Here is a 72,089-nt window from a genome sequence, read left to right as displayed (position 1 = left end):
ACCATTTCTGTGTGTAACATGTTTCATATTTGTTACAGTATCTTGCTTGCGACAAATTGTTTCACAAGAAATCCTTAAAACAAATCCCGGCATGCTAATAAAAAAACATACCTGTGACCTCATTGTAGGTGACGCATTTGCACTCGCATAGTTTAACAGTTGGTAACTGATTGATTTTTCTGGTATGTTGTACCAGGTGGTGGACTATGCAGACTATGAAGCCTGATATTCATTCTCCATGCGGAACTGGCTTTTGTGTTATTACAAAGCAATATGCACAGCGATTGACACCCGTTGTCTTGCAGCTGTTGACAGGTTGACTGTTATATCAGACTGATAATAAACAGGCATGAAATACTCATATCCCCGCCATTAGCCCCTGTGAAATATGTTCACTGGACCATTTTATAAATTGCCTAATTGCAAGGACTTAAAAAGTTATTACCGGTGTTTCTCGGTCTTTTCATAGAATGCGCAACTTTATTTGTGATGAGTTGTGATGTTACTTAAACAATACTCAGAAAAATAAGGAGTTCTTACTTTACTTAGAGATCATTGAAAACAGGGGTTATCAAGAGGTTAACCGAGCACCAATCATCTGATGATCTGAGTAGTAGACTGGTGTCTAGAAAACCACATCACTTTTATGATCAGAAACAACTACTACAGCGAAGCTCCAAGACAGTGAGTTGGAGAGGGAATGAGTTGAGTCATTTTCTGAACATTAACGAAATCTTCAAATTTCAGTTTGCCACTCAGATCACAGTTGAAAGTCCATGTAATTAGGACATGTTAACATTCATGCTGCTCGGAGAGACCTTAAATTTTCTGCATGAAATCAGTAAGCGAATGTTACAACCGTGCCCATGACACTTTTGGAGGAACATACACACAGGCAATGCAGAACTTGCCAACAAGAATGGAAATGTTTTCAATACTGCGAGATGACGTTACATCGCATAGACATCAGTACCATGTATAGTGTCGACTGCATAGACTTGATATCCTTGGAAGTCTCTTTCACTGTAATCATTGATGTGAGTTTCTGTGAAACACAAAACATGAACCATACCGACAAACCCTTCATTCTTCACATCTTCAAAATGAGTATTGAGTGATCGAACATTCAAGTGAGCCACCTTGAGGGCATCACGCCATGACTGATCTCTACAGGGTGTGTCCAGGTGAACAGTCTTTCATTCCGCCTTCTAGTCATCTCATCCAATGCTGTTTTGTTTACTACAAGTTTGTTTTAGGACTTTCCTTGATTTGATCCCACTGAGCATTGTATATACTTGACCAGGCTGTGCTTTAAATTTCAAGTCAAGTGGTATATTTCAATTAGGTAATTATCTTAACGGTTCTCAGACAACCCTGTGTAGATGGTTTTTGTTTGTAGAATGTGTAAATGGTTTCTGAGTTATGCTCCGGAAACGAATGCTACACGTAATAGAGCCTAAGTTCAGTTTCTTACCAAGGAAACATTCTGAAAAAAATACCTAACTGTCAAAAGTCACCAGTTCATCACTAGCCCTAACTATGAGCTAGTCTGGTGAAGAAATATTGTACGGTTTTCAAGATCTGCTCCGGAAACGAGCACTACCGCCATTTTCAGTCAAATCAAACTTGTTGCTATGGAAATTCGACAAATAATGTTCTGAAAAAGAAGTCTCAAAAGGCACCATCTGACCACAAGTCCTATCTATGTGGCAAGTTTGGTGAAGAAATAGTGTACCCGTTTTCAAGATTTGCTCTGGAAACGAGCACTACCGCCAATTTTAGTCAAATCAAACTTGTTGCTATGGAAACTCGAAAAACATTGTTTTGAGAAAAACAACTATAAAAAAGGCACCGGTTCATCCCTAGACCTATCTATGTGCCACGTTTGGTGAAGACATATTGTACGGTTTTCAAGATCTGCTAGGGAAATGAGCACTACCGTCATTTTCAGTCCAAGTCAAAGTCATTGCAATGGAAACTCGAAAAATATGTTTTTGAAAAATCCAAAACTTTCAAAAGGCACCAACTGACCACAAGGCATATCTATGTGCCAAGGTTGGTTAAGATATCTCTCATGGTGTCTTTAGTTCTACTCGGAACTCGGATGGACGGAAGGACGGACGGACGGAGAGCACCCGTTAAAATATCCCTCCTCCACTTCGTGGCGGGGGATAATAAGTTCATGAAATGGCGTGAAGGGCTGCTACTGTCATTGCATGCAATACAAACAACTTTCTAGTTTTAACTAGTTTGACGTCTACTCATTAATATTATTGTAATATTAAACATGCATAAATAACTGATTTCTGTTAAGCAAAATAATATCTTATACACTCCATTAACTGATAGGAATAAAGGTTAAATTGCCAGTGACCACTTACAATGGAGCATCATTTCGACAAAAATAGTAAATTGTATTTGATTTTGTTGTAGGGGCCATTTTGGAAGCGAGTGGTGATTACTACAATGTCTTCTTGTTCTCCGGTAGGTATCGATCAAGAAGATTTGTTCACGCATGTTAATGTCTTCTGTGGTACATATGCATCATTCCGTTCGTATTATACCATGTTAAAACGGAGCATATCACACTGCGGTATGTCATTAAAACGATTATGAATAATTTAGAGATGTGATATACATATATATATATACTCCTGGAAATTAATTAAGCAACGCCCATATTTGCATGAGCCAATTTACTTGTGGCCTAGTGATAAATATGTTAGAGTTAACAGTATCCAATGATGTTTACTGCTTACCAGAGTTGTCAGTCATGAAGAAAACAAGGGTTTGAATAGGAAAGAGGTTTCCGTTTTGGAACTTTCTAGAAACCTGATTTACATATTTTAAGCCTTTTTACACCATAACCGCGCGTATGAATATATATCGATAGCCTACACCGATCCATAGAAAATGGTGACCGTTCTATCACCCACAAGAACTGTATATCGATATTTCCTCCATCAGACGCTGGGTCTCTAATACACGCTGGGTCAATGGCTCTCGTGATATTAATAGACGGCCGCGTGTCTAATAGAGGAAATACGGTACGTTTGATATCGGATGGTTTTGGCGACGATTTTGATGTCCTGATCCGTAACCTGATTGCTTCGATGATGGCAGTCATTGGCAGTTGGATGACCGCGATGTGGGTCAAGTTCTGGCACATCCCAGTTTGGGTGGAGAGGGATAGGCATTTTTTTTTAATTTGTATCATTTACTGGGGGTAACAGATTTGTCAACTTAGTGGGACTGAATAGCACATTTTAAAACACAGTAGGTTTCTTTCCTAATTGATGGCTATTTGAAGAAAAACGTTATATTCACCAAAAACAATTAGTGAAAATAAATATTGAACTGCTTCAAACTACTCTGTATGATCGGAATCCTAAACCAATGTCAGAACATGCAAGAAACACAGTTCTCATCAATACTAGTACTTTGTCTAACCTATCTGCACGCGAACGACTGCCGCTAGATGCCTACTCATTCCATGAAGCAGACATGGCTCTTGATGTTGATGTATTCTAGCTCAATACCCATGCAATGCAGCAGCAGGTTCTCGCACATTTTGCACTGGTGGATATCGGCAGAAATAGATGGCCCCAAAAGATGTTCTATTGGATTAAGCTCTGGACTACTTTCTGGCCATGGAAGTGTCTCCATGGCATTCTCACGAAACAGTTCCAGACCAGCACGTGATCTGTGATGTCTAGCCTTCTACCTATGCAGACAATTTACGACGTGCCTTGATAGCGCTTTGTAATAAACATGCAGCCCGTGTCCCTGCAACGTTAACGTGCATTGTGCTTTACGTGCATCGTGTGCAAAATTAATGACTCATTTTAAAAAAACCATTTCATTCTGTGTCATTTGGATGGTAGCTTTTCTTTACCAACGACAACAATGAAATCCAAACAAATTGTTATCTGTAAGCATTATTTGTGGAAATCATTTGTTTCCTGAATTACTAGTATATTTGGCAATAGTATTGAAAAGTACAGTATTCCCCATCTACCCTGGTGAATTCAGTTTGATCAATGACATGTAATATTCACTAAGACAAACCATTAAGCAGTCCTTAACTACACCAGTTCCCTCCTGTACAAACTCCAAGCAAAATGTCTAGATTCAACGATTGGCTTCCAGACTCAATATCAGGGTACAAGACAGAACTCATACTGATGGGGGTGCCAAGTATGTTGTTATCCCTTATCAAAATGGTGAATATATATCCACCCAGAAATGTGTATGTAAAAGTATTTAGGGTGAAACCAACCACAAATACAAGTACTGCACAGCAATTACAATGGCAGTACACAATAGAGTGGTAGTACACAATTTAATGGCAGTATGATGACAGTGGTCAGTGGTTATAGCAAAAGTCAGTTATAATAATAAATGCACCCAGCCACGACAGTTTTCAAGCTTCCGCGATGGGCCTAGGCATGGAATCCGGGGTGATGGGTGATCTTCATACGAAAGCTGGTCTTGATAATGTCAGATAAAATGTGAGACGAAATGTGTAATAAAACGTGTAAGAGATGCGAGAGCCACGCTCTTGTCCCATTATACAAAGTCTAGCTAGCTTCTCGAAATTTCCATACAGAGCTATCACATCATAGAATATTCCACTTAACGCTCTATCTCAGTCCCCGGAATTATACACATTACACGAGCATCTAATTATATACTCAACTACAAAAGTTCCTGTGACACCAATATTTCAGTGTATTTTTCAAACAAGTAAAGCTTGTTTTTCAATATTGTAGTACATGTATGGAATCAATTCACTTAAACGCAGCTGCTACGGAAAAAGCATGCATTCCATGCAAAAGTTGACGTTTATGAAAGCCCCATGCATTTCACTATCCAAGAATGGGTATAAAAACATGTGCGTTAACGGGATTCCATATGCATTGTTTAGCATCGTGCTGACAACAACCATTTAGGAAAACAACAAAATTACGCAATTATTCAAATTTACGAAATGCCACGCCTGTCCGAAAATGAGCGTCTGTGAGCCATTGGTATGCTTGAAACAGGATCGAGTCAACGTGATGTTCCAAGACCATTTAACGTCCACAGAAACACCATGTGGTGTTTATTGCATCGTTTGCAACGTAATGCAGTCAGAGACCATCCTCGGAGTGGCAGGCCACGCGTAACCAATAATCGATAAGACAACTGGATTCGAACAACACACCTACAAAATCGATTCCAGCCAGCAACAGTATCCCTGGCCTTCGACGAATATCTTCACAAACCGTACGTCGTCGCCTCAGATGTGCAGGGATTGTCGCCAGAAGACCCGCCAGACGTCCCATTTTGACAGGAAACCACCGTCAAGCACGTCTACAGTAGTGCAGACAGCGGCTATGCTGGACGGCCATGCAGTGGGGACAAGTTCTATTCACTGACGAGTGTCGTTTTCACCCCAGCCACAGCGATGGACGGATTCGAGTGTACCGACGTCGAGGTGAACGTTACGTCAATCATTGTGTCATGGAAGAAGATCGGTTCGGGGGCGGCACCGTTATGGTATGGGGTGGGATTACAGCAAGACAGAGGACCCGTTTGATAGTGGTAGAGGGAAATCTCAATGGACAGCACTACCGCGACGAGATCATCGGCCCTGTTGTTCGACCGTTTTTGCGTCGTCATGGCCAAGGCATTGCCTTTCAACATGACAACGTCCGGCCTCATATTGCCCGACTTGTTCAGGATTCTCTTCAACAAACCAACGTGAATGTCATCTCCTGGCCGGCTCGCTCCCCTGATCTCTCACCAATCGAGCACAAGTGGGATGAGATGGATCGGCGCCTTCGACGTCAACCACGTGTTCCAAAGACACTCCAGGAACTTCGAAACATGCTCTAGCAGATATGGACAGATATCCCACAAGACTTTGTGCGACGCCTGGCCCATACCATGAGACGAAGATGTGTTGTTTGCATCGCAACCAGAGGTGGACACACACGCTATTGATTTGTAAATTGACATTTTAGCATGTTCAGGTTTTTTACGAAATCACGCATTTTCTGAAGTCAGTATGGCAAATTAAACCATTTGAACGCTTACGGGGAGTCTTTTATCTGTTGGAAATCGAAATTGTTTCAGATTTGGTAAAAAACAACAACTTTGCATTAATTCTTGATTCCACTGACTACATTAAATAGCACAACATTAATACAATAATATCAATCCCTGATTTGCCAGTTTCGAATCGCCTGTTCCGTTGCTGGAATATTCCGGATACTTAATAACAAACACTAATCTTTGATGGTTGATAAGTGTGCGATGTACTTTGAATGTGTTAAACAGCCCATTATGTACAAAAGAAGTCATTCAGCCACATGTCATGAAATGTTCCCGCGAGAGAATATACATGACGTTAAACATTACATTAATTATTTCCTTTAGCCTGTACATTATCACAGGCTGCACCTTAGCGACAGGCTGACTTATATCAGGCTCTGTTCTAATATGATGAGTTGTGTGTACATGACAGTGTAACTTTTAAGGAATAGAAATAAACTAGTATGCTGCATCAATTGGTTGAAACACCAACGCCTCGTGATTTGTGTTTGGGCACAGGTGAACCAGTCGTCAAAAGGCATGAGTTGTGTTCATTACTTCTGCCAGAAACCTATGATCCTGCTTTCAAAGTCCAAGCTTCGCCTTGATTATGTTTCTAGATTTGTCAGTTTTACCCGTGCTAGTGAGTTTCACCAAAGTGGTAGACGTCTAAGACCTGCATCTTTTCCCCCACATCAAGCTGATATATCTGTCCTAATGTTCAAACAAGCGGTAAACCAAACGCCTTTTCTCCCTCACTCATTAACTTATGTTTACTCTAGATCTGACTGTGTACATGTTTCAGTGGCACCTTGGACAATTTCACACAGAGAACATGTTCATTTTAACTTGCCAATTAACGCGATTAGCACTCCCAATTATTCTTTTGACAAACATCTATCTGTATAATTCATTTGAAGGTTTGAAGATTAGGAATATATAATCGTTATAAATATGTGACAATTAAAGATTTGAAAAGAACCTGTTAGTTCAAAGAAGATACATTTCAGAAACTTTTAACATTGAAACCACTTTTGTCTGGACCCTTTATGTCGGAATTTCCTAGTTCTGGACGGAACATATTCATAATTAAACATATATTACTATTACCATGAATTGTTAGTCCTGATTTGAGTTTCCGGACGATTGTACTGGAAACGGTACCATCCAGATAAAGACGATTTGAATGTACATCTTCACTTAAACTGGTTTCCATCTGAAATGAAGCAGGACATGATACTGATGTATTTGTTGGTTTTCAGGTGCAATGATGTTCTCGGCCTCTGCGTTTGGCTTTCTCTCAACTCCAAAGAAAAATACCCTGAGTCCTCTGGATGATACTCTAACGGAACTGAAAGTGTATAGTGATAACGCGTTCACTGGCGTTGCAGAGGTTAGAGAGAATCTCGTTTCACCTTCGGAACAAAAGGAACTGTTGAATGATAAAAATATATGAAACCAATTTGGGTATTTTGCAGGTACAATACTCCCTTCACCTTTGACATGAACTGGCAATAACCATGTGTTTGATCATACGTATATATATATGTATGTATTCAATTATAACATGTATTAAATGAAGATCAAGATGGTAACATGCCTTGATAGGTCATTAAGACACTTTAATGTAATAATGATGCTAACAGCATTTATATTGCTGCATGGTTGGCATATCCGGGTATATTTAACTCATCCAACTGTTTGTTTTTTGTTTCCTGAAATCCAATTATTTCTCTTTTAGTTATTAGATCAATGTCTGCCTTATATTCTAATCGCTTTCTGAGGCCGCATACATTTAAACTTAAGATATTAAGACTATTATTAAGGTAATTGTAGAGTTATTACCATCATCATCATCGCCATCATCAACAACAACATCCTAGTTGCAACATTGGCAACTATATCATTATCACAATTACTAGCCAATTCAGAACCATGTTTTACAGCATTTACATTGTAACAAATGTTATACTGGATGTAACACTTTCTTAGTAAAGTACAGACTCTAGTACTTATTTAGGTTGAGACCCATCATGGATTCGAACCCACACTCCCAGTGTGAGGCACCTAATCGCAAGCACATAAAGTCAGCGATCTAACCCACTCAGCCACCGAGGCTTCCACAACAATAAAAGTCCTACAGCTGGTTGTCTGTATCACGTACTGTGTGTAACCCTCTGACAAGTGTAAATTGGCACTGCTCCAATGTACATGGGATCATCACTATCATCACCATCATCAGCATCAGCAGCAACAGCAACAGCAGCAGCAGCAGCATAAATAACATCATAATCATCATCACCATCATCAACATCAACGACATTAACATCAATATCACAATTATTAGTTAACTCAGAATCATGATTTACGGCATTTACATCATGATGTAGAAATATATTTTCCTTTGTTTTATATTAAATCTTTGCTTCCTGAAAAAATAAATAAGACATATCTGACATCAATGCTATATGGTGCTTCTGTGTTTGTATATGTTTGAGTGAATATATTTACATCAGCGAATTGTTTTCCTTATCTGAGGAAACATGGTTATTTTAGATTTTTACCAAGTCCATTGTATCATAAACATTGTGAGCACCATCTGTGTTTTCCTTTGCCATGCTCAGTACATTTACCTTTCTTTCTGTGGGTTATTTTAGACAAAGTGTGATCTATGGTATTCAGACTATCAGATACATTGTGAGCATGATTTGTGTTTCATTTTGAATTAACTACAGTAAACTACGCTTATTACGAACACGCTTATAACGAACTGACCGATATAACGAACTTTGTTTTAGTCCCGACCATTTGTTGTGTACATGCTGTATGACGAACTACGTATGCTTATAACGAACTACGGTTGTTACGTACTAAAATTAGTGTTCTTCTCGAGTTCGTCATAACCGTAGTTTACTGTAATATATATATATACATCAGGGTCAAATTGAATATTTCTTTCAGACTTTTTGTTTAGCTTACATGTGGTATGAACATCATTGTTAATGCCCCGCATGAACTTCTTTGTTTGATATCTGGTGCAATCTGACCATTTACTTCGACATATGTTGTTTTTACCATCTGTGATACAGTTAGACACAAATTTTTTATGGATAGCAGCAGCAGCAGCAGTGATACAGTTGTTGTTATCCAAAAAACACTGGAGCAATCAAGTAATCAAATACGTTGTCAACACTTTTAGGAGTATCTTCAAAACCAAGTATCTGTATTTACATTAAGTGTACATAAGCCATTTAAATGTCATCATTGTCAGGCCTATCTGAGAAAGGAATGTTGTATATTTATAGTGAGTGAGTGAGTTTGGTTTAACGCCGCTTTTAACAGTATTCCAGTTATATCGCGGCGTGTCAGCTAAATGAGGGAGGAAAGCCCGAAGTGATGCAGGTCTCAGACGTTAACCACTTCGGTGAAACCCACGAGCACGGGTATGGTGCTGACAAACCTAGAAACATAATCGGGGCGAACCGGGATTCGAACCCACAATCACAAGTTTCTGGCGTGCCCAAGGGACGCAACTCTGCACAGCGAATCGCGGTTGTATATTTATAACATATATATTTATATATTGTGTGTTTATATTGGGATTCCATGACATATTTACTTCAGCATCTTTAGGCTTATCAGTGATTGAAGCATTTGCAATGGTGATATCAGAAACAATTTGAAGAACGTCAGTGTTTATTGGGGATTAAAAGAGGATGTTTACTGTTACAGGATATTTTACAACTGCCATATTTAGACTCACTTACTTAAACAAATAAAGGCGGTCGGGTAACCTTGTGGTTAAAGCGATCGCACGTCACGCCGAAGACCCGGGTTCGATTCCCGACATGGGTACAATGTGTGAAGTCCATTTCCGGTGTTCCCCGTTGTGATTTTGCTTGAATATTGCTAAAAACGGGGTAAAATCAAACTCACTCACTCACTCACTCACTCACTCACTCACTTTAACACATACATCTTCCCAAGTAAACAGTGTTGGTGTTTCTGTCCTACCTACATGTAGTGTAGACTTTTGACCATCCTCGCATCTCTGAAGGGGTTACTGTGACTGATTCACACGTGTCTGTTGGGCCCTACATAGGGGAGGAGCTACATTTTGAAGATTATTGTGTGAGCAGTGGCACGAGTACCTCCCGTATATAGGAGTTTACCTCCTCCGGGAACTGCTCCTGAATACTCTCAAAGTCCTCCCTTCCGTTTTTCGCTGCATCTGTCTCAGATGTTTTTGGCGCGTGGTCGGGTACGGTCTCCTGGGTTAGCTGGTGTTCGTGGTCGGCCAATGCGATGAACGGGTTTGAATTTAATTGTGCAATCCATTTGTAAGTCTGACGATATAAAGTTTCTGAGAAGCTCTCCTGACATTTTTCGAAATTTGATTCAATTTGGGTTTCTGTCTCTTGTATGTTATTGATAATCAGGTTTTCTCGATTAGAATGAGTGAGTGAGTGAGTTGGGTTTAACGCCGCTTTTAATAGTATTCCAGTTATATCACGGCGTGTCAGCTTAATGTGGGAGGAAAGGCCGAAGTGATGCAGGTTTCAGACGTTTACCACTTCGGAGAAACTAACGAGCACGGGTATGGTGCTGACTAACCTGGAAACATAATCGGGGCGAACTGGGATTCGAACCTACATTAATAGGTTTCTGGCGTGCCCAAGGGACGCAACTCTGCACAGCGCCGTTGACGACTGGGCCAACCGTGCTCCCCATTATGGATTGAAGTGGAGCCATGATTAGGAGTGTGTGAGAAAAAGTTGTGTAACGCGACAGTCAGCAAAGTTCCTAGCTGTATCATGTCATGACAAAGCAAAACAGTTATCGAAACCCTGATCTCCAATGTATGCTATAGGGGCAAGATAATAAGCAATCCAACAAATCACAAACCCCGACCACCAAATCTCAAAACAAAACAAGTAACGAAAATTCTTCATCGAAAATCATATATGTATGCATCCACTGCTCAGTTTCGGACCTATTATAAATACGTAATCGATCTTATATAGAGTTAATTGTTGTATCAGCGACCGATCGTTTGAAAACAGACAGACAGACAGACAGGTTTATTCAGTATTATGGCCTTATGGCCTAAAGTACAATTGATACTATCTCATAATATGATGTCACGTGCATATACAGAAATTACATCTTCTTGAATCTGATAGAAAAAGCATGCTTTATATAAGTAGCCACTGAAAAGATAACATGTTTATTATGTGTGTTGATAATATTGATCATTAGCATTTCAGATTTGTAGTCATTATTCAAGAAGGGTAGATATGTAGATCTTAACTTTATACGTGTTACACTTAAATAAGACATGGAATTCATCTTCAATTTCACCTCTGTCAAAATTGGTACAAACACTGTTAACAGCATTAATATCTTTAGATTACGACACATATTTACATCAAAATTATGTAATGGGATTCTAAATTTACAAAACGATCTTATTAATGACTTGTCTGGTAAGACAGATAAATTACTTTACATGTAATTGCTAAGATAATGCGAAGATGAAACAGTTTCGTTCCAGTTTTGTGCAAATATATCTTTCACTCGCTGCTTAAATATCCCAATGCACAAACATATTGCAGCGTCCAGTTTCACCAAGAATTGCTTTATTTGAGGCATATTTACCAGTACCAACAAAACGTTTGAAGTATGAGGTATGTACATTTTCGATGGCAGCATAATATTTTGTTCCCCATATTTCCGAACCATATAGTAATATTGGTGCAATTTTACAATAAAAAATATTGCATGCTGTTGAAAATGATACTTCTTTTGTTTAAGCAAATTATACACAGGCATACATGCTTTTCAAACTTGAATAGCAAGTTGTTTACATGCTACTGACCACATTAATTTAGAAGAAAACATGATACCCAAATATTTGTAGTGAGATACAACCTTGACCGAAGCATTTCATGAGTCCGCTATTCCCTTTTAGCAACAATGCCATCATTTCTATAGACCATTATGTTTGTTTTATTTAAATTAAGCTCCAGTCCACATTTCAAACAAAATGATTGTAATACATTTAATTGTTTTTGTAAACCGCTTACTGCAAATGACAACATTACAATATCATCAGCAAACAATAGCATCATAATTTCAACAATATCTTCATGTACAATTATACCATAATTACATTGTTCATGAATTTAAATAACAAGTTCATTGATAAAGAAAATGAACAAAACAGGACTCAAAATACAACCGTCTCACACCTCGGGATGTTGAAAAAAATCTGTTTTTCTCTTGTGAGTCATTATACATGCTTTTACTGATGAATACATACTTTGCCGAACATTAAACATTTTCTCATGAGAACCCTTGATTATAAGTAGATACAGTAAATTTTGCCTATCAACAAAATCGAAGGCTTTCTTAAAATCAACGAAAGCACAGTAAAAACGTCCCTTCGGTTTGCATATATATTTCGAGCACAATGACTGTAAAATGTGCATATCATCTATGGTAGAAAACCAGCTTGAGATTCCGATATATAATCATTAATTTCCATCCATGTTCTCAACCTTCTTTCTGACACAAAAGTGAATAACTTGACAGTAACATAAATACCTCTGTAATTATTTGGGTCCGCCTTTTTTCCAGATTTGTATAACGGGATAATCATACCTAAGTTCCGCGAAGAAGGGAAAATACCTGTAACTTATACTTTGTCAATAGTGATTTCAAAAAGGAGAATCAGTCCCGCACACTTAAAAAACGCTGAAGGTAATCCGTCCTCTCCAGGTGCTTTGTCGAGTTTTAGATTGGAAATGGCTTCTTCTATCTCGTATGCAGTGATTTCGTCTGATAAATCATTACTAAAAATATACTACAATTTTCACAAGAATGGTTATCAAGGAATTGTGAAACCTGAATGATTAAATTCAGAATGATCTTCTGTAGTTGCAGGTTTCAATATTTTTTTAAAACGGGTTGCCCAAACGTCAGGTGATATTGTATTACTGGAGTTCTTGTTTTGTAGAACACGTTTCATTGTATCCCAGAATTTCCTGCAGTCATTATCCTTTGCTGCTGCATTTATCTCATCACTCATTTTATTAAAATCTGCCTTTACTTCAATGTATTTTTGCCAATTTAGCGCACAGTTATATTTTCTTGTTTAGTAGTCTATATTTCTCTGATTTGAATTGAACACTGTCTTCATCAAACCAAGGAGGTTGTGATCTTCTAGTTTGCTTAGATGCTGTATCATGAGCTCCTCCATTTAGATCACTGTTAAACATAATTTCAGATAGTTTGTCAACAGCTTTGTTAATGTTAGCATCTAATATCACTGATAATTGTTCATAGATAATCTGACTTGTAGTATTCTGAATACATTGTAAATATGACCCAAAGTTTTCAACTGGTAGAATGTATCTTGGAACAGTCTCCACTAAACCATCTGTGGTTTCTGGTGATTCCATTACTTGATTGTATATAACATTTTTATTGTACATTTGACGGGCATGTGATACGAATCTGTACGCTGGATAACTGACATATCAATGACATTTGGGAAAAGATCACTGGAAACTATGTAATAATATACAGTACTGCATCCTGTATGTGACACAAAAGTGAAGTTACTCGGGATATCCAATGAGGCTCTCCCATTTTCAATATGTATACCCATTAATTTACACAAGTCCAGTTAAGCTCCACCATACTTATTTGTTTTATAGTCATGAACACTTCTTGTAACTGAAAAATTATTTCTAACATAGTGTGGATCGATTGGTAAATATTTCCCATCATCATCAAGGATAAAATCCCGGTCACACCTCGTTCTTCCATTAAAATCACCACATAAGATGAATTTACAGGACTCATCATAATCATGTTTGATATGTACTAACTGATTTTCCAATCTATCTGTACCATTTTCTGCACACTTATTGTAGAACGGAGATGATTCAGGATGAATATAGACAAAAGCAATGAAAACGTGTATTGGACTTTCAGCATTCACAAACCTGAAAATGATAACATTATCACAATGGGAATAAACTCTCTCGAAGTATCCCGCCAAACAATGTTTTATGCAAACTGCAATTCCACCAGATAACATTTCACGGTGATGACGGCGGTCTGTACGGCGGTCTGTCTGGTCCAGACAATCTTGTGACTGACATCATGAGCATCTATCCACGCATTTGAGATACGATGACATGCATCAACTAGCGAGCTTGCCCACCCGATCCTGTTAGTTGTCTCTTTCGACAAGCATAATCGCCTTTTACGGCAAGCATGGGTTGATAAGGTCGATGTATAATATAACGTCGATTTAGTATATAGTGTCGATGTAGTGTACAAGGTCGATGCATTATACAACGTCGATATAACGTCGATGTAATATATTACGTCGATGTACTGTTAAATTAATGTGAAGAGCCTGACCACCCGATCCCGTTTGCCGTCTCTTACGACAAGCATAGTCGCCTCTTACGGCAACATGGTTTGATGTAGTATATCGCGTCGATGCATAATATAACGTCTATTTAGTATTAAATGTTAAATTAAGGTAAAGATTAAGTTCACTAAATCACCATGTACAATGTATTTGTTCAGTGCAAATCACCAGCAGAATGGTTATTTCTGGGGTCCGTGGATTCCTTGTAGAGTTACGTGAGTGATTTGACTTTTAAATGCACATTAATGTCAATGCATAAGTCGTTACAATATGTACTTACTGAGAACGAGCATCATCGTCCCTAGGCAAGAGAGTTAACTGACTTTAAAAGTCCAGTTTCCACTCTTCATTTACACTCTTGCCTCGGGGAGTCGGGCGATCATGGGCATTGTACGAAATACTTCATACAAATAAACACTGATCTCATTTTGGGGGGTCAAGCCATGTGCTTTGTCATGACGAGCTGACGTTAAATAACCACTAGCCTATTTAGAGTTAAGCGCACGAACGTGGACATTTATCGTTTTATCATTGTAACAATTTCCCCTAAAGTACGCACACTTTCCAGTATCGATGAGTTGTAGGAAATAAGTTGTTGTTATCGCGATCTATCAACAATTCCAATTAGCAGGACGATTGTTCGGGAATAGTACAGATGTATACAGTGCACATAGAAACACGTTCCACTATTAAAAAAAAATGAAAATTCAAGTTATTACATTAACATCAAACATGTATGAATACGATTTTGATCTTTTTCAAGCATCATTCATCAATAATAAGCGGTTTCGTGTTCTGTTTTGAATATTTAAAAATGCATGGTGCAGATTTATTTGATTACTCTATTCCGTGAGGGGTCCTGTTAACTGACGCTTTTTGTTCATTATACTGAAATTGATAGTCAGTGTTGAAGTGTGTTCAGATACTGACTTGCATGTATTTCAACTTCATAGCCGGGATGTATTTTTGTGGTTGTAATTCACAATTTGTTGTCGGCAGATATTAAACAAATGACTCTATTCGGAATACATGTTTTGTAGTTACTTTTCAAAAATGTTTGTGTGATTTCGATCTGTTTCCAATGTTTGAGCTGGGTGATTGTTTTAGCCCCCTTTGGGATTCCATGACAAATAAGGTCCTCTGTATCCAATTTGTGATCTGAGTCCTTGTCATCATACACTGGCGGTGATAGTTAATAGCTGATCATGCTATCCTCCTTTGGTTTGCCTGGATCGCTGATTTATGGGCCTCTGTGATACTGCAGACATATTGCTGACTGCGTCGTAAAACAGCCTACACGTAATGTATGATTAAGTACGCTGAGGTGGCCTAGTGTCTTTATTCACATGTCACGCCAAAGGCTCGGGTTCGAATGTGTAAAACATTTCTGGTGTGCCCCGCCATGATATTGCTGAAAGATTGTTAAAAGCGGCGTAAAATCACACAATTCACACACCCAGTATTTGAGAACAACATCATGATATGTCTTTTTAATGTAGGTATGTACGTTTTCGTGATCCCAATTGTATCTGATGGTCTCCTGGATAACATCTTAAATCCCATGTGTACGTGTATTTTAGGCGGCATCGGTGGCGGACTAGAGACCTATGGTCGTACAGGGATCTACTGATAGTCGTCTCGAATGCCTGTGGGTTTCACCAAAGGAGAATACTTTTTAGCCTGCGTCTCTAATTGGTTTCTCCAATTATTCCAACACATTTGCCAATTTTTAGAAAAAAAACCAATCCTCTCAAACAGGTTAACAGACACAGTTTGTTCACACAATCCGAACGTTTTAAGATGTCGTGCCTGACGTCAATATGTGGTGAGTCTTGGTGCTGAATATGTATGACTCGCACACAAAATGATCGATATATGTGGATTGATTTATCGAAGCTCAACCTACCAGGTTACAGTTAAATGTCTTGGACGCTATTAAAAGTGTTATTGTATTGACACCCAGTGATGGCGCGAGTCGTTCTTGTCATTCGGTATTTCCTTTGTATCGCTACAAACATACAAATATCAGCAGGGAAACCCTTACCTGGCCCTAAGGGTATCAAGTTATGCATACATAGCTGTCAGAGCATCAGGGGTTGCGATACTGTTGCCTTCTCGTCGCAGCAACTCCGATGTGATGTGTCTCCAGGGCAGGATGTTATGTTGGCAGATGTGAAACAGTTCAACGTCCCAGCAATGGAAAAAGTAAGTTTTATTGACGATGTTATTTTATAGAAACTCATTTTTCATGTTCAACGTCTTCTGTCAATCACGCCACTGGAATCACGCCTATTTTTCTAAATGAACATGTGTGGTCCAGTGATGACAAGAGCTGAAAATTGTTGTGCAGGGTTGCGTCCCTTGACAGTCCCGATCCGCCGATTACGGGTTAGAAATTACGTTGGTACCTCTCCTGTCGTCAACATACCCACTTTCACCCTAGAAATGGGCTTCTTTCGCGAAAACCTGGTATCAGGACTATTTGATAGTGATTCATAAACACAGGCTCATGATGTAGTCGGAATTGTACAATCGACTTTTACCAATTTCTATTGGATGTAGAAAGGGTTTTGTCGCTTTATTCCCACATCGAGATGACAGGTGTGCCTTGTAAGAAATGCTGTTCAAATTTAATTTTGTATCATGTTTCAACAATAGCCCGATAAAATTAATACAGGTCATCTACATTAAGCTCAGGGGTGCTCTTCTTGGATGAAGATAATTTCCCCGTGGGAAATATTTGATATAGTCCTAAATGTTCCTGTGGAAGAGAACAATTAAAGAAATACATATTACACTGGAATTGGGAATTGATATAGGATGAATATGAACAATATATGTACTAAAAGCATTAGGTAATCACTTGGACATCGATAATTTTAATTATACAGCTCAGCATTTGTTACGGAAATGTTTATTCCCGAAGAATGCAGCTCAGCATTCTCATCCAAAAAATAGTAATAAGAAAATACGGAACACAATCAAATGGACGACATATGACATCGACAAGCAGTCACTACATATGCGGTCAGTACTTAAAATCACAGGAAATTGCAAGTGATGTTTGTTGGCTGGTTAATGCTGCATTTTGGGGGTTATTATAAATCACCATCAATTTTGTGCTCATAACACAGGATTGCATTCGGAATTGTCAAGTGACTTTCCGAAGGATCACAACACGGAAAGGGGAATGTAAATGCGCGTCACGTGGTATAACATCCTTCAAGCTTACCAGGCATGGCCGTGGCAAGACGCAGGCGTTCACTGTAGCGGGTGAGTAGTGTACCTGGTGTGTATTGTACCTGGTGTGTACTGTAGCTGGTGAGTAGTGTACCTGGTGTGTATTGTACCTGGTGTGTACTGTAGCTGGTGAGTAGTGTAGCGGGTGAGTGGTGTACCTGGTGTGTATTGTAGTGGGTGAGTAGTGTAGCGGGTGAGTAGTGTACCTGGTGAGTAGTGAACCTGGTGTGTACTGTAGCGGGTGAGTAGTGAACATGGTGTGTATTGTAGCGGATGAGTAGTGTACCTGGTGTGTAGTGAACCTGGTGTGTATTGTAGCGGGTGAGTAGTGAATCTGGTGTGTATTGTAGCGGGTGAGTAGTGTACCTGGTGTGTATTGTACCTGGTGTGTATTGGAGCGGGTGAGTAGTGAACCTGGAATGTATTGTAGCGGGTGAGTAGTGTACCTGGTGTGTATTGTAGTGGGTGAGTAGTGTTGCGGGTGAGTAGTGTACCTGGTGTGTATTGTAGTGGGTGAGTAGTGTAGCGGTTTAGTAGTGTACCTGGTGTGTAGTTAACCTGGTGTGTATTGTAGCGGGTGAGTAGTGAACCTGGTGTGTATTGTAGCGGGTGAGTAGTAAACCTGGTGTGTATTGTAGCGGGTGAGTAGTGAACCTGGTGTGTATTGTAGCGGGTGAGTAGTGAACCTGGTGTGTATTGTAGCGGGTGAGTGGTCAACCTGCTGTGTATTGTAGCGGGTGAGTAGTGAACCTGGTGTGTATTGTAGCGGGTGAGTAGTGAACCTGGTGTGTATTGTAGCGGGTGGGTAGTGTACCTGGTGAGTAGTGAACCTGGTGTGTATTGTACCTGGTATGTATTGTACCTGGTGTGTATTGTACCTGGTGTGTATTTTAGCGGGTGGGTAGTGTACCTGGTGAGTAGTGAACCTGGTGTATATTGTACCTGGTGTGTATTGTACCTGGTGTGTATTGTAGCGGGTGAGTAGTGTACCTGGTGTGTATTGTAGTGGGTGAGTAGTGTTGCGGGTGAGTAGTGTACCTGGTGTGTATTGTAGCGGGTGAGTAGTGTACCTGGTGTGTATTGTAGCGGGTGAGTAGTGTGCCTGGTGTGTATTGTAGCGGGTGAGTAGTGTTGCGGGTGAGTAGTGTACCTCGTGTGTATTGTAGTGGGTGAGTAGTGAACCTGGTGTGTAGTGAACCTGGTGTGTATTGTAGCGGGTGAGTAGTGTACCTGGTGTGTAGTGTAGCGGGTGAATAGTGTACCTGGTGTGTAGTGAACCTGGTGTGTATTGTAGCGGGTGAGTAGTGTACCTGGTGTGTATTGTAGCGGGTGAGTAGTGAACCTGGTGTGTATTGTAGCGGGTGAGTTGCATTCCCTGGTGTGTAGTGAACCTGGTGTGTATTGTAGCGGGTGAGTAGTGTACCTGGTGTGTATTGTAGCAGGTGAGTAGCGTTCCCTGGTGTGTAGTGAACCTGGTGTGTATTGTAGCGGGTGAGTAGTGAACCTGGTGTGTATTGTAGCGGGTGAGTAGTGTACCTGGTGTGTATTGTAGCGGTCAGTAGTGTACCTGGTGTGTATTGTAGCGTGTGAGTAGTGAACCTAGTGTGTATTGTAGCGGGTATGTAGTGTACCTGGTGTGTACTGTACCTGCTGTGTATTGTAGCGGGTGAGTAGTGAACCTGGTATGTATTGTAGCGGGTGAGTAGTGAATCTGGTTTGTATTGTAGCGGGTGAGTAGTGTACCTGGTGTGTATTGTACCTGGTGTGTATTGTAGCGGGTGAGTAGTGAACCTGGTATGTATTGTAGCGGTTGAGTAGTGAACCTGGTATGTATTGTAGCGGGTGAGTAGTGTAACTGGTGTGTATTGTACCTGGTGTGTATTGTAGCGGGTGAGTAGTGTACCTGGTGTGTATTGTAGCGGGTGCGTAGTGAACCTGGTGTGTATTGTAGCGGGTGAGTAATTTACCTGGTGTGTATTGTGGCGGGTAAATAATGTACCTGGTGTGTATTGTAGCGGTTGAGTAGTGTACCTGGTGTGTATTGTAGCGGTTGAGTAGTGTACCTGGTGTGTATTGTACCTGGTGTGTATTGTACCTGTTGTGTATTGTAGCGGGTGAGTAGTTGCCTGGTGTGTATTGTAGCGGGTGAGTAGTGAACCTGGTGTGTATTGTAGCGGGTGAGTAGTGAACCTGGTATGTATTGTAGCGGGTGAGTAGTGTAACTGGTGTGTATTGTACCTGGTGTGTATTGTAGCGGGTGAGTAGTGTACCTGGTGTGTATTGTAGCGGGTGCGTAGTGAACCTGGTGTGTATTGTAGCGGGTGAGTAATTTACCTGGTGTGTATTGTGGCGGGTAAATAATGTACTTGGTGTGTATTGTAGCGGTTGAGTAGTGTACCTGGTGTGTATTGTAGCGGTTGAGTGGTGTACCTGGTGTGTATTGTACCTGGTGTGTATTGTACCTGTTGTGTATTGTAGCGGGTGAGTAGTTGCCTGGTGTGTATTGTAGCGGGTGAGTAGTGAACCTGGTGTGTATTGTAGCGGGTGAGTAGTGAACCTGGTATGTATTGTAGCGGGTGAGTAGTGTACCTGGTGTGTATTGTAGCTGGTGTGTATTGTAGTTGGTGATTATTGTAGCGGGTGAGTAGTGTACCTGGTGTGTATTGCAGCGGGTGCGTATTAGAGTTGGTGATTATTGTAGCGGGTGAGTAGCGTACCTGGTGTGTATTGTACCTTGTGTCTACTGTAGCGGGTGAGGAGTTTACCTGGTGTGTATTGTAGCGGGTGAGTAGTGTACCTGGTGTGTAGTGAACCTGGTGTGTATTGTAGCGGGTGAGTAGTGAATCTGGTGTGTATTGTAGCGGGTGAGTAGTGTACCTGGTGTGTATTGTACCTGGTGTGCATTGGAGCGGGTGAGTAGTGAACCTGGTATGTATTGTAGCGGGTGAGTAGTGTACCTGGTGTGTATTGTAGCGGGTGCGTATTACAGTTGGTGATTATTGTAGCGGGTGAGTAGCGTACCTGCTGTGTATTGTACCTGGTGTCTACTGTAGCGGGTGAGGAGTTCACCTGGTGTGTATTGTAGTGGGTGAGTAGTGTACCTGGTGTGTATTGTAGCGGGTAAATAATGTACCTGGTGTGTACTGTAGCGGGTGGGTAGTGAACATGGTGTGTATTGTAGCGGATGAGTAGTGTTCCTGGTGTGTAGTGAACCTGGTGTGTATTGTAGCGGGTGAGTAGTGAATCTGGTGTGTATTGTAGCGGGTGAGTAGTGTACCTGGTGTGTATTGTACCTGGTGTGTATTGGAGCGGGTGAGTAGTGAACATGGTATGTATTGTAGCGGGTGAGTAGTGTACCTGGTGTGTATTGTAGTGGGTGAGTAGTGTTGCGGGTGAGTAGTGTACCTGGTGTGTATTGTAGTGGGTGAGTAGTGTAGCGGTTTAGTAGTGTACCTGGTGTGTGTTTAATCTGGTGTGTATTGTAGCGGATGAGTAGTGAACCTGGTGTGTATTGTAGCGGGTGAGTAGTGAACCTGGTGTGTATTGTAGCGGGTGGGTAGTGTACCTGGTGAGTAGTGAACCTGGTGTGTATTGTAGCGGGTGAGTAGTGAACCTGGTGTGTATTGTAGCGGGTGAGTAGTGTACCTGGTGTGTATTGTAGCGGGTGAGTAGTGTACCTGGTGTGTATTGTAGTGGGTGAGTAGTGTTGCGGGTGAGTAGTGTACCTGGTGTGTATTGTAGTGGGTGAGTAGTGAACCTGGTGTGTATTGTAGCGGGTGAGTAGTGTAGCGGGTGAGTAGCGTTCCCTGGTGTGTAGTGAACCTGGTGTGTATTGTAGCGGGTGAGTAGTGTACCTGGTGTGTATTGTAGCGGTGAGTAGTGTACCTGGTGTGTATTGTAGCGGGTGAGTAGTGAACCTAGTGTGTATTGTAGCGGGTATGTAGTGTACCTGGTGTGTACTGTAGCTGCTGTGTATTGTAGCGGGTGAGTAGTGAACCTGGTATGTATTGTAGCGGGTGAGTAGTGAATCTGGTGTGTATTGTAGCGGGTGAGTAGTGTACCTGGTGTGTATTGTACCTGGTGTGTATTGTAGCGGGTGAGTAATGAACCTGGTATGTATTGTAGCGGTTGAGTAGTGAACCTGGTATGTATTGTAGCGGGTGAGTAGTGCAACTGGTGTGTATTGTACCTGGTGTGTATTGTAGCGGGTGCGTAGTGTACCTGGTGTGTATTGTAGCGGGTGAGTAGTGAACCGGTGTGTATTGTAGCGGGTGAGTAGTGAACCTGGTGTGTATTGTAGCGGGTGCGTAGTGTACCTGGTGTGTATTGTAGCGGGTGCGTAGTGTACCTGGTGTGTATTGTAGCGGGTGAGTAGTGAACCTGCTGTGTATTGTAGCGGGTGAGTAGTGAACCTGGTGTGTATTGTAGCGGGTGCGTAGTGTACCTGGTGTGTATTGTAGCGGGTGAGTAGTGTACCTGGTGGGTATTGTAGCTGGTGAGTAGTGAATCTGGTGGGTATTGTAGCTGGTGAGTAGTGAATCTGGTGTGTATTGTAGCGGGTGAGTAGTGAACCTGGTGTGTATTGTAGCGGGTGCGTATTATAGTTGGTGATTATTGTAGCGGGTGCGTATTGTAGTTGTTGATTATTGTAGCGGGTGCGTATTGTACCTGGTGTGTATTGTAGCGGGTGCGTATTGTAGTTGGTGTGTCTTGTAGCGGGTGCGTATTGTAGTTGGTGAGTATTGTAGCGGGTGCGTATTATACCTGGTGTGTATTGTAGCGGGTGCGTATTGTAGTTGGTGAGTATTGGAGCGGGTGCGTATTGAAGTTGGCGAGTATTGTAGCGGGTGCGTATTGTACCTGGTGTGTATTGTAGCGGGTGCGTATTGTATTTGGTGCGTATTGTAGGGGGTGCGTATTGTAGTTGGCGAGTATTGTAGCGGGTGAGTAGTGTACCTTGTATGTATTGTAGCAGATGCGTATTGTAGTTGGTGATTATTGTAGCAGGTGCGTATTGTACCTGGTGTGTATTGTAGCGAGTGTGTATTGTAGTTGGTGATTATTGTAGCGGGTGCGTATTGTACCTGGTGTGTATTGTAGCGGGTGCGTATTATAGTTGGTGATTATTGTAGCGGGTGCGTATTGTAGTTGGTGATTATTGTAGCGGGTGCGTATTGTACCTGGTGTGTATTGTAGCGGGTGCCTATTGTAGTTGGTGAGTATTGTAGCGGGTGCGTATTGTAGTTGGTGATTATTGTAGCGGGTGCGTGTTGTACTTGGTGTGTATTGTAGCGGGTGCGTATTATACCTGGTGTGTATTGTAGCGGGTGCGTATTGTATTTGGTGAGTATTCGAGCGGGTGCGTATTGAAGTTGGCGAGTATTGTAGCGGGAGCGTATTGTACCTGGTGTGTATTGTAGAGGGTGCGTATTGTATTTGGTGCGTATTGTAGGGGGTGCGTATTGTAGTTGGCGAGTATTGTAGCGGGTGAGTAGTGTACCTTGTATGTATTGTAGCAGATGCGTATTGTAGTTGGTGATTATTGTAGCGGGTGCGTATTGTACCTGGTGTGTATTGTAGCGGGTGCGTATTGTAATTGGTGAGTATTGTAGCGGGTGCGTATTGAAGTTGGTGAGTACTGTAGCGGTTGCGTATTGTACCTGATTCTTCAATGTGCAGATGAACATTAATTTAAACAATAGTTCAGTTATAATCAGGCATATCAGTATAAAATAGGAGTGATGCCAAACATAACATAGATAATGGACATTTAGAACGTGGGTGAAGCCATTGACAATCGATGTATCGCAGAGAAACTCCAATTCAGAATCGGTAATTGACGACGAGCGGATCCTGTCAAGGTCATGTGACGTAATGATACGCTTATATGAGATAAATGTAAAACGTCAACGCCAGCGAATAATCAGTCTCGACTTTCCGCCGAAACAGATGCCATGTGGCCCAATAGACACACTAGTGGTAACAAAGTGTAGAGTATACTCGGGAAAATATTAAAACTTCCAAAATTGTAAGAGATTTTAAGCGCACGGATGGCCCAGTCGTCTAAGGCGTTGCGGTTCGCTTTGCAGAGTTGCATCCATTGGGCACGCCAGAAACCTAGGATTGTGGGTTCGAATCCCGGTTCGCCCGGATTATGTTTCTAGGTCTGTCAGCACCATACCCGTGCTCGTGGGTTTCACCGAAGTTGTAAACGTCTAAGACCTGCATAACGTCAGGCTTTCGTCCCACATTAGGCTGACACCCCGCGATATAACTGTAATACTGTTAAACCGCGTTTAACCCAACTCACTCACTCACTCACCGTATGAGATAATACTTTCTAGTTTCGGTAGTGAAGTATAGCCGATCGTGGGTTCGCATGACATATTTGCCTTAAATACTTAGCTTGTGGGTTTCATTAAAGGGGTTAACGTCGAGGACCTACGTCCGTGAAGGCTTTCCTTTCCGATTTAGCTGATACGCCGTGAATACTATTCAATGAACGTAAACTCATTTCAGCAACAACACCCGTAGTATGAATTTCAGTTGATCAACACAGTCAGTCTTCCAGGCCACTCGATTCACAAGAAGTTGTGAAAAACCTTGGGGATTATTATGAATAATGCCATATATGTATCATCTCGTAATCCTTTTGAATTTAACATCGTAGTCGAAACATATTCAGGTTCGTCTGGAAAAAAGGGTAAACAGTTCTCACGGAGGGTTCTCACTGTTGGCCTCACCAAAGCCTCGACGGAAAACCGACCAGCCAGCGCTATGTACGTCCTGGACCTTAGTTCTTACAAATGGGAGATTATTGGTCAGTTTAAAGGAAAGGTGGTCAGCTTGGACTTTTGTGGTTACGTCCTCTACCGCTGCCAGAGTGATCCCCCCGGGCTGTACAAGACCCAGATGAAAGCTGGGAAGTTCGACATTGCATCTGAGGCACGCAAATCTCGTTGTAAGAGACTTCTGAGCATGGTTTATGCCTGTAGTACTTCTCTCAGTATCGATTCCTTATGATGAAAAAAAGTATTAATTTCTTATGTTGTGTCGTATGCTATGAAACTACTTTTCCTCGATATACATTTGGCATATATACATGACCTTGATTCGTCTCTGCCATCGATTAAGTAGTATAAAAAAAACCATGCTAAATAAGAAGGCAGGTGTCTGCATGGCCTCACCGTGTTTTTGTGTGTTTTTATGTGTGTGTCACATCAATTCTATTATTTCCCTTACAAGGGCCATGTTACGACGTGGCAGTAATCCCCCGGCAGATGATGTTCATCAGGAAAATTGCCCTGTGGGGTTTTAATGCGGTGGGAAAGCTCAAGTTTGTTCTGCGTATTACTAATGGACAGTCTGGAGACAGGATCGCAGCTGACAGGAGAGAATTGTTTGTAACATTTACAACGTTTTACATAAATCGTGCATGAAGGCATAGATGGTTCAGTGATCTAAGACATGGTTGTCTCCCTCGGGTATTCCAGGATCCGCTATTCGTGGGTTTAAATCCAATATGCCCTGTGCATGATCCTTGGTTTGTCACCAAAGTGGTCAACGATTGAATCCTACGCCTATTTGACTCAACTAAACACCGCCCCTGCCCAAAACTATTAAATTATAATATTTGCATGTTCAAATATGTTCATAAAAGGCATCCATTATTTCCAAACGAATTATAAGTAACGTTATTAATGCTGATGTGTTCACGGGCATTTCTATCGTGAATTGCTTAGGTTCAGTTAACGAATGTCAACAAGATACGACGTTGGTTTTAAAATTTACTGTGATCATGGAATGTGTGACATATTGGTCGAGCGTTCAAGAAGAACAAGTTACTCATCACTCTGACGTCTCTTCCAGAGTGTTTTACTTGTATTCTCGGGTTAAGAGCATCATCCGGAAGATCAACATGCTTGGAACTCAGCTGCTCCTCTTCACGATTAGTGATAAGATCAGAGATCTGGTCATACTTCATAGTCCAGCAGGTACGTTATTTGTAGGGCTTTGTATAGGACATATAAATGCTTGGTTTTGTTGTTTTGTTGTTTTACGCCGCACTCAGCAATATTCCAGCCATATGACGGCGGTCTGTAAATAATCGAGTATGGACCAGACAATCCAGTGATTGATCGATCGCAATTAGGATCGATGACATGCTTCAACCAAGTCAGCGAGCCTGACCACCCGATCCCGTTAGTCGGCTCTTACGACAAGCATAGTCGCCTTGTACATGCCATGCAGTGCAATACAGTGCAGTGGGACTGAATGTTGTTTACCTCCGACGTTGATTTAGCTTTAGTCCACCTGTACATGCTTTGAAAAATAACTAAAGATTATGTCACAGTAATCGTCCCTTTTCTTTTAAGTTTACAGTTTTCGGGCACCGCAATGCAATATCATCAGTTTATATCAGTTGACGGAAAACAGTCAGGCGAAAGAATCACAGGAACATATATGGTACTAGTCAAAATGGGGAATAGGGCCATTGATGAAAAACAAGGTTGAAGTAGAGGGCCTGAAAACAGTCTTTATGTAGCAACGTTGTTAAGCGTACGTACATAACTAGCACAAACTGAAAGAAACAAACATGCAAATGCAGTATTTAAGTGCTAATGACCACGTTCACTGCTGAGTGTCGATTCTTTCCCGAATTGTAAGCACGTAATCAAATTCAAGGAGGATGAGCAAAAAATCAAATCGCTTGAAAAGCCTACTTTGCAATGAGCGAGCGGGCGAGTTGGGATTAACGCCGCTTTTAACAGTATTCCAGTTATATCACGGCGTGTCATCTTAATGTGGTAGGCCGAAGTGATGCAGGTCTCTGACGTTTACCACTTCAGTGGAACCCACGAGCACGGGTATGGTGCTGACAAACCTAGAAACATAATCCGGGCGAACCTGGATTCGAACCCACGATCATAGGTTTCTGGCGTGCCCAAGGGACGCAACTCTGCACAGCGAATCGCGGCGCCTTAGACGACTGGGCCACCCGTGCCCCCCACTTTGCAATGATAGTCATTACTGTAAGTACTATTCCGTGTCGCCAGAATGGCTTACATTCTCTTTATAAGTATTAGCACACATCAGCTGTCTTCATTAAATAACCATCGCGGGGTTTCGTGATTCTATTTCCAGTGTAGAGGACTGTGGAATGTGATTAAGAAAACGTATCGCACCTCATCATCATTTATACGTTATAACGGGGTTAATAAAAAAACACAAGTGGTAGAGAATAGGGCATTATTATTTACGGTGAAATACCCATAACATTGTTTTCTGACACACGTAAAGTATATATTTTACTGTTTTGAGTACAGAGGACATACACAGAATATAATTCTATCAAGAGGAAACAGTGGTGGAATGGGGTTTAACGTCGCGTCCAAGATTATTGCACTTATATGGCGACGTGCATGTATTTGTGTGTGTGGATGCTTGTACTAGTCCGGACTGATGCCAACTTATAGTGCTAGCTCACTGATATACCATGCCGCAGTTTAACAAAAATACCCCACTCAACACAGTTTACTGAATCTGAGCCGACCAGTACTTGTTTTAGCCCCTTAATGCCAAGCGCCAGACAGGGTAACAACAAGTACCATATTTTAACGTCTTTGGGTATGACGCGGCCGGATATCGAATCCCGGACTTTCCGCTCTCCGGGCGGACACTCTACCACTAGACCACGGAGGCGGTCTGTGCATATGCGAGTAGAGACGACGGCGATTATAGCCCAACGTCTGAAAATAACAGAAGGATAATCAGTATTGCTTATTCGAACTGTTATTATTTTTATTTTTTTGCATTTTGAGTTTGTGTTTATTTCGACGAGTTATGTGACGAAAAGACTTATGCTTGTTTTCAGGAACAAGCTTCTTGTACACCGACATGGAAGATAAGCGGGAGCTGACAGTCGGACGTCTCCGTAGGAATGCGACAAGTGGCTTAAAGTCGATAAAACGATTTCATTGGAGAGATATTTCAGCCTTTGCATTAACCGGAAATGACCTACTTTTGGCGAATAAGAGGTGACGTCCTTTTTTTGTCACAAACAGGATAATATTGTTCAGGAGATTTGTGCTTTAATTCTTATTAAAGCCCTAACGGTCCAAGGGCATAGTAGTAAATAAAAGCCAAAGAGTAAGCTTAACATCGGCGCTTTCCACACTGAGAAAAAGATGTTGTACAAGCTAAAGCCTATCTACAACGCTAACGACGGGTTCACCTGCTAGGGGCCCTTTTCGCGGAAACCTTGCATAATCAAAACGTTTTCAAGGATTTGTGAGAACATGTTTTTAAAACAAAGAAATATAAGGCATTTATTTGTGTTTCCAATTTGTATTTTGCCTAAATTGAAGTTTATAGAAATTAGGACCATAAGTGATCGAGGATGGTTCTACGCCACTTCTAGCAACATTGCATTGATATCCCAGCAGGGGATAACACAATTCAGCTTCACACCCATATTCATCGAGATTGGAAATTACACATTAACACATGTATACTACAATTTTGTATAATATGAAATATAAAACGTCAACGTCAGAGAACAACCAGTCTCGATTATCCGACGGAACATATTCCGTTGGGCGTGAAAGGCAAAATGGCAGTGACAATAATATGAATGAATGGGTCACTGACCTTAATGATGACATCAGATGCTCGCGAAAAGGGTTAGCATGGACAGCTCTTCCGATAAGGAATGCCTTGCCGATAAAGTCGTGACATTTTCAATATGGTTGCCGCTTTCATGTGTGGATGTATGGTGCCACCATTACTTTGATACCATGTTCACGATATGTCAGCTGCGATGGACGCACCATCCCACTTGACCAGATTGTTTGTCAACCAATTATCAAAACATATGTAGGTACAGTAGTTATTAAACACTTTCAAGCATCCTCTTGCGAATGCACTTCATTGACGTAATTACCAAAATAAATTATGTTGATGCATTGAATAAGAACAAGATTATGTATGCTTCAGAACGATTGCCAGATGCAGAATTAGTAATTCCATTTGACATACAGACCTGTGAAATATACAATAGTGTGTAGTCTGTTCATTGGAATTAAGACACAACATTGGTTAACAATTATAATTCAAGATCAGCATTATCCTACATGGCAATGTTTGTTTTTATTGTTAATCATTCATCAAAGTAATTAAACGTACATAAGAACATATCTCGTTTGTCATAATAAATTATCGTATTGATAACATAATGGGCAGCCGACGTTATTACTTTAAAGTAGATATTGCATAATTACTTTCACGTCAGTTATACGGCTATTGTCGGTACAAAATATTCAGTCTGTTTTAACGATTACCGAGTACACAGTTGTTTCTGGTTTAAATTCCAGGTCCATAAGAACTTTAGACTACACGACTCGCAGAGGAAGGTCGACCAGATCCTTTAATCATGACTTCTCGGAACCATTTACAAATCTCATCATTCTTGAGTGAGTGAGTTGGGTTTAACGCCGCTTTTAACAGTGTTACAGTTACATCACGGCGTGTCAGCTTAGTGTAGGAGGAAAGCCCGAAGTGATGCAGGTCTCAGACGTTTACCACTTCGGTGAAACCCACGAGATCGGGTATGGTGCCGACAAATCTGGAAACATAATCGGGGCGAACCTGGATTCGAACCCACAATCATAGGTTTCTGGCGTGCCCAATGGACGCAACACTGCACAGCGGAACGTGGCGCCTTAGACGACTGGGCCATCCGCTCTTGAAGTGGAGAAACAAGTGGTTATGGTTAAAAGATGAACGTGTTATTAAATATTTTATATATACGTCTTTGATTGGTGTTTAGAAGTGATACACATTGGAGGGAGAATTTATTGACATCAACTTTTATATCATGACGAAGACAACACTGCTGAGTATATTCTTATTCCTTCATCAGGTGAATAAATACTCTGAAACAGAGAACATATATATGCACCTGTACGAACAACAAAAGTAATAAGATAACAAAGGTGGAAACTTACATTTAAACAAACAATTAATTGGCGCTGATTGGTAATTAGCAATGGACAACTGGAAGCCAGGACTTATCACTGATAATTATCACTGATAATAGGCAATCGACAATTAGTAAACGGGAGACCGGTGGTAATTAGCACTGAAAGGTACATATATATAAGCCATGACCCTATGTGCCAGAATATACACATCATGACCAAATGTGCCGAAATATACACATTTTTTCCAAATGTGCCGAAATAGACACATCTTGACCAAATGACCCGGAACATACACATCATCACCAAACGGGCCGGAATAGAGATGACACTTGAGTTCATCCTCCTTGGCTAAGCACAACTTTTGTTAAAAACACGAGCACGTGAATGGTGCGGACAAACCTAGAAACATAATCGAGATTTGAACGCACAATCACAGGCTTCTGGCGTGCCTAAGGGACGCAACGTTGCACAACGATTGGGCCTTGTGGTGACATCGTGGACAATATATATTTCTTTTCGGTTTTGCTACTCAACGTTATGTAGGTTCAAACCGGAACAATGAGATAGGAGACATTGTCCACTGTTTTCACAACAAAACAAATGTATAAATGGTCTTTCAAACCAGATGAAATTGTTGATTGTCTGATCAAGGCGCGAATAGATACACATCGCCGTCATATCGCTCGAATATTGCTGAGTATGGCGTTTAATAACAAACAAACAAAGCCAACATGTAGTTGTTATTTGTTTGCTAAAATTGACATCTGGTAAGTTCGAAATCTGGGCTATCACAGTTATCTTATGTATAGATACACTGAATATACAATTCATATTATCTCACCTTTCACGAAAAATGCTAGATGGGAGGGTTGTAAATTATAAAAGAAAGTTATGTGGCGTCAAGATATCAGAACTTCTTGGTAAAGGTCTTCATACGTTCCTCCTACAGTCCAGTTTTGACTTACATGTTGTTTGAAACGTTACGCATAAAATCACCAATGAAATGTATCTGCAATGATATAGTTACAGGGATCATCTGATTGGTGAGGTAAAATGGGGTTTAACGTCGCGTTCAAGATTATTGCACTTATACAGATACGTGCATTTAAGTGTGTGCGTGAGTGCGTGAGTGCGTGCGTAGTCCGGACTAATGCCAATTTTATAGTCTTATACCACTGAGATACCACGCAGCAATGTATCATTGATACCCCACTCAGACACTGCATACTGACTCCGAGCCGACCAGTCCTAGTTTAAGCCCCTTAATGACGAGCGCCAGACAGGGTAACGAGTACCATCTTCTAACGTCTTTTTGTATGACGCGGCCGGGGATCGAACCCACGGCATTTCGCTGTCCTGGCGGAGGTTCAACCACTAGACCAAGGAGGCGGTCGGATCATCTAAAAGAGAACATGAAAGAGGTAAACAAACGAGCCAACGAGAGGTGAGTATATAACTGCCACGGGAAATGACAGAGACAATTATTCCCAGATGTTGTGGCTGATATCAGATGTCAATTAACGTGTTGGTATTGCTAGGATCGATCAAGTGATTGGACATCAAAATGGAGGTGAACATGGAGGATCAATACGGGTTTGCGACTCTAATAATGATCGTCATTGACAATTCCCAGGCATAGAAAACAATATGACATAGTGTTTGTTACACTATGGTCGATCACCATGTCAATAATGTATCAGGACAAGCCTGGATAGTGTGCATTTTGGATTTGTAATGAAATGCGTTTTTGTCAGTAAACAATTGTAAGTTTACCTCCCCTCACTTGAGACTGATGTCAACTGAAATGGATAATACTTGTTATACCAGAATCCAAATGTCTAAACATCAGGGGTATTTATGTTCCATCTCTGCGACATCAAGTAATAGTTATAGTAACAGCATTATAGACTTCCGAGATGAAATTGGCCAGGCGACCGTGTATATTGTGTCATTTCTAGTGCTACCGACGACAACAGTGAGGGAAGTGAGTGAGTGAGTTAAAGTTTAACGTGACATCGGCAATATTTCAGCCATATCGTGACGAGACAAAATTTGACATTAACAATATCAGAGAGGGTAGAGTAAAATCTCGGCAATACAACTAAATTAATCACAGACGTGAACAGCTGCATGTTCATAAAACTTCAATTTCATCGCTTTATGTGGACACTTATCAATTATTCACTGGTGTGATAGAGCGTCTGCCCGGAGAGCGGACGGTTGGTGGTTTGATCCCCGGTCTTATACTGAAAGACGCTAAAAGACGATACTTGTTGTTACAATGCGTTATGTCGTTACGTGTACATATAGGCTACCTCTCGCTGAGTGGACATTTAATCATCGGCAATCATACAAATACACGAAAGGAAGTGGCTTTGTGTTATTGGATGTGGATCTCATTTTAGAGATCATATACACTTCATCATACTGTTCCACAGTATAATCGGCATACTGAATCATTCAGTGTGAGCAATTTCATGTCGCACTAGAATGGCGGTCCAACAGAAGGTTATGCCTGCAATTGGCCTCTGACAGGAGGCAAGCACAGAATCTGGAAGGAGATCACAAGGAGGACATTCTGGATGGAAAAAAGCCAAGACAATTTGTAATGGGTTTGAAGAGGTCATAAAGGTTATGTCGGCCATCTACGAGAAGAATGCTTAAGTTTTATTTTAAAGGAGATGACGGGGTGATTATTGCTCCTCTGAGCTAAAGACGTTGGGTAAAAGAGAGTGGATTGTACAGAAAAAACTAACGCTTAAGTAATTGCAGCCCCATGTTACTACAGAATGATGCATGCCTTGGTCTGGAGTTACACGTTGGTGGCAGTAGCTAGTGGGACGTCTGGTAATAAGGTCATCCTGCTCACATTTGTTCGTTCGTTGCTTGTTTAACGCTGCTTCCACCAATATTCCAGCTATACAATGGCGGTCTGTGAATAATCGAGTCTAAACCATCCAGTCAATCACATCATCGATCAACTCAAGTGTGATACTTTGGTGATACTTTGGCATGCATCTATCAAATCAGCGAGCCTGAGAACGCGCCCCCCCACCCCCCCCACCCCCCCCCCCCCCCCCCACCCCCCGATCCCGTTAGTCACCTCTTACGACAAGCATTGGTTGACCCAGATGTAGTCTAATCAGGATCTTCACGGCGGCCTAGATAGAGCCCCCACAGCAATACATGTGTCAACCGCATGAACACATGTCATTTGTCACACAGGCGTCCACAATAACCTACTTGCCGTGCAGCTGTATTAATCCCAGCATATATCTACATATAAGTATGACCCTACCCTGTCATTTTCCTACAACGATTATTCCAGAGTGATCATCTTTTGCCATGTTATATGCTCGCAGGTGTGCACTGATCTATAATAACATTACTCGTACCACCGCTTTGGAAATGAATATCTATTTTTTTCCTGAAAAAGGGAAATTGTATAAGACACCTAGAATCTATCAGGAGTGTCTCCCGTCGTCAACGACCGAGTTCGTATAAAGTCTTGACGACTTTCACCCTGCAATAGAAGGATATGCGGAAATAATGTATTAGGTTATAGCCGAGCAGTAATACATCAACCCAAGGAACGAACACCAATAAATTGCGTTTTAATACTTCAAGAGCTTGACTTTAACCGTGAGAATTCCTGTGTTCAAACATAACTTCATACTGAACAATACATAGTAGGAACAACAAGATGAGCGGCGGATATTGCTTGTTCACAGGGTTAGAGACTACAACCGGATAACAGGCGACCAAAAAGAACATGATGCCTGGCTCGAGCCTATGAACACATTTGAATAGTGCAATCTGTAAAATGTATGTTGATTAGTGTTCATTTGGCTTAAATGATATGAAGTGTGATGGGTGAATTTCATTTCGTGTTTGTGTCACATGAAAAAAATATGTGCGTCGACTGCATGTGTCTTTATTTTTGATTCACTGATACAGTTGGTGATTTCGGTCCAACACCACTTTGGACTGTTAACGGTAGTTACATCACGGCGTGTCAACTAAATATAGGAGGAAAGTCCATCGTGATTCAAGAAGTAGATATTCAATGTTTAAACAGTTTGCTGAAACCCAACAGCAAAGGTATGGTTCTGACAGATAAATGCTGCAAATCCTGGGTGGTGTGGCCAAGAGATATAATTCTGCATTGTAAATCACGGCGCATTAGACCATTAGACCAAGGAAGCTAGGTACCTACTGACCACACAGCAATGTTCAGAAAAAAATCGTTATGATAAATAATAATATTATTCATATCATTCTTTGCTGACTTTATTTGTCATGTTGTTAAAATGTGTGAACCGACGTGAAACACTCACAGTACATTTGATGCAAAATTATCACTTGGAGCCCTATTCAAAAGCATTAGCCCTTGAACAAAACCCTACCCTGTACACTACAGCTTACAAATTATTTCAGACGTTACTACCATGTGTCATATCTTGAGGGGGCCGTGAGGATTCCAGGTCAGGAAAGAGACCCAGCAACCTATGCAAGAATTAAAGAAAATTGGTGAAAGTACGTCGGGGTACCTGATTTCGAATACTATAAAAAAAAAATTGCATACTTATTCACTCACTTGATTACCAAATACTCACTACTTCAAGTAGTCTCCTTCAGGCAAAGTATATATACTTTCCAAAACGCGTGGGAGATATTCGAAAACAACGATGAGGTAGCCAGCGATGGCAATGAATGAATGGGAAAAAAGGAAGGTCTTGGTGTTACATGACAATCAAAAGAACATGTTTGCGGTGTATTGTGAGGGTGCAAAGAACCAAAAAAGACGGCAAGGGTGTATGGTAAGAAAGTAAACGCTTGAGGTGACTTGATCAGTAATAGGTCATGCCCCCATGATTGGTCAGACGTTCGTTTGAAAGACTGTCCCAGTTTTGCTAACATAGCGGGTGTGGCTTTTGACGTATGGTGTACACGTATCCGTCCTTGAAGTGCTCTGTTTGGGAAAACAGTCAGGACTCGTGGCTGGCCATTGCATTCTGGTGATGTTTTGCTGCGGGATGTATTAAGTTAAGATACGTGTACGGTGGGCACGAGCAGCATCGTCTTGAAAGACAAAACGTGGACCAGAATGATGCACAAACGGCACAACTATTGGCGCCAGTATGTTGTTTCGGTTGTGCCGTCCACCTATCCTTCCATGGACAATATACAGTTGAGTTCTGGCAGTCATAGTGATATGAATATAGACCCATCCCGAAATATGTTATGTTGCTTTATGTGGACTTTCGCATGGCGTTCGTTGGGACGCCTAAAAAAACGTCCACGCCTTTCCTATCCTCTGATACATATGACACCATGGGCGATTACTCCGTATTCAACGCTTCAAATACAATTGGCTTCCGGCTAGAATATGCTGATTTGTTAACGGTGTACAATACGTGGTCGCCGAGCAAGTCAGAAACGTAACCAATAATTTGATATGGTGTTTGGGCTCAATTTCTTTAAGCTTGGTTTCTGATTTGTCAATTCTTAACTTGTTCTGGACCTATATGTTGTTGAACACATTTGCCACATCGCTTCTAGTTTGAAGCATGTCAGTAGGAGTTCATCACGTTGTAGACGACACATTTCCAATCTGATCACAAATACTGCATTAAAGCAGAGAAGGAAGCTCAGGAGTTACTTTGGATAATGACAATTGACATTATTAATTGCTCCGAGAATTTTCACGACTCTTCACACAAGTTTCTAAATTACGAATGACGCTCCAAACATATGTATGGAGGAATTCCGTTTTCCACGTGCAATGTTTTTTTGGCGTTTTGGGGCGTAAGAACGGTTTCAAAACCAAAGCGTGGCAATCATTTTCCAAAGCTGGTCTTTCAACTGACGACCTACCATAATATTTATATTTCATGGTCCCCTACTTTGTTTTGACAATATATGAGTAAATATGAGTCATGCCAAATATGCCTTTAATTCATCTGTTCATAGGATTAACTGGCCAGCATCGCATATTGAATTATGTATTGTATTTTTCAAACATATTGTACGTACCTAAGATCTACTCTTACGAACGAATGCAGATAAAATCTACAATAAAAATGTCATCTTATTTTCTATATCTGACTGGACTGCATGTCACATTTGTTGTTGCATTTTTGTCTGGCAGCAATGTATACTCGTATTACAGTCGTTGTTACCAGTCTGCGGTTGATGGTGAGAGAACTGATGTCCAAACTGTTTCGTGTAGATTCTTGCTCGCTGTTTTCATATAAGTTGTTTAAGGATTCCTACTTGATTTCTCAAATACCAGGACATGTAGGTCAAGGTTGAGATTATGCTTTATCAGTCCAGGCTACACAAACATGTAGGCAGACAGTAGAATACAGTCTCATTTAGGTTGAAGGAACAAATGTGATGGGGCTTCAACAGATCCTTGCTCTGTTCCTGTTTTTCTTATCATTGTCATCGGCACAGCGTCCGAATATCGTGTTTATTGTGGCAGATGATTTAGGTGAGTGTAGATATTGAAGGCAATTACAAAGTGATTTAATGAGAAATACCCACTGTAACAGTATGACATTCCAAATGTGTCTTTTGTCAAAATAAATATAATAACACAGTGGTTGTGTATACCAACTCACAGTCGAGTTTTCATGGAAAACCCTGTGTTTGTGTGAGTGTAGATATTGAAGGCAATTGCTTATGATTTAATGTGAAGTAGCCATTGAAGCAATATGTCATTTCAAAGTACACATATTAACACAGTGGTGTGTACACTCCAGCGTTGGAAATTGGCATTAGTCCTATAATCCTTGCCGAACTGCCTAACAGTTAAGGACTAGTAGAAATTTGCTATTTTTGAGGGGTTTTGCTATATAGAATCATTATAAGGACTAGTGGACTATAAATGTAAGTTTCTACTCTCTCATGGCTGTTCATTCAAATGTTTGTTTATACAGGCTGGAATGATGTCGGTTTCCGTAATCCGGACATGAAGACCCCAAACATCGACAAACTGGCCACAGAGGGAATCATCTTTGAAAATGCATATGTCCAGCCTCTGTGCAGCCCGTAATTTGTTATATTATTTCACTCTCAATGTTATGAAAACACAAGAAACATAATAAAAGACATCGATTGTAACGCCAATTCTAATTATGTAAAATATGACACACACATCAATAAGTTGCAACAGCCATTACCTTAAACTGTATATAAATACATTTCTATTAACAATTTAAAACAAACAAAAGTAGCAGGGGATTGAAGAATAAACTTGATGTAGGTGGAGCTTGCTTTGCTAAAGTGCGAATGTTATTGTAATACACAGATATCAGTCACTCATTGTTTCAGATCCCGTACAGCTTTTATGAGTGGAATGTATCCATTCCATGCAGGCATGCAGGTGATTATGTCTTTACACTGTAGATCAGTCCCTGAAAAATTGCTAGTTATATTTAGTGATATTATTGTGCTCTTTGAAGGAGGGGCGGTCGGGTAGCCTAGTGGTTAAAGCGTTCGCTCGTCACGCCTAAGACCCGGGTTCGATTTCCGACATGGGTACAATGTGTGAAGCCCATTTCTGGTGGCCGCCGCCGTAATAGTGCTGGAATATTGCTGCGGCGTAAAACCATACTCACTCACTCACTCACTCTTTAAAGGAGGTTAACCTCTTCACTCATTGTTTGATTGGACATATCTAAGTGCCGTATTGTCAGACTGATCACTTCCACGCAAGCATGCAGGTAACTATGTTGTTAAGTTTATAAATATTAGCACGTAAATTGATTGAAAGATTGGTTGTTGTTTAACGCCGCACTCATCAATATTCCAGCTATATGACGGCGGTCTGTAAATAATCGAGTGTGGACCAGACAATCCAATTATTCACGTTATGAGCATCGATCCACGCAAATGGGATGCGATGACATGCATCAACCAAGTCAGCGAGCCTGACCACCCGATCCCGTTAGTCGGCTTTTACGACAAGCATTGTCACCTTTTAAGGCAAGCATGGGTTGTTGGAGACCTATTCTACATCTGATCTTCACGTAAATCAACGCATTGAGCTGGGTATTTACACTTCAGATCGTGATGTAAGTGGGAAGTCCCTGAACAATTACTAGTTGTTTTTAGTGATATTCTTCTGCTCCCATAAGATTTGCCCCTGTATTCATTGTTCGGTTGGACCTGTCTTTGAGCCGTGTAGTCAGACGTCTAACTTTATTGTTTGTTGAATTTTGAAATAGCCAGAAGTATTGGTAGTTCTACATCTCTCTGTTGTTAATCTTAATATATGATTTTCATTTTACGTCACCTGTCTGCATATGGAAATTTCTTACATAGGCAAATTCATATTCAGCATATGGCACTAAACCATGGCCAAAACGTGTGTGTGCCCCTCAACTATACATTCCTCCCCCAGGAACTAAAGAAACTCGGTTATGCCACGCACATAATCGGAAAGTAGGTATCATGCTACAGTAAGAGGAAAAAACAAAACAAATACTGATAAGATATACATGGAATAAATGAAAGATATACTGTAATATTTAAACCTGTATTTGTTACTTTAGATGAACAATTGTCATTCTTAGATACACCAATGTACGAGCATTCATACACCAAATTACAAATGTGATTATTTTCAAATGGCTGTTTGACGCTTTATACTCATCATATGAAATATCTTTTCAGATGGCATCTTGGTTTCTGCAAGTGGGAATGCACACCAACGTACCGAGGCTTCGATACTTTCTTTGGTTATTACAATGCGGCTGAAGACTACTTCACTCACACTGCTGGTGCGAATCATTCCGCTTGTATGGTTGTCTTGAAGCTTGTTTTAGATTTGGTTTCAGGTATTTATGTTTCAGTATCAACCCTGTACATGAAAGCAGATTTATAATAGTGTAAATATTTCATATGTCAACAGGGGGTTACTTAGACTTCAGGGACAACAAGCTTCCTGCAAGAAACTATTCTGGTGAATATTCTGCTGTAAGTATGCCACTTGACATTGTTTTGCTACTAACTTCAGTTACAACTGTTATACCAATCACGACTAATTTTAAAATGCATATTTCCTGTGATACATCTGACACCTCTGGGAGTCGTGTACTGATTCGACCATTGAATAAATTCCTTCTTACCTTTACCTTATTTCAGTTCACATTCGCCCAGAGAGCCGTTGACATAATCCATCGTCATGATGTATCACAGCCGCTGTTCATGTACCTCCCTTATCAAAGTGTACATGCTCCTATTGAGGTACATGAAAAACAAAGTATTGAGAACGTGTACCTGTTTTCTTTTACCAGCCTTTCTTGAGGGTTGAGCAAGTTGTCTGTTTTTCAACATGCTCGGCAGTTGGATTATTTCTAAAGACATTGTTGTCAAGAGATCATATGTATATTTACGATTGAATCAATTCATTACAATTTCAATGAGCAATTTCTGATTGATGCTAATTTGATGATTAAGGATGATGATCCTGAGGGTGATTTGTCATTTGTGCACAATGTAAATGGACCCGTGAAGATGCCGGGGTAGAATAGGTCGTCAGCATCCCATACTTGCCGTAATAGGCGACTATGCTTGTCGTAAAAGGCGACTAACGGGATCGGGTGGTCAGACTCGCTGACTTGGTTGATACATGTCATCGATCCCAATTGCGTTGATCGATGCTCATGATATCAATCGCTGGATTGTCTGGTCCAGAGTCGATTATTTTTCAGACCGCCGTCATATAGCTGGAATATTGCTTAGTGCGGCGTTAAACAACAAACAAAACAAAACACAATGTATATGGGTATGTTCCGTTTGTCAATGTGTGTACCTTAATATTTGACATCACAGGTTCCGAAGAAGTATGAGGATATGTATCCGAACGTGATGAACGAAGGGCGAAGAAAGTACAGTGGTATGGAATTTTATGTATTTGCCAGCTGTTTCTTTAAAAAAACTTGTCCCTGAAGTCCTCATATTTTGTTTCTCAGAAAGCATCATGATTAGTGTTTCAGTAAAGTTTGTATTCCTCTTGATGAGTTGATTTGACCCGGATAAAGTTCACACATCATGACATATTTGAAATATTGTTCAAAGCTCTGGCAAACTATTTTCATTCCCAACAGGAATGGTATCTGCCCTGGATGAGGCAGTGGGAAATGTTACCCAGGCCCTGAAAGATCGGGGCTTGTTTGAAAATACTCTGATTTTATTCACCGCAGACGTAAGTACTTTCAGTGTCATCAATGGCGAGATTTTAAATAAATTTTGTGCATAAATGATACCCTATTTTTGAAATCGGAGGCGGCTTTGTGAATTATGACACATAAGGGAAGACTTCCCGTTTTTAACATTAAATATGGCTTGCCAAAAACCAACAAAAGTATGCTTTTTGTCAATCTGGAATCCAGGGCAGCAGAACTAGTATTTTTTTCCTGTTGATAGTTTTATAATTATGAATGAAAGAAACATGCCCTCAAGAAGTTCTATGTTATAATCATACTTTTCCAATGATAGCTGTGTGAGACAAGAATACGTTGAACTGCTATATGTGCATATTTGTTTCATTTAACGAAGGGTTAAATACATTTTCTTGACAGTTACATTAAACGGTATTTGTTTTTCTGGATAGTTATGTTTCAACACACTGCTAATCAGGTCATTGTGCCTTGTATGAAACCATTGATAATTCAGAATGGAGGTCATATTCAAGCGTATTCCAACAACTGGCCTCTGAGGGGAGGGAAGTTCACGATCTGGGAGGGGGGCACTAAGGGGGCATCCTTCATGTACGGTGCTGGGCTCCAGAAGACAAGGACGAGATACGATGGGTAACACCACAACATACAATTAGACCAAACCCAATAATCCTGTTATAAAAAGTCCTGATCCAAAGTAAAGTAAATGATCCTTATTCGAACTTCAACAAACATACGGTTGGTCAGTAAAATGCAAAGGGCTGTATAAAATTTCCTATTTCGAATGCTTGCATAATCATTTACACATTGTTACACAACTGTAATCGCACAGAATCTTATAATATGTTAGTTTCTTCAAAATGCACCTTATAGAAAATTGTATTAATACCTCTTATTTATTATTTAGTACATAAGCTAAAATTATTGAGTTGCAACAGTCAGTATTTGGTGGCTTTAAGCATGGGTTTTATTATATATGTGTATCTCTCCTATCACGAAACAGGATGATCCACGCTGTCGATTGGAAGCCTACTTTAGTATCTGCTGCTGGGGGAACGCCAGGTAGGGAGATTCTCATTGATATTTCACAATTGCAATAAGGAACACCTATTTTGTAACTTTTAATGTGTCGTTTGTTGATAAGTTGATCAGTTGTTTCGTAAAACAACCCAAATCGGCAAGGTATTACGAATTGTTTTTACACCTTTCATTGTATATGGGGCAAAGAACCTACCATTGATGGAATGAGTCTTTGGAATTCGATTCGAAACGGCCTCCCCTCACCAAGGACGGAGTTCATCTACAACATTGACTACTTTGAAATTCCAATGGAAGGTCATGCTGGAATAAGGTATTTTAGGATGTTTTATCATCAAACTAGATAACATGCAACAGGCTGTAAGAATAACCTGTATGATTTAGTACGGCGTTTTTTACATTTACATTGATGACCTTCCTATTTCACATGCAATATCACATGCCATTGAACTAAATACATTCTTAAAAGCAAACAGATACTTGTTTGATGTGGTGGTGTCTGCATTCTTGTATTAGAGTAGGAGACTACAAGCTGATCCTAGGGTACCCTGGAGAACTTGATGGCTGGTACAGACCCATGAACGGAACCCAGGATGACATATATGAAGAGCCAGTTTACATCAAGGGAGATGAGCCAGTCCAACTCTTCAACATTCGAGGTACACAATTATTCTACATAAGAGTCATAGGTCATGTCTTTCCTAGATCTTCTAAGTGGTGATCACACAGTACCTAAAAACATCTATATGTCCTGCAGCAAAGCTTAACATACTGTGTGTTTGGATTCGGCTCGTGATTTGATCGACCCATAATAAAATACAATCAATAGATAGACGAACCCACACATACCGATGGTTTTCAAGACCTGGTTTGTGTTAGGTTTTCATCATCCTATATATACCAACTTGATCCATACCACAGGGCACTTTCTGTTTCCAAGAGATGTGCAGAATATATATGAATGTATATTGTTTGTAAATTTCTATTCCCCGAACAAATATTCTGATACATATCCAGAGGATCCAACTGAGCACAACGACCTTGCACAGAAGACGCCGGACATGGTGGCGAAGTTGCGTGCTCGGTTTGAGGAGTACAAGAAGACGATGGTGCCAGCCAATTATCCCAATCCAGATCCTGCATCTGACCCAAGAAAGTATGGAGGCGTTTGGAGCCCCGGGTGGTGCTAATCAGATGTATTTATATCCAAATATTGATCATGCCATATTGCTAAATGTGTATTTTGTGCGCACATAATAAATGAAAATGTGTCACCAATCTTCGTTCATGTTACTTCATGACGAGGTATTTAATTTCAAGCATAGCCATGGTAGGCATAATAAAATTTGCTTTTTTAATTTTTTATTGTTCAAGTTGTAGAGTAATACAGTATTCCGTCAAATACATATTTCGGATTTCATAGAATGGCACAATACACATTTGTTAAAGTTATTTCTGTCATCCTTTAACATAGCACTACATTTTTCGATTGAATACATGTTTTTAAGTAGTTTTAATATTTATTTTCGGCTTGATTCCTTTGATTCCACATACATGAATATGCCTCTTTCCCAATAAAATTGTGTGACTGAATGAAGTATAAGAGAAATAAGATATTTTGTCAAATTCTTTTGTGAAAGATAATTATAAAGCCAATGTTAGAGATTTTTCCAAAATTGTTTAGTTTCATTACATTGCCGATGGCCGATGTCCCCACTGACAGCATTACAAAAGCTACCTCTACTGAAATCTGTATTGAAAATCTACAAGTTTTTCATCCTTCAGTTTACATCTATAAACAGTTTGTTTTTATCTTTCAATTAAACTCACAGTAAAAGTGTGATTGTCATTTATAACAATTTCTGAGATTATATTAATATTATATTAATTTATCATAAAAAAATACAGCGCCTTTAACAGGTTTCATCAGATCACTTAAGCTACTGTTTATATACACATTCTGTGAAATTATTTTTCTAGTTTTCCTGATTGTTGTGTTTGTCAATAAGTCTGGTATATTGAAAATTATATATCTATATAATGTTGTACCTTTGATCGGATATTTAGCTTCAGTTCTTCAAATGGCCCAATCCGTTTTCATTCCATATATCTTTATTTGGGTAAATTCTATGATAAGCCCATTGCGTTATGTAGTATGGTGCTTGTTTGAAGTTGTGATTAGGCAAGATAAATTAATCAATCACTGATAATATTCTAGCTATATCATGCCGGCCAAGACATCAAAATGCTGTAAATGTGGACTATCTCCCACATTTGGACAATATCAACCATCTGATAATGTTTCAATTAGTAACACAAACACGCTTATCGCAAAAGCTCGCAAATATATTTTCGTATACAGATTTCTGCGATCGTTCGAAGATAAATTTGTATCCATGTTGTTGTATTTCTTGTTTACAGTTGACTTGCTTTTGCATGTGTTTGTGACGGATACCACTGGTGGGGGCGGAATACGCTCATCTTCAGGCGAACACCTAGTATTATCACTCTGACAGTGATTTATGAGAGCAAGCTCGTGATATGGTCGGAAATGTACAGGGGACTTCAAATCAGTTGTCCTCTTAGTCAAGAAGTAGTCATCCCATGATCACCAATTATGCTTTGTTACACAAGATAAACATAGCCTGCTTGGAGTGACACTATCAAAACAAGGGAACTTGGCCAAGAAGTTGAAATTAAGCTTCATATATATTGTTGGTCTGATATCGTTCATTATTGGTCAAATAACCAATTCCCTTCCACTGATTTTCCCACCTGAGCAAGAAATAAAAAAGATCAGTGAATCCAACTCAATTTGGAATCATTATTAAAGTATCTCAACATGAAACCAAAATGGGTCGGTTTCAATAGTATGATATATTTCTAGTTCTGTTGGGTAAATCACGATGAGGGAACTGGCCATTTGACACTTAATTAACAATACCTGAACGTTCAGATCAAACTCTATCGTGTTTTGATTTTGCCAATGCGAGCTGAAGTTCGAAGACTGTTGTATTAAACGCGATATTGATTATATAAATCAATTGTTTTGGCTTTGGTTTGATGTTCTATTCAGTTAGTAAACATAACTTCTAATTTTCCTGCTACGGTAGTTAAAAAATTAACAAATACAAATAATTAAAGAATAGTCACAGGTCATGATATTAATAGGTTTTATATAATGACAAAACTTTTCATAACAGATATAACATATGGATATCGTTCCTTGTAACCCAAAGAATGAATGCTTCTCTAAAAATAACATAGTTATATTTGAGCACAGCACACAAACATACACATATAATACATATGCATTCACTACAAATATGTCCAATATGGCGTATTCTTAGGGGCTGCCTATTTGATTTGCAGTGCGGGTATTACCCCCAACAATAACTGTTCAGTTATTGTCCTGAAATATATGTGTTGAGGTTTCGAACGACGACTTGGTGCTGAGGTTGTTTCAGTTATGAGTTGAGATATCACATTACCGAATAATATTAATAACAGAACCAAATTGAACAGCTACAAACATATCTTCAGCACGGACATGCCTGATTAAACTTCGAGATGATGGCATCTACTGATGCTTGGATGACTGTATTATACAACGTGCCTACAGGCACTGATCTCCCCGAACTGAAACTGAAGCAAGGAACATTTACTTGCATATGTGTACTACTTCATACTATTTTTCCTCGTCGAGGCGAACGTGAATCCAGAAAGATTTACAACTTCACAACAACAACAACAACAACAACAACAACAACAACATTGAGTTCATTTCCGATGGTTTAACTACAATGTGTCATGTCTAGAGGGGCCCGCGAGGATTCGAGGTTAGGATAGAGACCCAGCAACTTATGCAAACATTAAAGGAACAAGGTTCTCGTCAAGGGTCTCCTGTACAAAGTGAAAGTACGTAGGGGATGTCTGGATTCGAATTCTATACAAAATAAGCTATGATGGACACAACGACACCCTTAATACTAATGGCTAAGTGCAATTTGAAGACGGGGTCAAATCAAGACATGAAATTGTCAGCATATTTTCTATATCTGATAGGTCTGCATGTCACAGTCGTTGGTGCATATTTTCTTTATCTGATAAGGATGCATGTCTCAGTCGTTGTTACCAGTGTGTGGCTAATGGTCTGAGAAATGATGCTCAAAATTGTTTCATGTTGATTCTTGCACTAACATATTCGTCGTTCCATAATTGTCATAAAAGTTGTTTCAACGTTCCTACTTTATGAATTACGTTTGAACAAGCGTGTGTTTCACAAATACCAAAATATGTAGGTCAAGACTGAGTTATAGATATGCTTTATCAGTCTAGTCTTTCACACTGAAAGGTCTTTATATAAGCAGATAAAGGAATGCTGTCTCATTATGTTGAATAAGCAAATGTGATGGGGGTTCGACAGCTCTTTGCTCTGTTCTTGGTTTTCTTATCATTGACATCGGCACAGCGTCCGAATATCGTGTTTATTGTGGCAGATGATTTAGGTGAGTGTAGATATTGAAGGCAATTACAAAGTGATTTAATGAGAAATACCCATTGCAACAGTGTGACACTCCAAATGTGTCTTTTGTCAAAATAAATATAATAACACAGCGGTATATACCATTTCATAATCGAGTTTTCAGGTTGGAATGATGTTGGTTTCCGTAATCCTGACATGAAGACCCCAAACATCGACAAACTGGCCACAGAGGGAATCATCTTTGAAAATGCATATGTCCAGCCTCTGTGCAGCCCGTAAATTGTTGTCATATCATTTTTCATTCTCACCTTGCGAAAACATAAGATGCATAACAAAACACATTATATATATATATATATATATATATATATATATATATATATATATATATATATTTGATTTGATTTGGCAATGAGCAATTGCATCATATAACAAGTTACAGGTTACATTTAACAATGTGTGTGGATGTATTGAACTGCATGATTTCTTGGTATATATTTCTATGTATACCTTTATAAAACAAAATAACAGCAGTACATAATGTTAAAGAACTGAACTAACTTGCTTAACTGCCTATGTAATTGCATTAAAATATTACGCAGGTATCCAGACACTCATTGTTTCAGATCTCGTACAGCTTTTATGAGTGGAATGTATCCATTCCATGCAGGCATGCAGGTAATTATGCCGTTTAGTTAATGATATTAGGACGTAAATCATCGCATTGAGCAGGGTATTTACACTATAGATCATGATGTAAGTGGGAAGTCCCTGAAAAATTACTAGTTGGATTTAGTAATATTCTTATGCTCCCATAATGTTTACCCCCTGACTCATTGTTAGACTGGACCTGTCTTAGAGCCTTGTTGTCAGACGTATCACTTAATTGTTTGTTGAATATTATAAGTAGCTAGAAGGCTGGGTAATTGTCGACATCTCCCTCTGGTCGTTTGTCATAAATTCTGATCGTACTGAGTTTCATTTCACCTCAACTGTGAGCAAATGGGAAGTTCTTACAAAGACAAATTCATATTCAGCATATGGCACTAAATGGGGACCAAACAGTGTGTGTGCCCCTCAACTACACATTCCTCCCCCAGGAACTAAAGAAACTTGGTTATGCCACGCACATAATCGGAAAGTAGGTATTATATACTACACTAAAAAAAAAAAAATACTAAGTAGAAATAAATGGAATGGTTATGCCATGCACATAATCGGAAAGTAGGTTTTATATACTACACTAAAAATAAATAAATACTAAGTAGAAATAAATGGAATAAATGAAAGATATACTGTAATAAGCATACCAGTATTTGTTTTCCAAAATGAACGTATGCCAATGTACATGTACATGCATTCATTTACGTCTACTTCCATTGCATGTTGGTTTCTGCAGTGTGAATGGCATTTAGGTGACTGTTTGACGCTATATACTCATCACATGCAATATCATTTCAGATGGCATCTTGGTTTTTGCAAGTGGGAATGCACACCAACGTACCGAGGCTTCGATACTTTCTTTGGTTATTACAATGCGGCTGAAGACTACTTCACTCACACTGCTGGTGCGAATTATTATGCTTTCAGGGTTATCCTGAAGCTTGTTTTAGATTTCGTTTCATGGATTTACGTTTCAGTTTCAAGCATGTTCATGTAAGCAGATGAATAATAATCTACATATTTCATATTTCGTCAGGGGGATACTTAGACTACAGGGACAATAAGCTTCCTGCAAGAAACTACTCTGGAGAATATTCTGCTGTAAGTATGCAATGCCGATTGATGGGATATATCTAAGGTTCGACCATTGTATAAAAATTCCTATTTACCACCTATGCTTTTTTCAGTTCACATTCGCCCAGAGAGCCGTTGACATCATCCATCGTCATGATGTATCACAGCCGCTGTTCATGTACCTCCCTTATCAAAGTGTACATGCTCCAATTGAGGTAATGGAAATCACAGTATTGAAAACGTGTACCTGTTTACTTCCACTAGCCTTTCTTGAGAGTTGAGCAAGTGCTCGGCTTTTTAACATTTCCGGCATTGCCGAAAGACATATTTTAAGAAGTCATATGTATTGAGCACGATTGAATCAATGCATTTTCATTAACATGAACAATTGCTGATTAATGCAAATAGGATTATGGTGATGTCACTGAGGGTGATTTGTTTGTTCACAATGCATATGGGTATGTTCCGTTTGTCAATCTATGTACTTCAACGTTTGACATCACAGGTACCGAAGAAGTATGAGGATATGTATCCGAACGTGATTAACGAAGGGCGAAGAAAGTACAGTGGTATGTTTTTTTCTTTAAACAATTGGGGGCACAATTGATATGCTCCTTATTGTTAATTGTGAAAGATATATGTTATCAAAACAAGGACTGGTTGGCTCGGAGTCAGTCTACTGTGTCTGAGGGATATTCATTTTAAACTGTGGCACGGACCAACACACACACACACACGGGTGGCCCAGTCGTCTAAGGCGCCACTATTCGCTGTGCAGAGTTGCGTCCATTGGGCACGCTAGAAACCTATAATTATGGGTTCGATTCCCGGTTCGCCCCGATTGTGTTTCTAGGTTAGTCAGCACCATACCCGTCCTCGTGGGTTTCGCCAAAGTGGTAAACGTCTGAGACCTCACTTCGGGCTTTTCTCCCACATTAAGCTGACACACAATGAATACTGTAAAAGCGGCGTTAAACCAAACTCACTCACTCACTCACACACACTTTAAACAATTATCTCTCAAGTCCTCATATTTTGTTTGATATTGTTGATTTGACCCCTATAAAGATCACACGCCATGACATATATTCACACGGAAAAGAAACGCAAGTCGAGTATGCAGTATACATATTATTTATTTTCAACAGTAAAGACAAGAAATACTAATAGGGCAAGATTGACAAAAAATTGACTGAAGACAATTTAAGGCTGATGACATAATAGTTTTTTCAAATGTTAAGGGCTTACACAGTTTCGGGTCAATACCCAAAATGTCAGTCAATACCTGGTATGACCACCATTAGCATTGATCACTGCCACACTCCTGTACATTGAGTGGATCAGACGATTTGTGAAGGCCCTAGGGATCCTCCTGCACACATCCAGAGCAGCTGTACGTAGTTCATCGGCAGTTGTAGGGACTGGGCGCACATTGTGCAGACGCCTTTGAACCTCATCCCACAAGTGTTCGATGAGATTCAGATCAGGGTTGAGGGCTGGCCACGGTAGAACACGGATGTTGTGTTGTTGCAGAAAGGCCATGGTAGCTCTGGCAACATGGGGACGAGCGTTGTCCTGCAGGAAAATGTGTTGTTGATGTGCAAAAAAGGAACAACGTGGGGTCTGATCACTTGGTCGATATACCACTGAGCAGTGACGCCGTGTCCCCGACCTTGACCAACATTCAGTAAGCACATGGGTCCAAGTCTCGCATTAAGTCCAATCCCTGCCCATATCATGACGCTAGGTCCACCCCATGGATCCCTTTCCACAACGTTTCTGTCAGCGAAACGATCACCTCGACGCCGCCAAATTCTGACTCTTCCGTCTGCATGGGAGACACAAAAGCGACTTTCATCAGAGAAGATGACACGCCTCCACTCACGATGACGCCAATTCTGATGACCCTGTGCCCACTGAAGTCGATGCTTGTCAATGCCGTGGTTGGAGAACAGGACGACGTGCTTGTCGGCGACATCTAAGGTAGTTGGAACAGAGACGTCGGATCACAGTGTCCCGGCTAATGTGTCGATTATGTGTTTCTATGGTCTGTCGAGCACTTTCACTTGCAGTTAGGAACGGATGTCGCTGGTGTTGACGGGTAATCTGCTGATCTTGTCGAGGTGTGGTGAACCTAGGACGACCGCTCCGAGGAAGGTCATCTGTGGTCTGTGTAGCATTGTATCGATGCAGGAGACGGTAAATTGTGGTTATGTTAACGTTGAAATGACGGGCAACATCTTGGACAGACTCTCCAGCTTCCCAACGTCCGATAGCCTGGTTTCTCTGAATTTGAGTTAGGCGTGGCATTGTTGACAAGGAGTGGTAGGTCCAAGAATCGGCCACAGTTTTATACCCACTACAGTTCGTGACAGTTCGTGCATTTTCGATTTCGCGAGAAATGGGTGCATGATACCCACATATTCATTGAAATAGTGCGTTTTGGCGATTCGTTTTTTATGTTGCGTTTTTACTCGGGGCTTCCAAAATGCAACCAAAAATATTGATGACACCATCAGCCTTCACTACATGCTAAAACTCGTATCAATTTATGGTTCCGTGTTTGTTACCTATTTGCTTGAAACCACTTGCGTTTCTTTTGCGTGTGAGTATATTTGAAATATTGTTCAAAGCCCTTGCCAACTATTTTCATTCCCAACAGGAATGGTGTCTGCCCTGGATGAGGCAGTGGGAAATGTTACCCAGGCCCTGAAAGATCGGGGCTTGTTTGAAAATACTCTGATTTTATTCACTGCAGATGTAAGTATTTCCAGTGTCATCAATGGCGAGATTTCAAATACATTTTGTACAGAATGATACTCGATTCTTGAACTCGCTGGACAGCTTTGTGAATTAAGACGGATAAGGCAAGACTTCTCGTTTTTTTAACATTAATTATGGCTTGCCAAAATCCGACAAAAGTATGTTGTTTTGTCATTCTGAAATAGAGGGCAGCAAAACTAGTATGTTTTTCCTGTAAATAGTTATATTATGAATGAATTGCATGGATGATAAAATAAGATACCCACATGTCACCAAGCAGTTTTATGTAATACATCATACTTTCCCCATTACAACTGTGTGAGACAAGAATACGTTTTACTGCTATATGTGCACATTTCTTTCAGTTAATGAAGGGTTAAACACTTTTTCGTTGCAGTTAAGCAAACAGGTATTGGTTCATCTGGATAGATGTGTTTCATCAAACTGCTAATCACGAAATTGTGCCATTGAAGGAACCATTGATAATTCAGAATGGAGGTCATATTCAAGCGTATTCCAACAACTGGCCTCTGAGGGGAGGGAAGTTCACGATCTGGGAGGGAGGCACTAAGGGGGCATCCTTCATGTATGGTGCTGGGCTCCAGAAGACAAGGACAAGATACGATGGGTAACACCACACCATACAATTAGATCAAACGCAACTATCCTATTTTGGATAATGGTTCCAGTCCTGATCCAAAGTAAAATATATGACACTTATTCAAATTTCAACAAACAAACGGTTAGTCAAGAAAAGAGTAAGGGCAGGAAGACATAGCATAACCATGTACATATTGTTACACAACTGTAATCGCACTGTAGGAATTGAAAGATATTTTAGTTATAATTATTTTTATACTCCCCATTTAATATTTAGTGCATAAGCTAAATGTTATTGAAATGGTGTGGTCAATGCTAAGTGTCTTTCAGCATGCGGTTTATTTTATCTGTGAATCGTTCCTACTTCTAAACAGGATGATCCACGCTGTCGACTGGAAGCCCACTTTAGTATCTGCTGCTGGGGGAATCCCGGGTAAAGATATTCTCATTTATATTGCCCCGAATTTTGTAACAACAATAAATCAGTCACATACTCTTAAATGTGTTGTTAGTTTGGTAAACTGTTTCTAAACAAAACACATCGGCAAGGTATTACGAATTGTTTTTACACCTTTCATTGTATATGGGGCAAAGAACCTACCATTGATGGAATGAGTCTTTGGGATTCGATTCGAAACGGCCTCCCCTCGCCAAGGACTGAGTTCATCTACAACATTGACTACTTTGAAATTCCAATGGAAGGTCATGCTGGTATAAGGTATTTTAGGATGTTTTATCATCAAATTAGATAACATGCAACAGACTGTCAGAATTACCTGTATGATTCTGTACAGCGATTTGCACATTAACATTAATGACCGTCTTATTTCACATGCAATATCACATGCCATTGAACTAAATACAGTCTTAAAAGCGAACATATACTCATTTGATGTGATGGTGTCTGCATTCTTGTATTAGAGTAGGGGACTACAAGCTGATCCTGGGGTACCCTGGAGAACTTGATGGCTGGTTCAGACCCATGAACAGAACCCAGGATGACATATATAAAGAGCCAGTTTACACCAAAGGAGATGAACCAGTCCAACTCTTCAACATTCGAGGTACGCAATTATTTGATAAAAAGTCATCAGTCATATCTTTCCGACACACTGGCTATCAGCACCGGTAAGTATTGCTGCAACAATTAACTTGATTATGATCGATCCACAGCAATATACATTCAATGCATTGTAGAACCCACACATACCGATGGTTTTCAAGACCTTGTTTGTTTTAGGTTTTCATCATCCTATTATAACTAAACTTGATCCAGACCCCAGATCACTGGCTGTTTCCAAGAGATGTGCAGAATATATAAGAATGCATATTGTTTCTAAAGCTCTATTCCCCTAACAAATATTCCGATACACATCCAGAGGATCCTACTGAGCACAACGACCTTGCACAGAAGACACCGGACATGGTTGCGAAGTTGCGTGCTCGGTTTGAGGAGTACAAGAAGACGATGGTGCCAGCCAATTATCCAAATCCAGATCCTGCATCTGATCCAAGAAAATATGGAGGCGTTTGGAGCCCCGGGTGGTGCTAATCAGATTTACTTATGTCAAAATATTGATCATGCTATATTGCAAATGCTGTATTTTGTATGCACATAATAAGTGAAAATGTGTCACAAATGTATTCTAATGTTGCTTTATGTTATCAAAAGCATAGCCATGCCCAGCGTGATTAATTCGTCAATGACTGATCTTGACTTTTATTATAGCATCCAATAAATTTTTTGTTATATCATGTCGGCAAAATCATTAAATTCCAATGAAAATATCAATCATTGTTACAAATTCTTAAAATGAAAAATCATCTCCCAAATGTGGACAACATGAATCGTCTGGTATGTTTTTAATTATTGATGCAAACACGCTCATTGAAAATCGAAAATCATTCTCATGTTGTTGTTTTTTTGTGGAGAATTTACTTGTTTTTGCGTGTGCTTGAGACGGGTGCCACTGGTGATTTTTGCCTAGAGGTTTGACGAAATGAGGTGTGGTGAAACGGGGGTTAATCGTCGCGTTCAAGAATATTGTGTGTGAGAGAGTGTGAGTGTGTGTGAGAGAGTGAGTGAGTGAGTTGGGTTTAACGCCGCTTTTAACAGTATTCCAGTATTCACGGCGTGTCAGCTTAATGTGGGAGGAAAGCCCGAAGTGATGCAGGTCTCAGACGTTAACCACTTCGGTGAAACCCACGAGCACGGGTATTTTGCTGACAAACCTAGAAACATAATCGGGGCGAACTGGGATTCGAACCAACAATCACAGGTTTCTGGCGTGCCCATGACGCAACTCTGCACAGCGAATCGCGGCGCCTTAGACGACTGGGCCACCCGTTTGTGTGTGTGTTGGTCCGTGCCACAGTTTAAAATGAATATCCCTCAGACACAGTAGACTGACTACGAGCCAACCAGTCCTTGTTTTGATAACATGTATCGTTCACAATTAACAGTAATGAGCAAATCAATTCATTTCAGGCTAATCTAACCAATGGACATGATATGAGTTATCACATGGGTTGCCACATCGGAAGTACTGTTGTCCGAATAAATCATGTTTTTTTTAAGCACGATCTCTAACGTTTTAATTTTGCATGTATATGTATGATGCTAACCCTTAAATAACCGACTTGAAGATAAATAATCAGTTCTTAAAGCGACACAAAATGTACAAACACTGCCTTACAATCAAACAATACCCTACATGCATACCACTAAAACGATAAACCTAAGTGATCCATGTGTGTAAAAACATGTTGCATTTTGTATACATATGTAGCACAAACATGATAGATCTCATTGATCTAAAAGTCGCCGACTGCCATTAAAGCAGTTGAGCAACTACATATTGATCACCTATATTTTCGCTGTGTTTAGGTAAGGTATGCTTGCTTCTCATAACAGCACACATCAAGGTCATTTTGACCTTCATAAGGTGTATAGAATGGCTATGCACTTCGTACGGATATATACTTTGACAAAACCTTATGAAATGGATTCTTATATGTGAAAATACACCGAATGATTTCAATATGAGGGCACATGTATCACTGAATATGTGGCAAAAGACAATATGTTATCATTGGGAAAGAGCATTACTCATGCTGAATCATCTCAAAGCGTTGTCTTTAATAACAACGCCAAATAACAGCTCGTCTCAGACGCTGTAAAGATATTACATTTGACTTTACCTCATGGCCATTGCCAAAGTCGGTCACCGGTAGTGATGTCATACGGAAGTAAACATTGTAGTACATATTTGGTAATTTCTTTGAGGTGTGAACTTTCAACTCGGCATCCAGAGTGTTCTTTGTTTTGTCATCGCCTTGATAATCCACAAATATGGCGGAATTTTGTGTGTGTAGGGTCACATTATATATGGATAGTAAGCAATACATAGGATGACGTCACTTATGGCAGTGGTGTTATGTATTAATGCGCTGCTGCGATCATGAGAATTAGACAAAATGCATCGATTCGATGCAAAAAAGGTGCGATTTTAGTGTGTGTAAGAAACAGATTACTGCACTCGTGCCTGTCAGATACCATTGATCTTACAACTCGTTGTTACAAAACGTATCTAACTCGCTTTCGATCGTTAGATACGTTTTGAAACAACTCGCTGTAAGATAAATGGTATCTGACAGACACTCGTGTAGTAATCTCTATGTTCTAGTTGCACCACAGTGTTAACATATTGTGGGAGAAAAGCCCGAAGTATCAGGTAACTTTATCGATCAAACATGGTTATCTTAATAAAGGCATTCATGCATTGTGGGGGGAAAGACAACCTCAAAGAGTTAGTGAGTGATCTAAAATTTAAACCTCGCAACGACATTATTTCAGCCATATAGCGACGAGACTAAGTTTATATATGCACAAGTGAGTTATTCGTGCAAAGTTATATCTAAAAACAAATTTCATCTGACACATTTGGGCATAATGATATCAATCATACAGCTTAAAACACGGGCTACAGGCCACCGATACCCAAAGTAGGCCACCTCGCTGGGGATCGTGGGGACTTCGGTACCTCAGCTTCCTGCACGACATCCCAGCAGGATCAGACCCAGCCACGTTTGTGGAGCGATTTGTAGCCATGGATGAGTCTTGGGTTCACCACTATTAGATAAACAACAGTTAAAGCAGTAGTGTTGGTTCAACGCATCCTTCGGGGAAGGCAAACTCTGTTCCATCTGCTGGTAAGGCGATTGCTTCGTTTGTCTGGGATCCCAAAGGAATCCTGCAGATTGACCACTTCCCGAAATGTCAGACCATTGAAGGACAATATGCTGCTACTATACTTCGGCAACTGCGTGCGTAAGCAAACGTTTATTGAAGTTGGAGCATGATTCATTATGTGAATTAGGGTAATATTGATCTTTTGTCAAATTCTAATCATACATATGCACGATCTTTTACACACAAATAGTTCTGACGAATACAACTCCACAACAGCATATGAGAGCAATCACCATAATAATGCATTGGAGTATGATTTGTTTGCTTGTTTGTTGAACCTTCATAGGGTGAGGGCCAAACATTGTATAAAGGTCGTCGCATGCCCCGACGTCCTTACAGTTTGGCCCTCACTCTGTGAAGGTTCCTACTCCAATGAACTCATACGGAGTGAAAGTCAATTCTTAAATGTATCATGCAAAATTAATAATGTAGCTTTAATATGTATATGACATTGAATCAATTGAAGGTTCCTACTCCAATGAACTCATACGGAGTGAAAGTCAATTCTTAAATGTATCATGCAAAATCAATAATGTAGCTTTAATATGTGTATGACATTGAATCAAAACATTAACATATTTTGGAATGAAAATAATTGTCGAAACTCTTAAAGCATTAACTTCGAATTCTCAGACTGTGAGAATGGTGTTCAGATTTATTCAGGGCATTTAGATGATACTGATTTATGGTTTGTTCAGAAAATTGAAAATGTCAATATTTTAAAAAAACTGAGATGGGCCGAAACGTCATGCAGATGAAAAATATGTATGTGTTAATTATAACCATCATTCAAAAACCGTTTAAAAATGTGACCCGTGAAGGTCCTGGGTAGAATAGATCTTTAGCAACCCATGCTTGCCGTAAAAAGCAACTAACGCGATCGGGCGGCTGACTTAGTTGATGCATGTCATCGATCCCACATTGCGAGGATCGATGCTCATGATAACAATCACTGGATTGTCTCCCGACTCTATTTATAGACCGCCGTCATATAGCTGGAATATTGCTGAGTGCGGCGTTAACCAACCAACCAACCAAATGTCACAGCATCATGCCCCAAGCAAAGAAGCGTTATGCATACAGTCCTTTCTGCAAATGATAAATTATGCATGGTTTGCTAGCATCATTTCATTTAAAACATAAAGTCAGTAAGAAGAGTTTGGTTGTTGTGAAAAATCATTCATCTTAGAATTAAACTAATTAAATCGCAGAATCTTAAAATCAGATAAACCGGCACCTGGTAACACGTATGGTAAACAACAACAAACACGTATGATGAAAGTTATTACAACATACAAATAGTGGAGCTGAAGCGCAGGATCTATAGCAGTTCACATCAAGCGGGGACCACGCAGCTCGAGACACGTAAGTTTGTAGTTGTCTGCCTCTTTTAAGACAGGAAATCTTAAATTTGCCAATAGATATTTCTTTTCATAAATTAATTACCCCCTGTCTTGTGATATGGAAATCGCAAAACCTGTGTAAGAACGAATATAAATATTGTAGAGACAGCTGTCTTTAGAGATCAAATAAACAAACGCTTGTCGATAAAAGTAGCAGACCACCATGAGACCCAACCAAGGATGTTTGCAACTTCAATCGACTTGCGCTGATATATTTGATGTCAAAATATAGTCTGGCGCGATTCTCTATGTATGCCTATCTACTTGCGTTCAAAAGTTTCCAACACTCTTGTGTTTGTCCACTCATGTTGATCAGCATTTTTGACACGATGTTCACAACGAGTTTAAGGTTGTGAGTTAATGGTAATTTTGGAGGACTCTTCAATATAAAACCTCAACGCCCGAAAATATCGAGTTTCGAGTCAGATTTCATTGGTTTTTAATGGCAAAATAATGATGAAAGGTATATGAATGGATCAATGAAATTTAAATGGTCTCAATCGGTTAACTTGTCCTTCTCGTCACTCAAAATTTGCATTATGAAGTAAGTGGTCGGAAAATCAAGTGACAACGATAGCGCATTAACTGAAACTGAAAAAAAGTGGATTTTTTTAGTTACGTCTGTTGTATAGAAGGCAAGAGATTCTGCTGCTTTTAAGTACAACAGTATGTTCATTTTGCAACGCAATGGGGTCCTATTTTTGTTTTATGTTCAGACAACCTTCTGCTTGTTTCCTTTCACTCATCATTCGGTTTCCTTCGTGTCAGACTACCGTCTTGAACGTAATTGTCATTTCCCTCTCATAAAGAACGTGATGGATCTCCAAACTACGCTTCTGCAAACATGCATGCTGATACTGGCTGTCTCCGAGGTCATCTTTGCTGAAAGAAGACGCGTTTCGTTCCTTAACTGCCCCTCAAAAGTTACAAACACGGACGTTGTGATAATCAAGCCAGCCCGTAGCAGGATCGACTGTTCTGTAATCTGCCTGAATGACCCGGACTGTCTCTCAGCATCTTACTGCCTGACTATCGATGGCCCAATGTGCAAGCTAAGTGGAGTTTACACACAGGGAAGCTGTGCTGGGTTGGTGGCTGATGGTGACTGTAGTCAGACTGCCATGGTGAGCAGCTCTCTTTGTTTATTTACGAAGTTACACATGTCAGATCCATGGTAAAAAGGTTTTAGGTAATATTCTGTCCCATTTCGTGTATATGATGACCAATCCGGTTATCTCAGAGTCAGGTGAAATTAATTCAACTGAAGTGTTTGTCCGTCGTCGTATTTTAATAGCTGAAACTTTGCTGACTGTGGCGTAAGGCATGCATTCACAACAACCTGGGTTTTGATCTTTAATGGAACTAAACTAGGTTTGAAACAATTGCCACACATTCAGAGAAAGTAGCAGGCTGACGGTCAGTTTAAATAACTATCCCCGAAGTACACTAAACTGCATACACAAGAATTACACGAAGTGATCATTTTTTGTTTGAAAATACACAAGGGAAATAAATGTAACTAAACTGGTGTCACATCGACATATATAATATCCATATAATATACATAGACTTCAGACCACTGATTTATACATACCATAAATACTGTATTTAATGTGTTTTGCAAGAAAACCATGGTGACTATCTCAATATTTGAAAGTTTTAGTTTTTTATGATCACTCTAGATTGTGGGTTCGAATCCAGGTTAGCCCCGATTATGTTTCTAGGGCTATCAGCACCATACCCGTGCTCGTGGGTTTCACCGAAGTGGTAAACGTCTGAGGCCTGCATCACTTCGGGCTTTCTTCCCACATTAAGCTGACACGCCGCGATATAACTGTAATACTGTTAAAAGCGGCGTTAAACCCAACTCACTCACTGACTGATCACTACATAGCTTGACGTTTCATCACTTACCCCATATAGTTTCTGATGATATTACCATCTGGTTGAACATGTTGTCACTGACTATAAGACAAATCATGACGCACTTTGAGGTCGTAAATTTGCATGTCTCTTAAAGATCAACATCATATTGAATGCACTTGAAAGTCCCAAATGCCATGAAGCTGAAGGCATAATATACGTTACTTCGTTGATGGAGACTATTCGTTGCCTTGTGACCTTAAAATTATATATTATTAGTTATATTTAAATACATGACAATGTTTCTTTTACAGTTGAATCCATGCGAGAACGGGGCTACTTTCTTTCCACAGAACAGAACCTGTCACTGCGCTAAAGGCTTTGTGGGCCACTACTGCCAGAGGCGCTACCGAGGTTGGTGCTTCACTGAATTTGTTTTGTGGTGTTTTTGTTGAACTGCCTCAAAACATTGCTAAATATGAAAGGTGGTTACACACAACCAGAATTCGATTTGGCATTGAGAATCTGAAATGAACCAAACACCCACTGATGATTCTCTTCTGTCAAAGAATATCAAGATGTACTGTTGATCAAGGTGTGTCCCGTAGATACCCGTACATCTGCTGATAGGACATTGTATCCTGTAGGAGAATATTAATTATGTATCCTGTAGGAGAATATTAATTATGTGAACTTTGGTGAAGTAGGTCAAATTAATTATATGAACTGTAATCGAGTTTGTCAAAGTATCTTTAATGGTTGAGACAGTTCTCTCTCTCTAACCTTTAAATTCCACTGATATAGAGTGCTGATTGAGGTTCGAATTGTCAATTAATAATGAGAAGGAAAATCTGCCCTCACCACGTGTCTTGCAAAAATGTATAATTGTTTTCAAAGCCTTATTCACCACATCGGGAACCAGATTAGAATATCTCCAAGATTCCATTGCCTATTTTAAGTGGCAACGAAAATTGATTGGTTGCGTGTCATCGTACTCACGATGGTTTTAGATGGTGTACATGCCATCAACCACTGTTCCTTTTGTCCAAAGCTCGGATATTTACAAATCCCCCATACCAATGTACTTTGATGAGTCCTATGTGTCTCTTGTTGTATTTCAGATTGCTCGGAGACACCACCGAAGTATGCTCTATATCTTATTCAACCGTTAGGGTCTAACCACATCTTTGAGTACAAATGTGGGCCATCGGTGATCACTCACATGACAGGCTTCTCTCCCATTGTTAAAGCAAATTACACCAGATCATGGCAGCAGATGAAAAAAGGCACTCCGGTTCAGCACGTGTATTATTTTATTGGTCTTGAAAATCTATACCAGTTAACCAAACAGGGTATGTATGATATGTCAATTTTGTTAGTCTCAAACATTAATGCCGGATTAGTATGGTACAAAAACTTCCATGTGGATTCAGAAGCAGATGGCTACGCATGGCACTGGGACAGCTTTGAAAGGGAAACTCGAGCCCGTTACCACAGTGATGACTATCTTGATGGCCTTGGCGGTGCAGGCGACGTCTCCAAGAACTTAAACGGAGCTCGTTTTGGTACTTTTGATAACGATGTCAATGGCTGCGCACGTACCAGGGGTACTGCAATGTGGTATAACCCAGATGGATGCACAGTGCTGGAAATCGCCACGGATGTATTTGCCTGGCCAACTAACCGAAATGGGACAGTTGAGATAGAGAAATTACGCGCTACAGCTTTCTACATACGGCCTGTATTCTGGTATGTAAATGATGACCTGGTTCTTTGAGTATATTATTTGAAGGAAAACAATTATTTTATATGACCTGTACCCATTTGTAACATATCACTGTTTCTAATTCAGTTTGAATTACGCGTCGCCAGATAAAGACGTCAAGACTGACACAATGCCCTTTCATGATTGAAAGAAGCAAGAACAAACAGTACTCGAGTCGATGTTTGCGTGCCGTGTTAAACACAACCCTCTTGTGGCATGAGGACTCCCCCACGCAAACACATCCGTTTTAACAACAGGTTATTTAAATAAAGCTCTCTTTTGGTTCGATAACATTGTGTCCAGATCGGTTTGAATGCATAAAACTATATATGCGATTTTTTATTCCATTTTGAGTTCATGTCAATTTGAAGCTTGAGAAGCGAAAGCAATTCTTTGCCAAGCTAGTTTAAAGTTGACGTAACTTCCGAAAGGATTCTGTGGTACTTAATGGGTCCAGGGTTTTTATCACTGAATAGCGATTTGATACAGTGTGGTCGACGATCCCAATATCAGAGAATTGATTGCGAAAAATAAAAACAAGTAATAATCTTGTGTACACCGTCTCTTTTCAGCGCATGTCAAATCAACACTAGAGTGAGTGAGGTGTAACTCAGTATTAAACAGTTTTACACTTACTTAATCCTGCTTGGTGTAGAGATACAGGTGGTGTCCGATGTGATGCAGGTTCTAAACGTTTACCACTTGGGTGAACTCCACGAGTTCGGGTATGTTGCGGACAAACATAAAAAAAACATAAATTGGCGTTACAGTTTAAACAGACTGTGATGCATACATTCTACAAAGGAATCGCAATGATGACGGTTCACGTTACAGTAATAATCATCTGTCCGGCGTGAGAAGCCACCAGTGATACAGCTAAATAAACTAAATAGTGTTTTCGCGGAAAGGTCAGCGTATCCTTGCCTCACCTAGGTGGTACCCGTCACAAACACCAGCCATTACAGAATAAAGTTTACATTTTGTGTAGTGTAATAAAATACAATTTTGCCCTTAATTTGTATATAGTTAAAGTACGAGGATGCTTGCGTCTGAGAGATGAAATACGTTCTACTTAAAATACACGACCAAAACATGCGTAGCTTAGGGTTAAATAAGTAACATTGTATTACCGTTACTGTGTGTGACTATCAAAAATCCCATGAAGTAAGTAGGATGTGTATTTATGTTTTTATATCAATTTGGTTCAGTTTGAGCAACTGAAACTAATCATTCCACAAGTGCATTTTGGATGAGTAGAAACTGTAATGTTTATGTCGCTGGTTATTGTTGGGACGTTTCCGTCTTAAAAGTTGGAAATTATTGTTTCCACCTCCAATGGAAGCAAACTGCAAAACTGCAAGGCATGACGTGAAGTGCTTACCGTGTTGGTTGCACCATAGGAGAGCAGACATTCGATGTGACGTAACGTGAAATGGCGTCACTTTTGGAGGAACACGGCGGAGAAAAAGCAACAGCGGTTTTGTTGTTTGAGCAAAAGTGATGTGATCATGAAATCATGTGATCATAATGTGGCATTGTTTTGATATCAGAAGGGACGAACATGGCGGTGACTGAGTAACACGGTCGAGTCGTTTATGTTATTAATGCCCTGTGTTCAGCTAAAGAAGTTTGATTATGTAGACAGTGAATTAATGAGGCATTATATTATATGTCAAGTAGTTCTTTGATCAACTCTTTAATAAAGTGATGCTTGCATATATTGGTTATGTTGTTTGAGGCCTTGTCAGTGGGAACAACCACAGACGGTTTTTTTTATAGGGATCACATACATGTACTTTGGATGACAACTGAATGGGACAGGAATGGTTCATGCCATTTTTGTTTCACCTTTGTTCAGTTGTGCATTCTATGATAATCAATTACTTCTGTGAATCACTCACTGACAACACACTCTTTTAAAACCCATTACTATGTTCACCTTCTCTATTGAACTATACTTTTTTTCCAAAAGATTCGACAGCTTCTACACTGATTTTAATCTTGTGATCCGTACTTGTAACAGGCTATTCACGATATTTGTTGTTCATAATTAAACAACTGTCGAAGGTTGAAATTGTCAACAATAGTGTGTGAGTGAGTTTTTGCAGCCACAAGAAGTTGCGTTTACAACACAAGATGACAGGAAGACGTTCTGCAACATGTTCCTATAACTTAACAACCTGGATGAAAATGTGTTCGCATTGGGAAATGAAATTATTGGTTCGTGAAATTTGAAATGTGATTTTTGTCTGCGAAAAGATGATCAATTTAAATTATGAATGCCTTGTTTTGTAATTTCAAATTCAGGAAAATTCTTTCGGAGTTAGTGCAGCCCGTTTGGCAAACGTTTCAAAGCAATGCCAAGAACTATATTCTCTCTTCGCTACTGTGTGTTAAGTGATGTCGTTAGACTTGCAGGGCACTAGGAACATAATATGAAGTTAATCATGAGAGAGAATTGTTATTTTTGACGTATGTACAGGATTACTTGGTTCAAAGCTATTCAAATTTAGAATTAAGTAAGGGTAATTATACTTATGTTTTACCATAATGCTGTTCTGTAGATTTTCAATACATAACAACATCTTCATACCATCTTCCCTCATGTTCAATCACACGTTACAAACCATAGCAGTAATGTTGTTTTAACCAAAGTAATATGAATATTATATGGCATCTCCAGCTTACATTGATTTAGAAGATTCAAACTGCGTATATGTTTGTTTGTTTTTTGTTTGACGCCACATTCAGCATTATTCCAGCGACATGTCGGCGATCAGTAAATAATCTAGTGTGGACCAGATAATCCAGCGATTAACATGATGAGCGTCGACCTACACAACTGGGATAAGATGACATGCATCAGCCAAGTCAGTGAGCCTGGCCACCCGATCCCGTAAGTCGCCTCACTTACGACAAGCATAGTCCAACTTTTTGCAATATAAACGTTACATAACTCCATATCAACTTGAAATCCATGCGGTAATTGTCTTTTAGTAATTCAGTAAATACGCAAACATTGTGCTAAATTGCAAACAGCGTTTTAGGCCTTCTCAGTCATATATAGAATTCGTCCAAGCTTTGATATGCTTGCACTTTGAACCACATTTGAGAAGTCCGTATGGGGTTGCGGGACCATGTCAGATTTTGCATTCAGTCTACTTGTCCGTGGAATGTCATTCTTGTAGTTCCCAGTAAGGCCTATGAATCCATCAGCAAAGATTCAAAGGAATCTGTGCTATAGTATACAGCTGGTATAAAACACGTGGCCATCCTTGCAAGCTTACCACTGTACATTCATCATGGCACGGCGCCATGCGCCATTTGTTTTGGGTTTTAGAAACTTACACGGGGATGAGTAATAGTTGGAAAGATGTAAACGAAATATTAAAATATACACCTATCTTTGTCTCACGTGTGTATATTGATATGCGTACATACGAAATCCATGAATAATTATGAAAAAAAATGTTTTAACATTCCTCACTTTAAATTGTTACACTGAACATGTTTGTGTTAGTCGGGTACAAACATTAGAGGGATACACGCTCTGTCCTATAGTGGTTCGCCTTCCCTAGAACGCTTGCTCCCCGCGCCTGCATCCGCTAGGAGGGGAAGGGCACGGTACCAGTGATGCTCTATCCGACCTATTTCCCAATACAGCTTTTCGCTGCTTTGAAACGTAGACCCATTTCCGTGTAGCGGGTTTGCCTGTCGAGAGGGACTGAGACAGGTGAAGATCATATTGCTATGCGGGACAAGCTAAGCCCCTTTCCGAGTAGCGATTTCTGCATGTCGAGAGGGACGGGGACAGGCCTTAGGACTACAGCATATCGATATACTGGTAACGTTGACCAATTTCCGTGTAGCGTGCTGTGCCTGTCGAGAAGGGCGAGGACAAGCCTACAGCATATCGCTATGCGGGAAACGTTGACCAAGTTTCCATGTCACGAGGTATTAGCACTTTTCGACAGTGTGACTTACTGACGTGTCAGGTTACAGGAAGTATCAAATGCAATTAAAATACAATCTGTTTTACCTTGTGGATAACACATGTGCGCTTTATGACAGTATAGATACTTACTTTACGCCTGAGACCCGTAGAGATTCCGGAATAGAATAGGTCTTCCGCAACCCATGCTTGCCGTAAAAGGTGACTATGCTTGTCGTAAAAGGCGAATAACGGGATCGGGTGGTCAGGCTCGCTGACTTGGTTGTCATTGATCCCAATTGCTTGATTGGTCCAGACTCGATTATATACATACCGCCGTCCAAAAACGGCCAAAAACTGGAATATTGCTGAGTGCGACGTTAAACAACAAACAAACCAACCAAACTTTACGCCTGACCCCTTGGACCCCCCCCCCCCACACACACACACACAAACAAATGTGCAACATAACAGTATTTGTTTCGAAAAATCTAAATATTGAAAACAAACTTGGCATTGTATCTCCCCCATTTGGTATAGAAACTGTAAGATCAACAATAATAATAATTTTATCAGGAAATACACATTTCAAAATCAAACTTTGCACTGCACCTCTTCTATTAGTATGAAAACTGTTCCCTAAATTTGAAAATAATCCATGAATTAGCTTTCAAGTAACCGGTCGCACAAATGTTTAAATAGTAACATTCGTAGTAATAAAATTCCTACACTGGATTTAAACTCCGTACTGCACCTCTCCGAAAGGTATAAAAAATGTTCACCAAGTTTCAAAATAATCTGAGCAGTTGGTGAAGATTCTCCTTGGCAACTACAGAACGAATGTAAACGCATGTACAAAGATGTATAGGAGACCATAATGTGTTTTCAATGTTTTTATGGCATCATCGCTCCAGAACTCCAAGGTTGTGAGAATCGATATTTTGGTAGGATATGTAACACTTCAATTTATAACAGATTTATTTACGGCTTTCAGATGATCATTTAAAGGATAATTACGTATAAATAAGAGTGATGGAGCTAAAAAACTATTCTTTTAAAACACTTTTATGATAACAAGAGTTTGCCACTAACGTGGCTATATCCCCCGCCCCTGTTGCAAAATTTATGACTTAATTAAATCTAAACAAACCCCGACCTTGTATAACCGAGGTGGAACTTGTCATGGAAATTTAAAAAAAAGAAGAGTTTGGAACCTAAGTCCATCTTGTTGCCATGGAAACGTAAAAAATAACATTTTCTGAAATTTCACAATAGCAAAAGGCACCAGTTCAGCAAGTATCCGACAGAACTGCAAGGTTTGATGCAAAGATATTGAACGGTTTCTGATTCATGCTCCGGAAACGAAACGTGACGGACGGACGGTCGGAGCCCGTTTCTGTACCCCCCGCCAACTTTGTTGGGCAGGGGATAATTAACCAACCACCAGTATACGATCTGTCGGAAAATGTGAACACATCAAGGCCGCAACAATCTAAACATCTTGATTCTGACATGATTCTTCGTTACCATAACGACATTGTTCACGTAATTACATTCAGCATGATGGGATTATGATTTTGTTTATGTTTTACCTCTAAATGTTTTTACAACTTCAATTGAACAGAAACATTATGCATGCAGTTCTTCCTGGAGATGATCAATTATGCATGGTTAACACACATCACCTCACACAGTTGAGTCAGTCACAAGAATTTTGTTTCGAAAATCATCCATGCAATTCGTAACTGATTAAATCTCAGAATCCTATTGCAAGGTAAAGCGACGCCTGGCAACACGTTGGGTCAACAACAACAAACATATTATGGTATACAAACATTGCAGTGGAAGGGTTGGATGTATGGCAGTTCGCATTACGCGGAGACCACTCAATTTGAAACCGGTAAGTTTAGAGTTGACTGTACATTTAAAGACAGGAAATATAGATATTTTTGTAATAAGTCAAGCTTATTGTAAAGACGAATATTGTATACATGTTGTAGAATTAACAATCTTTAGATATCAAATACACTAACGCTAATTGAGAAAAGTAGCTAGCCTAGTCGGGGGAAGCCAATGATGTTTATTTTGATGTGTTTGATCTCAAAAGACAGCCTGGCGAGATTCTCCAAATATGCCTTTCGACTTTGTCTAAAACGCTTTTAACTCTCTGTATATGTCCACCATGCTCCGTAGTATGTCGAGACCCGTGAAGATTCCGGGGTAGAATAGGTCTTCAACAACACCATGCTTGCCGAAAAAGGTGATTTTGCTTGTCGTAAGAGGTTACTAACGGGATCGGGTGGTCAGGCTCGCTGACTTGATTGTTGCATGTCATCGATCCCAATTGCGTGGATCGATGTTCATGATATTAATCACTGGATTGTCTGATCCAGACTCTATTATTTATAGACCGCCGTCAAATAGCTGGAATAATGCTGAGTGCGACGTTACACAATAAACCAACCAACCAACAACCGTATTATGTCGATCGGATATGTTGTTACAATGTTCACTGCGATTTTAAGGTTGACAAGCGTGTATGGGTAAATGGTAATTTTGGCTTCCTCTCAAATATAAAACGTAAACGCCAGAGAATACAATCAAGTGATCGATTGATCAGTCAATACAGAGCAATGATAGTGTTTTAGTTTCAATGAGTATATGCAGTTAAGTTTGAGTCACATCTGCTGTGTACAAGTGCAGACATTCCGCTGCTTGCAAGTTGATATAGATTATTAATGCACGATAATATAGGGCAAAATTATATGAATTATACAAGGTGTTCGCGAAAAGGGTCCCACACTACCGGTAACAACCGCCATTCTCACCATTTGCATAAAAATATTTATTTATTGCCTGAAGCCGCACAATATAGTACTTGGACGTTTCCATGAAAACAACTTTGACTCTTTGATTCTTAATCTCTAGGCTTCGTTTCTGAGCCATAACTCTCAAACAATACTTGCATTGAAATTTAACAATACATGTGAAATGACCGCATGCTTGCCTTTTCATATTATTTTTTTTAATTTGTTGCGTTTCCTTGGAAACAATGTGGACTAAATCTCAAACAAGTCGCGTTTGTTTCTTGCCAAAACTCTACAGCCAATGAATATTTTTTGCATGAAACTATTCCAGGCTACTCTACGCTATTATTGTTTTTCGGATTTGCAAACACATTAATAGTAACAATTTGAAAAAAAAGGAGGGGCAAGACATATGTTTTTGAGTGATAACACTTAATAGTTTAATTCGCCTTTCGTAATGAAATTTCTGTTAAAGATGGTTTCTTGAATTTAATTGTCATTTATTACCCGTCAGTTCACATAACCAACATGATGGAACTTAGAACGGCGCTACTGCAATCATGCGTGCTGATAATAGCTGCCTCCGAGGTCATCCTTGCTGACAGGAGACGCGTTTCGTTCCTCAACTGCCCCTCAACTAATACAAACATTGACGTTGTGACAATCAAGTGAGTGAGTGAGTGAGTATGGTTTTACGCCGCTTTTAGCAATATTCCAGCAATATCACGGCGGGGGACACCAGAAATGGGCTTCACACATTGTACCCATGTCGGGAATCGAAACCGGGTTTTCGGCGTGACGAGCTAACGCTTTAACCATTAGGCTACCCGACTGCCCCTGTGACAATCAAGCCAGCCGCTAGTAAGATAGAGTGCTCTGTGATCTGCCTCAATGACCCGGATTGTCTCTCAGCATCTTACTGCCTGACTATCGATGGCTTCACTTGTCAGCTGAGTAGATTTTACACTGAGGGAAGCTGTTCCGGGTTGGTGGCTGATGGTGACTGTAGCCACACTGCGATGGTGAGCAGCTCTTATTGTATATTTACGAATTACACATGTCAGCTGAAATTGTGCTGACTGGCGTGAACAGAAATTACACTAAATGACAATTTTCGTATAAAAATACACATTGCAAAAAAAGTGACTACACTTGTGTAAAATGAATATATACATACACGAATTGTTCTGGTCAGTACATAGCTAAATATTTCATCACTTACCCGCATAGCGTCATCTTAATACACTGAGGTTGTAAATTTATAACATTTTCTTAAAGGATCAAAATCATATCGGATGTAATTGAAAGTCAAAAGTCATAATATGCGTTTTCTGAATATATTTTTTGCTTCGTTTGTTTGTGGCATCAACCAAGTCAGCGAGCCTGACCACCCGTTCGCGTTAGTTGCTTCTTACGACAAGCATAGTCGCCTTTTATGGCAAGCATGGACTGCTGAAGACCTATTCTACCCCGGATCTTCACAGGTTCGTGACCTGAAATATATATACTACTCAAGAAGTTAAAGCATACCCGATTCTTTCATATTACCATTGTGATGTCAAAGAAGTGGGTGTTCACTGAACTTCTTTTGAGTATATTGTGAATAAGATTATGACAATATTTTATATATTTAAATTACTTTACAGTTGAATTGCGAAAATGGGGCTACGTTCTTTCCACAGAACAGAACCTGTCACTGTGCAGATGGCTTTGTGGGACACTACTGTCAGAGGCGCTACCGAGGTTGGCGTTTCACTGAATCTGTTTTGTGATGTTTTTGTTGTTGTTGGACTGCCCTGAAACATTACCTAATATGAAAGATGGTTTGATGAAGCAGTATATCAATATCAGTTGTATCCCTGAATTTCCCTATACCAATACCTCCAGAAACGTGCATCAGCAACCATTCGTCAGATCAGCTGACAGCTGAGATGCCGTCGCCTGTATATATTATGATAAATGACTGAAAGCATTATGCATTGCCTATAGGTGCTAATCAGCTCCCATATCTAAGTTACGTCCATCTTTGATGAGCCGTTAGTTATCGGTTTGTTTCACAATGTGACTTGTTCCTGAATTTTGACCCCAAACGTCACGTCATTATCGTTAAATCACATGTCACCGTTATATATACGACGGGTCAAATTTGAGCAAACACACAGAGTGGATGCATTAATAAATAATTTAAGTTATCCCTGCTGGCAACATCGATTACAAGAAAAAGGTGTATGCGAGACAGAACAGAAATAAAGAGAGAGAGAATGTTTATTATAGTATCACATGCTATATACACTTCATACTAAAACACGTACAAAAACAATAAAATATATCATCCGACCAGGTATGGCCTACGAGACACTTAGACATACACGTAAAAGCAAATGTATAACGTCATGATCTGGATAAGGTAGATTAAGACATATACTAACACAATGTTTAAAGTAAAGATTGGGTTAGGAACACGCACGCACGCACGCACGCACGCACGCACGCACGCACGCACGCACACACACACACACACACGAAACATTACTTATAAAGTCACGCACAGAATCATACACAAACACGTAGACACCCACTTTGTTCTTTGGAACATTTGATCAATAAACTTACAAAGAGTATAACACCCATGTTCTCATCTGAGTAATGTAAAAAGTTCTGTGTTGAAGATAAGTTTAAGAAATTTGGCAAACATTCACACATAGCGTTCATTACATCATAACGTAAATCATCATACATGTTACAATCAATTAAAAAGTGGACCTCAGTCTCTGCTGCGTTAAAACAAAAAGGGCAAGTTCTATCCTGAAGCAGGACAGGGGGACGACTGTACCTCATTTTTTCAATGTTAATGGGGAGGCTGCCACTGTGTGAAAGTGCCAAATATTTTCTGGTGTGTCTATGGATATAACTTGATAAGCCATAGGGCTCAGGCGCTAGATCCTTCTTAAGCTTATTACCATTAGGGTTATTGGCATCATTACACAACTCTGAAAGCCATAAAATAAATAAAACAACACCGGGTAGACTTCCAGTGAAAACATTTTCTAGTGTTTGTTTGACTGTTGTTGATTAACTGCGCACTCACTAATAGCCCAGCTACAGTGAAAATAATCGAGAACTTGACCACTGGAATCCGTTAGTCGCCTCTTACAGCAAGCATCAACATGACATAAATCATACATAACATAAGATAAACATAAATAGTAGATTTGAGTATAATCTAATGAGTGAATGAGTTGGGTCATTATTCCAGTCATATGCCCCGTCTTGGGGACACCAAGAACGGACTTTCACACATGAGCGGTAACCGACGCCACATAATCTTTTTGACATGTACTCACAAAATCAGACTAATCATACATGACCAAGAACATAATATGTAGTAATTCCATCAATTCTCTTCGACATGGATAATCTCAAAGGAAACAAGACACGCACAGATGATTCCTCTCTGTCAAAGAATACCAGTGCACCTGGTGCACAAAGGTGTGTCTCTAAGATTTCCATACATCTTTTGATGGGGCCTTAATTATCCCCCGCCCAACGAGGTTGGCGAGGGATATAGAAACGGGCTCCGTCCGTACTTCCATACACACAACATAAAATGTGTGTGGCACTCGTGGCAGCCTACTTCCTCGCAGTGAGTGCCGGTAACATGACTTGTAATGTTTTTTCTTTCTCCCACCCCAATGAATTCAGCAGTAAATGTAGTTACTGGTTTTGTCAGTTTGTACTTCCATCATGTTTTTGTGCAGAAGGTTTCATTTTTTTCTTGAACTACATAGAAATTGTGTTTTGCAGCATTTTATTTTGTTTCTTCAGGATATTTTGCATGTACATCAAGTTGATGCTCCCCTGCTGCATTTTGCTCCTTACATAATTTTGAATATTTTCAAATGTATGTGTTCGTGTGATCAAATTTCACTATTGTTGACATAATATACACTTCTTTTGCTGGTCAGGAGACTTGGTCATGTCAGTGGCAAATTCGTCTTTTTTTTACAATCTCCATGACACCAAGTTCCACCTCGGTTAAAAAGGTTAGGGTTTCCTTAGATTTAATTATGTCATAAATTCTGCATCAGGGGCGGGGGATATAGCCACATTAGTGGCAAACCCTTGTTATACTTTGAGGTGAAAAATAATTATACGAGCTGTAGTTGTACACCTGTAGGTTATATTATATTTATCTGTAATCATTCTCTGCTGACAGAGGTTCGAAAAGATTCTTATTGATAATTATTATGAACAGTTTACATTAGGCTTAGGTCGATGCTCATGGTGACAATCACTAGATTGTCTGGTCCGACTCGATTTTTTACAGACCGCCGTCATATAGCTGGAATATTGCTGAGAGCGGCGGTAAACAACGAACAAACAAACAGATTAAAATAAAAAATGCAACAAAGAGGGTTTGGGTGATCCTGGCACAGTCAGGCTGGTTTTGCTCATCATCAGGTCAGGATCCTCTACACACAACCAAGACAGAAAATGGGACTTCTCCTAGGAAGCGCTGTATAGTCAAACCCACCTAGAACTTTTCGGAGAATGTGAAGACTCACAACATAGCAGTCTTCTGCATTACCCTATGTCAGTCAACACATTGGGAGATACCAAACCTAAGGCACCGAGAACAATTGAGAGTCGGACAACTTGGTACTTGGGATGCAATCGTGACGTTTCGAAAGCGAGGTCCGCAAATTTGCCATGTTTTCACTTAATCTTGCCCATCACATCAGTGTCAAAATTGACTGAAAATTAAATGATTTGATTTTATACAGATAGATCAGGTTTGTTGGCCTGGATAGTTTAAGACTGTATACGGGCCTATTCCAGAGAATTTGATATTTATAATTTTTTCATGACGATCTTTACATATTCTAGGTCGTACAGACCTCTGTCTCAAAATCACAAGCATGGCGAAGACAGTAATAAATTGATGGAACCACAGACGCCATCATGTCGCTTAAGATAAGCTGGGCATTCACTGACAATGTTTTACAGTCTCATTAAATTTATTGCATAATCTACATTTCATACTTACATTTTGGACCTGTGAAGATCCGGGGTAGAATAGGTCTTCAGCAACCCATGATTGCCGTAAAAGGCGACTATGCTTGTCTTTAAAGGCAACTAACGGGATCGGGTGGTCAGGCGCGCTGACTTGGTTGATACATGTCATCGATCGCAATTGCGTGGATCGATGCTCTTGATGTCAATTACTGGATTGTCTGGTCCAGACTCGATTATTTACAGACACCCGTCATAAATATAGCTGGAATATTGCTGAGTGTGGCGTTAAACAACAAACAAACAAACTTACATTTTGAAGCTAAATCACACACTGACGGTTTCGAGGGGGAAGTGACTGACTGGTCCTGAGCAGCAAATAGAAAGCCTTCTGTTTCACTCTTCGGTCAGCCGACTTCGTTGAAGATGAGGACTAAGCAGGGTTGTTGATCTTCTCAACACATTGCTCTTATACTATTATTATTAAGAAGAA

At 40.0% G+C, this 72,089-nt stretch overlaps 3 protein-coding genes across 4 annotated transcripts in view; all 3 read left to right on the top strand.

Moving 5' to 3' along the window:
• Positions 1–8,364, top strand: part of LOC124147775 (monocarboxylate transporter 12-like) — a 13,042-nt gene extending 4,678 nt beyond the window's left edge. The window contains exons 4-5 of the mRNA XM_048391180.1: positions 2,434–2,484; positions 7,341–8,364. Coding sequence (XP_048247137.1) covers positions 2,434–2,484; positions 7,341–7,534 — 245 coding nt within the window. The 3' untranslated portion in view covers positions 7,535–8,364. The remainder of the gene's footprint in view (positions 1–2,433; positions 2,485–7,340) is intronic.
• Positions 8,365–36,095: 27,731 nt separating this feature from the next.
• Positions 36,096–42,288, top strand: LOC124147767 (arylsulfatase B-like). 2 transcript variants are annotated; one of them, XM_046518523.2, is made up of 14 exons: positions 36,096–36,244; positions 36,693–36,804; positions 37,087–37,138; positions 38,096–38,199; positions 38,431–38,537; positions 38,669–38,733; positions 38,902–39,003; positions 39,592–39,655; positions 39,867–39,964; positions 40,435–40,571; positions 40,942–41,000; positions 41,166–41,289; positions 41,493–41,635; positions 41,994–42,285. In XM_046518523.2, exons 1-14 carry the CDS (start codon positions 36,148–36,150, stop codon positions 42,164–42,166), a joined length of 1,437 nt encoding a protein of 478 aa, XP_046374479.1. In that variant the 5' UTR covers positions 36,096–36,147; the 3' UTR covers positions 42,167–42,285. The 2 variants fall into 2 exon arrangements, with proteins under 2 accessions (XP_046374479.1, XP_046374481.1); XM_046518525.2 differs by lacking the exons at positions 37,087–37,138; positions 38,096–38,199 and having other exon boundaries at positions 41,994–42,288.
• Positions 42,289–45,355: 3,067 nt separating this feature from the next.
• LOC124147768 (arylsulfatase B-like) lies at positions 45,356–52,410 on the top strand. The gene is made up of 14 exons (XM_048391501.1): positions 45,356–45,484; positions 45,626–45,737; positions 46,089–46,140; positions 46,500–46,603; positions 46,924–47,030; positions 47,162–47,226; positions 47,313–47,414; positions 47,705–47,768; positions 49,862–49,959; positions 50,454–50,590; positions 50,937–50,995; positions 51,157–51,280; positions 51,484–51,626; positions 51,942–52,410. Exons 1-14 carry the CDS (start codon positions 45,388–45,390, stop codon positions 52,112–52,114), a joined length of 1,437 nt encoding a protein of 478 aa, XP_048247458.1. The 5' UTR covers positions 45,356–45,387; the 3' UTR covers positions 52,115–52,410.
• The last annotated feature ends 19,679 nt before the right edge of the window (positions 52,411–72,089 follow it).

The sequence above is a fragment of the Haliotis rufescens genome, unplaced genomic scaffold (genome assembly GCF_023055435.1).
Source record: "Haliotis rufescens isolate VD_foot unplaced genomic scaffold, xgHalRufe1.0.p SCAF_9, whole genome shotgun sequence".
Lineage (NCBI taxonomy): Eukaryota > Metazoa > Mollusca > Gastropoda > Lepetellida > Haliotidae > Haliotis > Haliotis rufescens.
The sequence above is the reverse complement of the archived record's forward strand: the minus strand, read 5'-3'. Positions and strand labels throughout refer to the sequence as shown.

What these genes read in the sequence shown, in the direction of transcription:
- LOC124147767 (XM_046518523.2), top strand. Translation starts at nt 36,148, where the DNA reads ATGGGGCTTCAACAGATCCTTGCTCTGTTCCTGTTTTTCTTATCATTG. An exon ending in TGCTGCTGGGGGAACGCCAG is followed by an intron (nt 41,001 to 41,165) that starts GTAGGGAGATTC and finishes TATGGGGCAAAG; the next exon opens with AACCTACCATTGATGGAATG. An exon ending in GAAGGTCATGCTGGAATAAG is followed by an intron (nt 41,290 to 41,492) that starts GTATTTTAGGAT and finishes TTCTTGTATTAG; the next exon opens with AGTAGGAGACTACAAGCTGA.
- LOC124147768 (XM_048391501.1), top strand. Translation starts at nt 45,388, where the DNA reads ATGGGGGTTCGACAGCTCTTTGCTCTGTTCTTGGTTTTCTTATCATTG. An exon ending in GTCCAGCCTCTGTGCAGCCC is followed by an intron (nt 45,738 to 46,088) that starts GTAAATTGTTGT and finishes TCATTGTTTCAG; the next exon opens with ATCTCGTACAGCTTTTATGA. An exon ending in GTGTACATGCTCCAATTGAG is followed by an intron (nt 47,415 to 47,704) that starts GTAATGGAAATC and finishes TTGACATCACAG; the next exon opens with GTACCGAAGAAGTATGAGGA.